Genomic DNA, 71,600 nt, shown 5'->3' with positions numbered 1-71,600 from the left:
TCGGCTTCAGGAACTGCTTCTGCATCTACCTCATAGCCATGAATTTGGGATTGTCAATTTGCTTAAGAGTTTTCTCCTCGTCAACAAACTCACCCTTGCCCTTGTTCTTCTTCACCATCAATCGAAAGCAAGGGCCAGATGCAGTAGCAGCAGCAGCAAGAGATTTGAGGCGGCGGATGCAATGCTAGGGTTTTCTTAGCAACGAGGATTGAGGAATTTTTCACCGCAAAGGCAAGTGGAACAACAGTAACAGGGCAGTCATTTTTATAAAGGAAAAAAATACACGGCCCACGTGACCCAAGTGAAAACGGTCACCAAAAATTACCGTTCCGCAATCAATGACATGCACAACGGAAAAAGAAAGCAACGGTCCGTTCAGATCTCAACGGTTAGATGCCAAAACCGTTCACAAGGAAGCAACGCAGAAAAAGGATGCAACAAGTCGGCAACAATACTACACTACAGCCAAAGCATGAAGATATAGAGAAGAACTCGGATACAGTAATAGACAACTCGGCCTCTAGCATAAACCATCTTATTCATTATTTCTTTCACTAGGAGAACATTGAGATTACAATGGAGTACAAGATTTGATAAATTCAACAAAGAAAGCAAAGGAGATCATTCTAGAGTGGCAGCAAAGAACACAGTGGAATTAGAGGTTGCAACCCTCCGCACCAAGATTCGATATAACTAGCAGAATTAACACAACCTAGATACATCACAACTACAGAGGATGAAGCAAATCCTGGGTTATGAACAGGGAGACAACCACGTTCTGGACGAGCACACTAATATAGTTACCTCCAAACCAAGACCAGCAAATGACAAAGACCAAAGGAGTACAAATCAAGAACCTTCTACCGGCTTCTTCTCAACAGAGAAGAACCCAGAGAAGGCTCGGGGGCTGCAAGTACCCACCACAGAAAGCACATTTTTTATTTTTTTGACCCTTCAGCTTTTTTGTACCAAAAAACAAGAGGCTCGGGGGCTATACTCAATGAGTGCAATTTTTTGCAAAATTACACTCGCTGCACTCAAAGGAAAAGAACTCGGAGGACATCAAGACAGAAAGACCCTCTAGCTTTTTGTGCCAAATAGCCAGAGGCTCGAGGGCTGCACTCACTGAGTGCACTTTTTTCAGTAAAAGTGCACATCAGCTAGAAGAAGAATCAAAGAAGACCATCTCAAGATTTCACTTCAAGAAGAACCCGGATCAAGTCTACAACAACTCAGCCCTTGAAGCTCAATCATAAAATGCTCAGGGGCTTGTCGATGGGGAACCCTACGGGCCCCCCGTAGACCATACTATAGGGAAGTGGGCCTTGGTAACAAGACTCACAGCCCAATCGCCAAGAAGAACACGGAGCAAAGCAATGTGCAAGACCAAAACTCTGATTCGGACTATACAAGGAAAGGCACCCGAAGCATAGCTTAGGACTCTGACCTTGTATCCGAGTAGAACACAAACAACTCCTCTCAGCACCTAGACTATAAAGGGTTGGTGAGGATATCCCTTGTAAACGAGACGAAACACACCCAATACTCAAAGCAATATGACGCAAACAGGCTAACGCCAAACTGGATGTAAGGTTATTACTCGACCAAGTCGAGGGCCCGAACCAGTATAAATCGTGAGTCTCTTTGCGTAACCGTCGAGTTCCACTATTTGCCGAAGCCCGAACAACTGTCCCGGGTACCCCCGTGGCAGGCTATCGGTGGTAAAACATCGACATTCACTGTCCATAATCTCAGTCCATCGTCTTTTCCAGTGACCCCTGTCCTTATCCCTTTGTTCCTCCCATGGCTTCTCTCTATTATTTGCTTGCTGTGTGGTAGCCAGGCCCTGAAGTTCCCAAGTGCTGGCAAGCATCCTCGTTCCTCTTTACTTCTTGACCAAAATCCAAAAACCATGTGAGCCTCTCTCGAATCAGCGGTGGCCCAGTGGTGGCTCACACAGAGCGCCTAGCGGCGGCATGCGCAGGGCGGCCGACAACGGCTCGCACGTGGCGGCCAGACGGTGGCAGGCTTGTAGCTGCTTACACGCGGCATCCCAGCGGTGGCTCGGCAAGGCACCAGGCGTGCTCCAGTCCGACGCGGACAAGGTCCCCATAGCGTCAAGCAGTTGGCCAAGCTCGACGCCTCTGTGTGCTCGTCTATTAGGGAATCTATGGATTTATAATTTGGTCTCCGCTCATATTTGATTTGTGCCCACCTTCATGCTTCCTTGATTTATGACTCAGGATGTTTCTATTCGATTTGGTCAGTTGTTCATGGTGGTTTCGATTTGGTCTCAATCTAGTTGTCTGTGGTGGTTTGGATTTGTTCAGTTTGATTAGATCTGTGCTCTTGTTTTGATCTCGATCTGTTGTAGGGTGTCCTCAATTTGGTTCTCTTGCATCTGGTGGGCGTAGAATGCGTATTCGAAAACCAAAACAAATCATCAATTGAAAATAGAAACAAAAAAAAAGAAAACATTTAGTCCCGGTTGGTACACGTGGCCAGGTTGGGAGGCCTCTTTAGCCCCGGTTGGTATTACCAACCGGGACTAAAGATGGACCTTTAGTCCCAGGTGAGATATCGGGACTAAAGGAGGGGCCCTTTAGTCCTGGATTCGTTCTCCTGGTTGGGAAACCGGGACTGAAGGGGTTTCTCAATCGGGAGTACAGCTTGTTTCTGTACTGGTGCATGTTCGCGAAAAAAAAACAACCTATAAGGACCGAGATTGAATAGTCCAAGAGACACATGAATTGAACTCTAAAAATTAAGCAACAATATAAGACTGCAAACTATAAACCCTTTAATTAGCACCTTGGCTTCTAAGTTCCTCTACAAAAGTAATATAATACGTCCTTAAGGCCAACACACTAATCATTTTCTTAGGAAAGATTCACATGGATGTAGATAATTAAGGGCATAGAATTGAATTGGGTTTGATACCATTATGTTTAGCCCGGATACTTTGGATATAAATAAGAGAGGAGAAGTTATGAATGTCCTCGATATACAGAAAGAAACTATGGCGATGTTCGCTGGTCTGGAGGAAACCAGCCACCCGGCTGGTTCCCCTCACGCGGCACTGTTCATCCATTCAGCCGAACAGTGTTTTTCTCTCACAACAAACCAGCCGAAACAGTGTTTTTCAGCCAAGTTTCAGACCAGCGAACGGGGCCTATGAATGATAGGTACCTGCGACTTCCGATATACGTTGGACAATCGAGAACGAAGGCGTTCACAAACTCGAATATGGCGGAATATGCAAAGGTGGAAGGAGAAGATGCTTTTTAGGGTAGGAAAAGAAGGCCCCGTTCGCGTGTCCTTAAACCCGACTTATCCGCTTCTTTTTTCATCCGGAACAGTGTTTTTCTCTCACAAATTCCTCCAGATTTTTTTCAGAATTCCTCCAAGCAAACGGGGCCGAAATCCTGATTACAGCAGTAGCAGAAACAATCACGACATTTGCATTGGGATGCTTTAATCTGACCAAAGAATTATGCAATCAAATTAGTGCGATGATAGCAAAATACTAGTGGAGTAACTAGTACAGATGCACCGGATCAGCTGGTCAGGGACTCAGGCCGGGGCGGAGACAGGGGAAGCAAGGTTGCTTAGTACTCCCTCCATCCCAAATTGTAAGTCATTCCAAGAATTTTGGAGAGTCAAAGCATCTTAAGTTTGACCAAATTTATATAATAAGATAATAACATTTATGATACCAACTAAGTACCAATAGATTCTTTGTTCATTATATTTTTATAGTATACCTATTTGATGTCATAAATCTTTGTAATTTTTTTTATAATTTTGGTCAAACTTGAGAAGTTTTGACTCTCCAAGATTCTTGGAATGACTTACAATTTGGGATGGAGGGAGTATATACTATAGTATTCCTCATTAGTCAATTCTAGAGATTATAGATAAAAGTCCCATCAACTAAGTTAACAAAAGTCCCACTAAAAATAAAATACATCTCTTATTGTGTTTTTTCAAGTTATATCTCTGTATAATTCTATGTGGCCAGATAAAACAAATATGATGATACCTGTTGGTTTTATAACAACGTCCTTTTTTATCTTCAGTTTAGACAAATACTACTGTATAAGGACGGATGGAGTACCACTTGACCGAAACAAAGAAAAAGAAAGGGATTAAAGCTGATTTTATAGTTTTTTAAGCCAACATCAAGGTCAATAATATTTTAAGTCGATATTAAAGTATTCCTCTATATCTGAATCTTGGCTTTCAGCCCTGCACACCTGGATAGCCTTGACAAAGCCAAAGAGAGAGGGGTTGGGTTTTAGGGACATCCATTATCCATACCTTCAATTTAGCCATGCTGGCTAAGCAAAGGTGGCGTCTCATACAACAGGCTAACTCTTTGTGTGCTCGAATATTGAAGGCCAAAAATTACCCAAACTTAGAGCTAAAGTCTCTGTGGAGTGTCTGCTTGAGTTAAAGTCGTTGACATGATACATGTACTTGCTTTTTCCTGAATTTATTTCAGAAATTAACGACGGTATTCTTTCAGTGGTAGACGTCATACCCGTCGATAGAAAGACATATGTGGCTACTTTATCAATCTCGAGATCTGTTAACCTAGTATTTAGGAGGCGTTTGTAGTTCAAAGAAATGAAGCAATAAATTTTATGATTTTGAAAGCTAGCTCGTTTCTATATAAATCGCGAGTTAAATCTTGTTTGTGAGATCTTGCATTCTTGGCTATATCTAAACCATCAATTATATTATTGGTCTATTTATATTTATTGCTGGCTCATGGAATCAAATTTTGTGGCAAGACATTAATTAGTTCTATCATCCAACAATCTAATCCATCTGTGGCAGGGCAGTAATTACTCCGTCCGTCCTCAAATACAAGGCATGCACGTTTCAAAATTCAACTTTGTTATCTTTGGCTAACAATTAGCCTAATTATATCAAAAGATTGCATTACAAATGTAGTTGCATCATATTTGTATTTAGAAATACTTTCTGATGATCAAACTTCTTCCTATAAATTATATATTATAAGAGAAATTATAGGTCAAAATATATTTTTTTAAGGCTGCACCAAGTCAAATCGCGTCTAATTATTAGCAGTGGCCATTTAGATCCAACTACTAATAATACATTGATAATATGTGGTTGGTACCTATTAGCAATTCCAAACCTGCCCGTGGAACTAATGTTATAATAGCCCTCAAGCTAATAGTCGGCCTATTAGCAGGTCAGTTTGAAATTACTATTACTAATTTAGACCATATTTAGATTCATAGAGCTAATAGTTAGCTACTAATAATTAGTTTATTTGGATCCAAACGGGTTCAGCTAATAATTAGCTAGTAGGTTTGGGATAAAGAAACTAATTAATAGCATCTAACTATTAGCTGAATGGATTCAAATAGGGCATTGATCATCTTTATATAACAATCTACACACGCTGGTTACTTTGACAGAAGCTCAAACACACATGAACTTTTCAAAAGCTTGAGGGAATCGAACCAAGTAGGAAACCATGAAGCTTCTGCAAGCTACTGTCTCCCTGCTGGTCTTCCTCCTTGCCTGTTCCACGTCCAACGCTTCTGTCTTACATGACGCGTGCCAGTCCTTCGCCGCTATCTGCTACAAGGATGCCGACTACGACTACTGCGTCAAGTTCTTCCAGGCCAACAAGGAGAGCGCCATCGCAGAGCACCGTGGCCTCGCCGTCATCGGAACCAAGATCATCGAGGCAACCGCTAAGAGCACCGGCTCTCTCATCGCCACCATGCTGACCTCGGAGAAGAATCAAGAGCAACTCAGGTGCCTCGTCGCGTGTGGCAAGGGTTACTTGGACGCCATGGACGAGATCGGCAAAGCGGCGAAGGGCATCGTCTCGAGAACGGATGGGGGCGTAGAGGACGCGGTGACGGCACTCGGCGGGGCGCTGGACGCGCCCTTGGACTGCGAGGATGGGTTCCAGAAGCTTCACAAGCCGTCGCCACTCGCTGCAGAGGATGGCAGGCTCCGCAAGGAGACGTCCATCACCCTGTTTGTAACGTGGACGTTACTCCCCGGCCCAAACTAAGGCTCTAAGGCTGTCTCCATTCATATAGATATCTAAATCCAAAATGAATAGTAAAAGACCTAAAATTAATCTTCAACAGGGTATTTATACGGGAGACTTATTTTAGGATGCCTGATAGGCATAACCCAAATATGAGTATCCTCACTCCTGGAAATCCATTTGCGGAAAGATTCTCTTTTGGGTTCTGTTGTTGGAGAAGATGTCGAATGGGTATCGAACCTTTTGGCTGTAGCGCTACCCAAATGTTAAATATGTCTTGTATTTTGAATGTTGTTGTTGGAGATAGTCAAAGTTAGGGATCTAGATCTAGAGTCCCTTGAAAGATCAATAAATTAACTACTACATATGGGATTTTGTAAGATTGGAAAATAACTGGTATAAGTAAACTCACAATCTTGGGCGCAGAAATTTCTTCTCGCAACTATTTTTTTTGTGACACATCCCGCAACTATTATGTGATTACATACTAAGTGATTACATAAGAAAATACTACTAACGCGCAATTTTACCATTTGGGTCACAGTGAGATATCACGATTTTAGGGCGTGCTTGGAGGGGCTCCGGCCAGTTCCAAACTTCTAGCACTGTTGTGACACTATAGCGGAGCTCCAAACTCATGGCTCTGGTGGTTTCTCCTCATTTCACGCTGTTTTGTGACGAAGCAAGAGACATTTTTCTTGCTACAGTGTTGCACAGTGTTTCATGGTGCTGTAGGGTACTCACATGCCGAAGCAGGAGCCCCTGGGACCCGAAACAAACGGGGCCTTATTCATTCGCTTGGAGTGCCAGATGACATCAGTATACAATGCATACTATCATATCGATTACCAAAATGATGCATGACATCATGTCAAGCTAAATCTACTTATGAAAATGTTGTCATGACATCATATCAAGCTAAACCTACTTATAAAAATACCATCATGACATCATGTCAAGCTAAACCTACTTATCAGTCACGTTACTCTCTTCTATGTCCATGCTCCTGTCTCCATTCAGCGATGGGGACGAGGGGCTTGCTAGGGAGAAAAGAAGCTCCCGACGCACTCTTAAAAGATAGGACTGAGAAGAAAGATTTGATGGCCTATATAATATAGTCACTTGAGTTAGAACTATGTTGAATGAAGTTTTTTATTGTAGCACCAAAAAGTAGAATAATAAAGCTATTTAGGTCTCGTTGGAGATGCTCTTAGAGAACCAATTGTGGGGGTATAACCCCGGATACCCATAGGGCTTCACATGGGCCGCGCCACCAGGGGAGGCCCAGCCCACTAGATCACGTCACACGGTGCATGATACAGGTCAGCGTGCATTGCAAGACTACGCGAAGGATCCTTGATGACGAAGGAAGATCTGTTCGGATATTGCTAAGATGTCGCAATCCTTGTAATCCTTATCATGTAAACCGATTAGGGTAGATTCAACCGACCTGTAACCCTACCCCCATGCTATATAAGGTGGGTAGGGACCCCCTTGATTTCACTAGATAACAATATACAATTCACCAAAGACACATGACGTATGGTATTACGTCAAGCTGACGGTCTGAACTTGCCTAAACCGTTGTCTCTGCGTCTTGTGTCATCATCTAGTTCATATCTCGCGCACCTCCACCGATTCATCTACTACCGTAGGCACACCCCTCGATAGACTGTCAGTCATATTTCGTCGACAGTGGCGCGTCAGGTAGGGGGTGTGCGTGCTGATTCCATGGCGAGCCAGATGGTCCACTTCCCGAGCTTCATGGTCCTTCCCGAGCCAGGCCAGTCATTCACGATTGGATCTATGTCCTAGGTGATCGGCGCCAACAACGTTGAGGAGATCGTAGAGACGGTGCAGAATCACCCTGCGCCGATCGTGCCAACATCCACAACAACATCTCCGATCCTGGTGCCCCGCCGCTAGGTTAGGAGATCCATCGACCAAGATGATCTGATCGCATCTATTGATCGGGTCACAGATCGCTTAGCCGAATGTCAACTTCTCGTGGACTCGGTCTTAGATCGGTCTACTACGAGCGATGAATTTCCTACACTCCGAGGTCGCCAAGCCGCTGCAACCGAGCGACCTGCTCGTCCGCATCGTTCGGGCGGCAAGATTTAGATCTGGTGATCACAGCTACTATAGAAGGGCGTGCGGTGCGACGTCGACCACTTCCAGCTACCGACCTGCGCCTGGACGACTACGAAGCCCCGATAGAGAGCATGCCAAAGCCCTATCCCTTTGGGCTAGTGGGCGCAGGATCTGCATATCAAGACGCCATCCACCACCTTTTCATTGACCATGCCTAGCGCGACCAGGTCGATGACCTCTACAAGATTAATCTGCCTAAGGCCGATTAGCCCGCTCCCGTGGTGAACATGGTGGCTATCTGCTAGATTTCATACGACTCCCTCCACACCATCTTGGAGGAGAGCCCCGATGGGTACTCCAAGGGGTCAACTAAGACCGCATCCAGTTGCCCCCCTTTCCCCTAGGGTTTGGGGGCAAGCTTTTCCACATCAGCCACGACAGCGTCACCAAGGATGGCGAAATCTCCGACAAGCGCGATGCTCGTCTAGCGAAGAACGTCGACCACCAACATCACCAGGATGAAGAAGCCACTCGCGCGGCCCATGGTGATACGAACGCCCCACACCGCGCCCGTCGCAATCTCGATGAAGAGTTCGACATGGTGGGCAACCAACCGGTGCTGCAGACGCCGAGTGCCAACCTCACTCTTGCTTTCACCGAGCTGGCTAGACTCCCACTGACTCTGAAAGTAGAAAAGATCGTCGTGCATCTTAAAGCGGCCCAAGTCCAAGTCAACGAGATCTGGAACCCTACCCCATCTTTTTTGACTGTGTCAGCATGCAGCCATCACCCCTATGGCTCTCACCGTGACAGGGGAAGTCAACGCCAAGGCTCCGAATGCCCTCACTATCAAGCAGGAGGCCCCTATCTCTATAGGGGTCCAGGGACAACTACGAAGGGCACCCGGATCAAGAAGGACCCCCCTCGCCCACAGGCGGCTGAGGCGACCTGTAACCCTACCCCCCATGCTATATAAGGCGAGTAGGGACCCCCTCGATTTCACCGGATAACAATATACAATCCACCAAAGACACAGGACGTAGGGTATTACATCAAGCTAACGGCCTGAACCTACCTAAATCACTGTCTCTGCGTCTTGTGTCACAATCTAGTTCTTATCTCGCGCACCTCCACCGATTCATCTACTACCGTGGGCATAACCCTCGGTAGACTATCGGTCGTATTTCGTCGACACCAATAGACCCTAAACTAGCGAACTCAGAATGGCCATGTTGGAGCTGTTGAGCAATCGACTTGTCTCGGTATGATCACCTCCCCACCGGAGTAGTTTTGGGAACAATCATGAGACTTCGGGTTCCATGGATTTTATCCCCTAAGGTCTTGATTTTGTTTAGATGCATATATATATCCACATTAATCTATACGTGTTGAAGTGTGTGTTGAGATAAAACATAGTTTAAGTTCTGCTATAATCTACTCCAACACATATAGATTAAGGTGGATAAATGTATAGGAATGTCTTGCACCCAGACGGGGCTAGCTTCCAGACGCACATGCCTACTGCGCTTGCTTCACGTGGGGCCCTGCTCCCTGTCCCGCGCTCGCACCGTGTCCCGAGCCCACACCGTGGCCCGCACCGCTTTGTGTCACACACCCACACCGTGGCACCCCTCCACACACATGCGTATGCAAGCAGGCCCAGCAGCTGCAGCAGGTGGCTGTTGTATATGGGTCCCACTACAACATTTGTAACCCCAAGATCTACTTTTGCAACATTTAAATGAAATACTTGCAACATACGTCTGAAACAATTAAAACAATTAAAACATACGTATGAAACACCAGAAAAACTTAGCCATTGTAAAACTTATGCAACATCCATATAAAACACTTTCAACATATGTATGAAACACCTAGAACACTTAAAACATATGCTTGAAACATGTATATATATATGCAACATACAGATTTACTTTTGTATCATCTAGATGAAACATTTGCAACATACGTCTGAAACAAATGAAACATTTGGGACATACACTTGAAACACCATTTGCAACATGTGCAACATCCCGATCTACTTTTGCAACATCGATATAAAACACTTGCAACATACCTCTGAAACATTTAAAACACTTTGAAATAGATGCTTGCAACATGTAGTTTCAATGCAACATCTCCTTGCTGCTTGGGAGAATAGATCCTCGTCGGCGCGTGGAGTTCTATCCTGGTTGTCGCGGGCTGCACGTAGGCGAGTTCCGCCCCGGCCACGGAAAACTAGGTTGGCGTGCGCAAGATGTGTTTGGCGCGCTCCGCCCGGGCTGCCATAAGCTGCACGTGGGCAAGCTCCACACCCGGCCGTAGCGAGCTGGGCAGGCAGAGGCGGAGGTCTTCCTGGTTGCCGCCCAGGCATCTGGCCCCCGTGGTGGAGGCGGCAACGGTCTCCCTCACCACAGGCGGGCGGCGTAGCACGGCCGGTGGAGCTCGTGCGTACGCGGACGCGGGCGTTAGTAGAGCTCGTGTATACGCAACCGAAGGACGGGCGGTACGGTGGGGCCGATGGAATGGGAAAAATAAGATATCAATTTCTTTTCTTTTTTTATTACTTTTTAGATAAACCATGTATACCGATAAAGCTGGCAGACCTATGGGGCGATCCACAGCCCAGCTTGCCGTGTCTTAACTGACCGATGCGGAACAGGCGCCCGCGGTGGAGCATTAGCATAAATGTATATCTAAACAAGCCGAGTGTTTTTATGTCCTGTCCTTATTTTTTACTTTCATTTCATAGGCCGCTGCCTGTTCTTTTGGGCTGAAAGTTCCAGATCGTGGGCTTCGAAGTATGTAGGTATATTTGGCTACTTGGATTCGAGATCCAGCTGTCCATATCAATATTCACTTTATCCACGCTTTTTTATGTTTGTACTATTGAAATTAGGCAAAAGTACATTTTTGAACCTCTAAGTTGTACGTCAGTTCGATTTGGAACCCTCAACTATGAAATTGGGTAACAAATACCCTCTAACTATCAAAATCGGATAAATTTGGTTCTCTGACTGGTTTCAAATATGGTTCTATATTTTCTAAAAATAATAAAAATCTTGTTTAATCTTTAGAATTTTATAATTATTGTTTTAAAATCAGGAAAAAATAGTTCTAGCTTTCTTCTAAACATATTATCTATCCGGTGTTGTTCTATTATTTGGATCTTATAATGTTTTATATAAATAATGAGCATGACTACAAGCAATAAACCAATAGAAATAGAAATAAGTTAGTTCCAAATAACTATATACATATAGAGATCATAAATAGGTAGATAGAATTTTTAAGAAAAAACTATACTAGTTCCAGTTAATTGTGAATTTTTAGAGATCAAATCGGATTTTTATCATTTTTATAATATAGAAAACCAGCCAAATAACCAAATTGGTCTAGTTTTGATAGTTGGAGGGTGTCTGTTACCCAATTTTGTATTTCAAGGTTAAAAATTAGACAAATGCACAATTTAGAGGTTAAAGAATGTACTTTACCCCTTGAAATTTAAGGATCTCTTAGTATGAGTTGCGACGAAATAGTTGTCGGGATTGCCAAGACTTTCATGGATGTTGAGTTTAGAGGAGCTCACGGGGAGGCAACCTGACCATGTGGTTGATGTAGGCTCAAGGTGGCGTCGAGGTATGTAGTGGTATGGTGGTGGCCATTGGTAGTGGAGGACTAGGGTGGAAAAGGGTAGAGAGAAGGGAAACTCGTCGATAACACCATCAGAGCAGCTTTAGCATCGTGGGGTAGCAGTAATGCACCCACTAATGGCGCCACTGAGATGATTGGAGGAAGGCAAGAGGAGAGGGCAAGGACATTGAGGCTGTTAGTGGCGGCAGATGGAACGAATGACCATCAAGCAAACCATGTGGATCGTATGAAAGATCCTTGACGTTTAGCCCTTAATTTACGAGTTCTGTTTGGATCCACCTTGCTAACTATTAGTTGTGTTAGTTAAGGAAAATCAATTAATGGCTAATTGTTAGCTGACTGATAGATAAGACATTAGTTGGCTTATAGGGCCTCAACTAATTTTTAGCAGCTAACTATTTTTTTTTTGACCGAAATGGTAGGAGAATCCCCTACCTTTTTTTTTGCTTTTTGATTAAATGAAAGAATGATATTTACAAGCACAAAATTACAAGGCAGCTAGGCCCAAAAAGAAAAACAACTTATACAATGTAGTTATCTCTCCAAAGATTGAGGGGGGTTTGTCTGCTCGGCTTGGCTTCAGTGCAAACTAAACCAAGTTCCTCCTTGAACTCTCTTCTCCAGATGTTGATGCTGACTTGGCCCTGATCAAAGATCACCATGTTTCATGTTGTCCAAATGATCCAGAAGGCTGTAATGAAGATTTCTCTGAACATTGAGTTTCCAAAGTTGGTTCTGGCATCTATTACCATATCAAGAGGTGGCAAATTCAGGTTCCAATTAATGGGGATGGAGATCTAGCAGTCCTGACTAAAGGGGCACTCAAAAAAGAGATGAAAGCTTGTTTCTTCACATCCAGTACTACAGAGAACACAGCTGTAATCATCTAGTTCCATATCTTTTTTTCTCAAAAGATTTCTAGTATTAAGTCTGTCCCTTAGGAGTAGCCGAAAGAAGAATTTGTGCTTACCCAGATTACTTGATGTCTAGAGCCAAGAGCAGAGGGGAGATGCTTCTGTGTGTCCAATGAGTAGCTTGCATGCCTTTTTGCTACTGAAACTAGAGGGTCCCCAAGAGTAACTCCAACTATCATTGATATTTCCATCCCACACTCTCTCTTTAGCAGCTAACTATTAGTTATATGAAATCCAAATTAATGTAATAATGCATGTAACTGATAGTTTTTCAGGAATACAATTAATATTTCAACCATCTTGAGAAATGTTTTAATAGTATCATAAATATTCTGAAATACTTGTGTGAGTATTTATGCTCACTCATAAATGAATTTCCTATGCATGGATTACTTTCATAATGTCATAAATTTTACTATTGGAGTAAGATTTTCTCTGAAACCGTCATTTATGGTAGGGGATTAATAGTTTCCATGAACCAGCTATAATCTATTTATTAGTTCAGAAGGACATCTGCCTATATATATGCCAAAGTCCATTCTACATCCACGCTCACACTGGCTACACTACCAAACACTCCAAACACACTTGAACTTCGATTTGCATAGACACTCAGGCCAGCCATGGAGACCATGAAGCTTCTGCAAGCTCTGTGCCCTCTCGTTTTCCTCCTCGCCTGCTCCATGTCCAACGCCTCCGTCTTACAAGACGCGTGCAAGTCCTTCGCCGCTAAAAACCCGGACACCGGCTACGCCTACTGCATCAAGTTCTTCCAGGCCGACAAGGGAAGCGCCAGCGCGGACAAGCGTGGCCTCGCCGCCATCGCCGTGAAGCTCACCGGGGCAGCCGCCAAGAGCACCGCCAAGCACATCGCCGCCCTGCGGGCCTCCGAGAAGGACAAGAAGCGGCTGGCGGGCCTCAAAGATTGCTCCGAGGTGTACACGCAGGCCGTGGACCAGACCGGCATGGCGGCGAAGGGCATCGCGTCGGGCACGCCCCGGGGCCGTGCGGACGCGGTGACAGCGCTCAGCGCGGTGGAGGACGCCCCCGGCACCTGTGAGCAGGGATTCCAAAACCTGGGTGTGCCTTCGCCGCTGGCCTCGGAGGACGCCGGGTTCCGGAAGGATGCGTCCATCGCGCTGTCTGTAACGGCGGCGCTGTAGCTGTAGCCATCGTCATATCTGGACGACGTGATGAATTATCTAAGCTAGGGTGTAGAATCCTTTTGGATATGTTCGTTGTATGAGCTTAGATAATTTGAATTTGAACTAATAAACTTTGCAATGTTCGTTGAACTGTTGTGATCATCTCGGGCTTAAGAAAATTGCTGGTCATGATCAAGCTGGATACGTATCAATCCAGTACGTCATTACCTGGGGATGATGCCAATCCATAGATTTGCAGTAAATCCCAGGGCAAAGGAAGTAAGGAACTGACTCCACTGATCGGTTGCAGATTTGCAGTAAATCCGAAGGGCATCTGCAACGGTTGTCGTTGATGTCGCTGGCTAACTGCATTTTATTTGCTAAGACCAAGTATAATAAAAGGCCGTTAGTAGGCTGTATGCTAAGGTGGAAGAGAACAAGGAGAAGTGAGAGGAGAGGTGACCCGTAAGTTTACAGTCAGTTCAAGCACAGGAACTAAAAAAAAATTGTGAGGGAAAGAGATGTGTTTTAAATGAACCAACCACTATACTAGTTGGCTGATAAGTGAACTACAATATCCATTAAGCCAGACCGTATTATTAGCCTGGCTCTAAATTAATATAATCACTGTTTGTACAGCTCCTTCCTGGATTGGCTGTTAGAGCACAACAGACATTTTCTGACCACTCGTATGCTCACGTTTGAGGCTCGGAGCTAGCGATGATTGAATCGCTAGCCGGTAGTTCTTTAATCATTTTATTCTACATCATTTTGAGCCAATAAGGGGGTGTTTGATCTAGTGACTAAAGTTTAGGAGGTATCATACGTGGATATCGTATAGAGTGTTTGGATACTAATAAAAAAATAAATTACATAATCCGTCAATAATCCACGAGACGAATTTATTAAGCCTAATTAATCCGCCACTGGCATATGTCACTGTAGCAACGCATTATTAAATCATGGACTAATTATGCTTAAAAAATTCGTCTCGCAAAACAATCTCATTCTGTGCATTTAGTTTCATAATTAGTCTATATTTAATACTCCATATATGCGTCTAAGTATCTAATGAGACAACGACTAAAGTTTAAGAGATGAATCTAAACACCCCCTAAGTAGATTGTTGTTGGAGAGGCCCTTACGTCACACTGGTTACTGTGAGCATTCTTGAAAAACACCACGCGGCGTGGGTGGGCAGCCGCTGCCTCTGTGCTCCATCCTCCGTCAAGCGCAGCGACGACTGCTTATTGTCAAACAAGTTTGAAACTAGAAATCAAATAGTATGTATTTATAGTTTCATTTGACTTATTTCTTAATCACAACTTTATTTATACTAAAACCTAAATGTTAGGTTAGATCAGCTTATCCTAACTGTGTTTTTCCCTCAATTTATACAATTTTTTAAAAGCATACTTCAACCATTCTAAATTATAAGTCATTTTATTTTTTTTAGAGTAAAAGCATCTCAAGTTTGACTAAATTCATATAATAAAATAGTAACATTTATGATACCAAATAAATATTATTAAATTTTTTATTAATTATATTTTTATAGTATACCTATTTGATGTCATAAATTTTTATAATTCTCTCTATAATTTTGGGCAAATTTGAAATTTTTGTAAAGAAAGTTAAAATGACTTATAATTTGGAACGGAGGGGATATCAAATAGGACTCAAAGAGGCTCGCTGGCCGCCACACGATGCCCATAGAGACAGGGTTGGTTATAGGTTGTGGTGGATGGTGGCAGCCTCTAGTTGAAGCCTCGAAGATGTGAGATTTGTTGTTGTGAAATTTGATGGGCCCCTGTGGTTTAGCACGGATGGAGATGGACCATCGTTAAGTGTTTAAGGTTTTGATTCAGTTAGCATGTATTTCCTTCGGAGGCGATCCAGGATGGGACGATCCTGTCTCTTTTTTTTTATGGAATCATCTATCTTGTATTTGGTTGATATGGACAAGTTCATTCTAGTTTTTTGTTTGGTACGATGGGATGAACGATGTCCTTCGCATCATTAGCCTCTGTTATCTATGGGACCTGTATCTCATTTGTGGGGACCCATATGTCAACTACCCATACAAAAAAAATCTATGCATAATGTTAAAAAACTAAAATTTCTTGAGTTTGTCACTCTTTGTTTCTTTCCCTCGCCTCCAATTCTCGCTCACTTATTTCCGGTTCCTATGAAATCTGATGGTCCCTTATGGTTTAGTATAGATGGACTATCATTAAGCATTTAAGCTCCCGATTCAGTTAGCATATGTTTGGTTCAGAGACGATGCATGATCATCCCATCTTGTATTTAGTTATCATGGACAATTTCATCCTAGTTTTCTGTTTATTACGAGAGATGGGACTGAATAGGATGAAGGATGTCCTTCACACAACTAATCTCTTTTATCTGTGGGACCTGCAACTCATTTCTCGGACCCATATGTCAACTACCCATGCAATATCTTTTTTCTATACCTAATATTAAAGACCAAAATTTTCTTTAACTCTCCATTTTTACACACTCTCCCCCGTCGATCCGTTCCTCACTCACTCATTTTTTATTCCTCGGTTTGTCATTCTCACTTTCATCCTTCTCGCTTTGAGTTTGTAGCTACAAAAACCTTTGTTGGTGTTGCACCACTCATTTCTTGGCTTGGCCAACTCGAGTCTATTGACATCATGGCGCGCGTGTGTGGGCATGTGGCTGCACATGTGTGGACGTATGCTTTGCCTTCCATCTTTCTTAAACTCATAACAGATACACACAATAGTCATCTATTTAAGTCTATTTCACTAGCATTTATTTGGAGTTAGTCGTCTTGAAATTTATTTAATTTAAGATTAGATCAACAACAATTAAATCCAACAGAGATAGCTAGCTTCATTATCATTGGCATAAGCACCGTGCAACAAACTGTATGTCCTATTACAACACAAGGTGTGTTTGCTAGTACTATATTAAAAAAACTCCTTTCTCAGTAATTGCGTAGTCTATTAAAAATGACGATCTCAGATACAATATGTATAAACCTATCATACTGGTTGAACCAAATAGCAACAGTGCGAACAACAACCATAAGACATGCTGAAGTAATAGTTTAAATCATGGCATATGCGTACCTTTCCACCCTCGCTCCCGTCGTATCACACTACTATACTCGTACCTTTTGCAGCCGCGTCGTAACCCACATCGCAGTCTAATTTTGGCCTCGGCAGTAAGTTGTCGACAGTGATGGTCATAGCATTCATCGTCACCATCTGGGACCAACTGCGGTGTACACTAACACGCCGATTGGTTTATGATCCGTCCGTGATTAGGTTCTTACTTCAGTCGCATTGGAGCACGACCCGATTGTGGATGTACACTAACACCGCCGCATTGGCAAATGTTCCGACTGTGTCGAAGGTATCAAAACCGTCGTGTGGGCACATCAACCGCCTGTGTAGTGGTCACTAGCACCGTTGCCTTGTACGTCGACCCGACTGTCAGTGGTGCGGGTTCACTGTCGGTTCAACGGCCGAGACGCCTGTGTAGAGGTTAACACCACTATCGCTTTAGCGTATGATCCGCCAGTACAAAGACATGGTCACCGTCACCTTGCACCACGATCCGCCTTTGATGATCATTTAGTCAGTGTTGGGTTACTAGAGGATTTGGCGGTGATATACTTTTGATCCCTGCCACATCATACCTATAGTGACGGTGACAGAATTTATCCCGTTTCACAATAGTTACTAATTCAGTTGGGCCCTTAATAGCTTGATGAACATAAATCATACAGATATATACTTATTAGATCCACAAATCATGTTCACAAACAAGAGAACTTTTTACAATAACAATAGACGCTACCATAACATCTTTTCTCAACTGATGTCCTATCACAAGTGGTACATAGAGCATACTAAAGATACTGATCTATACAGACTTACATAACAAAACGACGTAGTTGTGCTCCTTATATGTGGCACTCCTGCTTGCAAGACAAAATGAATATAATTAGTGCATCCTTCGGATTGGTAGCCAATGCACCATGGAACCCCTCTTATTCATCTCTGATCCACAACCTGAACAAAGCAGCAGAATTAATAATATTAAACATACCACTCGTTTAGTTAACAAGCCAAAATTGGTCCTATACATACATAGAATGAAAACAACTTGCCTACCTGAACAAAGGCTGTCGTGACGACGAAATGCAGGAAATGTACCTTTACAGGCTCTGCTAATGACTCCATAAAAAAGAGAACATAAGGAAGATAGTAAGGCCTGTTCATATAGAAATGCCCTCTTGATCTACAAAAGCAGATGATACGGGTATGGATGACATGAACCTTTCTGTGGTTCATGTCATATGCAATCAATGTTCTATCCTTCCCAATAAAGAAAATAAAATTCCATTATGGGTGAACTGTAATCACTCTATACTCCTCATCACAAAGTTTAGAACCAACTTTAATATTCATGTGTCCAAATAGTTCCTCCGTGTCCACAATATGCTTCAAATTCCAGTTATTAGTACCATAATCTTCAAGTATACACACTAAAAGCCAAGACCTATTGCAAAAATCAGCACAACACACACACACAGGTGACCCTAAGCTTGATGGATGGACTATTTCAGCACCACTTGGTTTACAAATTGTCCTGCATGTCTTTCCCTCCATATCCACAGTAACTATCCCAGAGTACTCAACCATGTGCATAAAACCATTAAGAAAAACACTTCTCAATTTTAAACGTATAACAATACTACCCTCGCCCCATTTAAATTTCTTAAAGATCCATGCTGTAGTTTTAGATGAGTAGATCTCCACACCTACACACGCACCATCCACCTCAACAAATTCAATCACATAGAAGTGCGAGGACGTTGGTTCAAAACCTAAGCTGAGCATGACCAACAGAACGGATGCTACGTGGCAGTACATGCCATTTGTCGGTCGTCGGATTGCAGACAACATAGCGATGTAATCCATCAGGCCCAGCACACCATCAAAGAACGAGGCCATTGCAACAATCTAAGACTAGGACTTTTTTAAGGGGGAAGGGCAAGAAGGACAAGGAGGGTTGTTCACCGATGATGCTGGTGAAGTGGCTATTGCCCTTCCACTAGCTGCCATAGAAGAAGTCGACTGATAGTTTAGTGAAAGCTTCTTATGTTGATAGTAGTCAGAGATGACGCGTCTCCTAGGAGCGACAGACACACTTGCAGCAGCACAAGGACCGGGCGGGGAGGTAGTTGAAGATGTCGACAAGCACATCATTTGAGAGGCTTGTCCACTGCGTTCCTCAAGTTGTAGGCCTCCTTCATCTAGGAAGGACACCACCAGCCGAAGAGATGAGGCCGCCCTACCAGTGGAATTACATCAATAAACATTAGTAAGGAGATGAGTTTCGAGGAGAAGGGGTGGCGATGCAAGTAAGGCCTTATTACACTTGCCTTTGGATCTCACGGTGCTGAGCATGAGTGGCAATGCCGATGACAGTAGTAGTTCGTGTGCCGATGGATCTGTGCGGGCAAGCTGGCGATGTGCACCGGCACAGAGCAAGAGCTTGTAACACCCTCGGTGTTACATTGTACTGTTCTTGCTAAAACACTGCATGAGCATCTTACTTATGTGCAAATGTGTATAACAGGAAGTATAAATCAATGTACGACACTTGAAACATTTATATGAAACAAGAAACAAATGTTACGTTTCATATCACATAATATTGTTTAGTATTTTAACCGAATTTTTATCGAACAAAAAAGCTATAGAATGATTATGCGAACTTTGATAGAGTTGGTAGTACGTACTTCGTAGGCAATGATGAAATATGTGTGGTCAAGGACGAGGTTCGCTAGCTAGCATATCAGGAGGCTCGGAAATTTAATTCGACGCGAAACCATCGCGGTTTGTTCGTTTCACGTTAAATCCGTAATTGGGTCGACGAAGCCACCTTTGGCAATTTTTGTAGAGCGATCAGCTTAGGAAATGGCACGATGTCCTGGCTTCAGTCGATAGCCCTACTGCACCCTCTTGCGTATAGATGATTTGGTTTGGCGTTTGGACCATCGGGTAGGAATTGGCAACAGCTTTAAAAAGCATGCCTGTCACATGGTTCAGCCAAGCCGGCGTCAGCCGCAGTCACCGCCTCTGCCTGGCGTTGCTGCTGCCGCTGCTGGCTACCAACTAGACCTACCGAGTCGGCCACGTCGCCACTGATGTGCTCGTGCGAGCACGCCGCGCGAGCCGCTGCACTGGCTGTCCCGGCCGCTGCCTTGCCTTGGCTGCACTGCGCTCTGCACTGGCGCACCGTGAGCATCTTCGAGCCGGCCGCCATCGTGTCTGCGCGCGTGCACCCGTGTTTGGCCTGGCACTGTCGGTTTAGGTCCCTACTATCTGTGTTGGCACAGCGCGCTTGGCCCGGCCATGACTGGTGGCTCTGCTTCCCCTTCTGCGTCCGCTATGGCTGCTGCCCACGTCGCGTCGCTCGCATCGCGCGCTGTCTGGCGCTGTCATCCAGGTACTGCTCCCGTTGACGACGGCAGTGCGCGCGCGTGGGCGTGTCTAGCTTGTCGCGTTCTCACGTCTACGCTCAAGGCCACGCTAGGGGCGCCGGTCATTTCACCTACAAGGTCATCGGCCGGCCAAGCCACGCCAAGCAATCAAATCGAGGCACTGCCCCTTGTCTATGTTTTGTGTACGTGTGGTGGTCGTGGAAGGACAACGTCGCACCAAATCGGTCTCTGTGGCAGAGGTACAAAGGAAGGACGCCATTTTTGGAATTCTGTCACCGCCGGTCGCCATAAGTCTTTAGAGCACGCCACTGAAATTGGCCTCAACCACTCCACCATTTTCTAATTAACCGTGCCCTCTACTAGCCCAAATAGTTGTCATGTGAGTGAAGTTGCCCTGGCTTTCGTTCAGCCTTCAGCAAGGTGAGACGGGGCTTTTCCCTCACGGCGGTCCGCCATGGCTGCCAGAGCGGGCGCATGACCAGGGCATCATGGGGTGCTTCATTGTTTCATTTAGGCCGTGTCATGAGTAATTGTTGACTGGGTATCGCGATCATGCAGTGGTTTCGTCGACGAAGCAGCGGGTCACCGAAGACGCCATCACTGTGCTCGCCGGGAATCAGCGTGATCCTCTATTCATGGCCAACCGTCTTGCTGAGTCTCGTGCCTTTGCCTAGTCCGCCCGTCACACCACTGGTGAGGTTCTTTCACTCCTAGAGTAGCTGGTCAACTCGATTAAGGCAGAAGTTCGCCGACGCACGTGGCCGTTCCCGGCGGACGTCAGTAGATGCCATTTTCATGGCCAACACGATTGAAGGTAGTAGCAAACCAATTAGGACTGCTACTTTGTTTAACACAGCCTACTGGTGGTCCTCGAGTAGCAATTGAGGCATTTGAGGAGGTGGTTTCGCTGGCGTCGGGCTACCGCGGCCAGTCATCGCCGCGTCATGTGGCCACGCCTGCGTGGCACGCCATTTTGGGCGTATGTTACCTCAATCCACTTCGCGTAGCACGAGGAAGCTTGTGGGGTTGCTGGGCTATGCCGGCGGGGTTAGTGCTCGCCGGTGTCTGGCTGGGAGGTCGTGGCTCTGTTTAGTTTGGCCAGGGGCGTCGCTATGTGAATTTGAAGTAAGCGAAGGGGTTAAGTGCGAGAGTCGGTGAGAGGAGGGAATAGTGGAATGGACCGTGTTGTCATTTGATGAGAACCCAAGGACTCTTTGCATATTATGGCGCGCGCACGGGTCTGCTTTCCCGTGGGCCGCTGGCGCGCGTGGGCCGCGCCTAGCTGGGCCGCGCCGGTGTCTTCGCGCGCGCGCAGGCGGGAATTTGGTTTGGGCTGAGCCAACGCTAGGTGGGCCACCAGCTCGAAAGTTGTTTTCATTTTTCCTAGCGAATTTGTTAACGTTTATTCAATTAAGTTTTCAAGCTGAACTTTGATAATTTATAGTAAATTGTGTAGTGGTCCTAAAAATAGTAAAACTAATTTTGTTAGGTTTGCAAAATTATCATCTACTTGTTATTACAATTTGGTTACAGTTAGCCATGACGATGGTAGTTTCATAAATGCAAACTAAAGGGCTTAGTATTATATAGATTAATAATTGTAGGAATTCTTGTGGTAAATTGGTAATAGTTTTAGCTATAAAAATTTATGGTAGACTCACTAGGTTGGTATATACTTGCTAGTAAATTTCATAGTCCTAGAGTAGGATGCTAGATGGAGTAGCTATTACCCTTGTTTTATCGTATATAGCGTAAATCGGTATTAGGAGTAAGAATACCTGTAGTTGCTATAATATTAATGAATGTCATATTTCAAACTTGTTATCGGTAACAATAGGTAGCTTAGCACCGTGGTCGGTATCACTAGCTTAGTAGTTAAATCGATGTATTTTATTTTAAGAGTTGCGGTTGTTATATTCCTAAGCATTGCATCATCATTTATGCATGTAGATCACGAGCTAGGTAGACTTTGTGCCCATCGGCGAACCTGGAGTACGATGAGGTGATCGAGGAGTACTGAAGAGGAGATCCTCATGTAGGAGGGAGCCCTAGGAGCCTATTGGTGCTGACCCTGCTGACCCATCGCCTGCCCAAGGCAAGGCCCCGGTGCATAACCCCTATTTTAAATGATCACTGAATATATATTTATAATGTGCATTTAAGTTACAGGCATTTTATGGAAACTACATGCATAAATATATCTACCCATGAGTCCTACTAGCACATGTCGAGTAGCTGCTATGCTCAGGATATCGGTAGCGTGAGTAACCTGCCGTTATTCGCAAATAGGTAATAAAATATGATCACTCATGATAAAATGGTAAAGGTAACATGGTGACCAAGCAGGGATATGGTTTGAGTATTGGTGGGTGTAAGGGGTTGTGTCCTGCGTCCAACAGGGCATAGCTCGGTTACACTTTTTCTCTGTCTATGTCGATTAAGGACCGGTCGTTGCATATGACTCTAGGCAAGTCACAGATTTATTGTTCTGAGCGCATACTTGGGTATGGGACGTAGGGAAGACTTGTTGCTCTCTTATCATGGATCTGGCTCTTTCCGGACCGACTGATTGGAGGCAGAGATGGTGGAGGTCCTTGCACCACACTGAGTTCGGGACTCAGGAGTGGGGGCTTGGAGTCCAAGTTTGGACGGGGACCTAGGACACCCGGGACAGGAGAGTGATGGGTTAGTCCTGCTTGTGACTAGGGGTACAAGCAGGGGTGTGTGTTTTCGGGGCACCCAGCTAGGCACATTGATTCGCGAATCGTCGGGAAATCCTGGTACGGCTTGTCTATGGTTTAGCACTGTAGTAAGAACTAAAAGTTGTAAGGAGAAGAAAATGGAACTGATCGCTCAACTCTTGCTTGAAAGTAGAACAAATGCTTATATAGACTGGCTAGATGATAACTTAATATGGCTCATAATGATACATAAATAAGGACTCACTATTAGTATTGCTTTCTGCCAAAAGAAACCAGCAAACCATACAGCTTATCATATTCCTTGAAGTCAGGGAAATTATTCCCACTAGTCGGATAAATCTTGCGAGTACATTGTGTACTCAGGGTTTATTTACCCCTGTTGCAGGTGATGCATGAGAAGTACCTTGTATGGAGGATTCTTCTGGTGGGCTCAGATGGATCCTCGTCCCTATCGTTAGATGTATATTTTTAAATTCCACTGTTTATCATTCCGCACTCTGATATTTGGTATTGTAATAATATACTTTTTAAGAAACTCTGATGTATGAAATGGATAAGTATTGTAACTCATTCTCATTATTGGATCCTTGGGAAAAATGTGAATCTTTTAGGTTCTCCCTTGGGGCGTGCCCAACAGATACCGCCCGCTGTAGCTTGCTTTCGAGATGCTTAGTGTCTAGTGGAAGACGAGTGCCTCCGTAAGTGTGCTATTTTGGGTGGTTCTACCACAGAGCTGAGCAGTGGTAATGAGCAGGAGCGGTTATGACAAACAGTAGCAATGAGGACAAGAAAAGCTATGTGTGTGTGTGAGGGAGGGGTGGCAGTGGGGGAGGGGAAGGGTTAGGGGGTGTTGGGGCAGGGGTTGCTTGCTCTCTATATAACTTTTGTGCCACACGGGAATCAAACTTTCATCAGTTCCGCGTGGGAGGGTTCAAACGCGGGATTGGAAATTTTGCAACTAAGCGACGGTGAATGCACAGTACCATCACCGGCGGCTGGGTCCTTTTACCTACCGGAGACCACCGTATGATACGATGATGAACACTAAGGCACACAATTTTAACGTTTGGCATTAAAACAAAGCGAAATTGCGCACTTAGAAAACTAAGAAAAACACAATTCCAGTACTTAGATTGAAAAGAAGTCAACTTGAGTTCGATGGTGAATAATAAGGCACACAGATTTACATTGAAAGAAAACCAAACTACGCACTTAGAAAACATATGGAAAGCACAATGCTAGTACTCTCATATTGAAAGGAATCCAACTTGAGTTCCATAAAGTCATACCGAATAAGTAGGTGGACACTACCAAGCTAACAAGCATGTCGAAAGCTAAAATGCAAATACTAATTAGGCCAACACTATGCCAAAGTTAAAAGGCCTTCATATGTACATCATTGGTTGCATAATTAATCGTTCTCCATGTACATCCTAGTCGACCTCTATGGGATCGTTGTGAATCTACATAATATCCTGCAGATCGTTATCGACCTCCATAGAATCGTTGTCAATCTCCATGTCATCCCGAGCCTTGACCACTACAACCCTATCCACATCCATTGGTACACTTTCATTTAGCTCATCGACTTTGTTCACAAAGCACTGATTCGGTGAACCAATACTAAGGACAATTAGGCTCAGAAGCTGCACTCTACGGATATACAAGGCCACAAACTCCAAAACGAAAAGATGCATTTTTATCTGTAGATCTAACAAAATTATTGTAGCTAGGTTGAAGGTAAAGGAGCAGAGAGCACGAGAGAGCAATACAAAGGAATATAGAATCCGATGAAGGAGCAGATCCAGTGCAGTTACCTTCGATCCGAATGGAGCAAACAAGCAGGGATGACGCACTGAAGATTTGTGTGCTGGCGAGGTTGGAGGTGAAGGAGCAGTGAGCACGCGAGAGGCTGCCTTTCATCCAACGCTAGCAGGGTGAAGCAGAGCAAGGGAGCAGAGTGGGAAATGGATGGGAGGGTGTGGTAGGACCGTAGGAGTGTATATACACAGTTCAATAAATTGGTTGCCCCTGTACCAGGGCCCAATATCTAGGGAAGTAGGATGCCTCCAACACATCAATTTATACTTAGATCTACTATCATTTATAGCTCAATAAATTGAACACCTGGTTAATCACCTTGCATTTAGTTCAACAATAGTTGTACAATAGTGAAAGATTTCAGTCCAAGACATCAATTGATACTTGGATGTACTAGCATTTACATTTCAATAAATTGAACACCTGGATAATCACCTTACATTTAGTTTAACAATAGTTGTACAAAAGTGATAGATTTCAGTCCGATACATCATAAATTGATACTTGAATCTATTACGGTGAACTAAGCAACTTGTCAATGAACGTGCCAACAACTAAGGTAAGTACAAAATAGGTGAAAGAAGAATAGGAAGCACATTTCTTTCTCAAAGGAACAAAATCTTCTATCATCTTCGTTGGAACCCTGGCCATTTCTTCAATCTATGGCATAATCTCTTCCTCCTCTTACAGATGTTCTTCATTTGTTGTAACATTGGCCTCCGCCTTCAGCTCCAAAATCTTGTTACGTAAATCCAAAATCAAAGTCCTCAGAAATTTTCCATATTGGGGATTGTGCCACTTAAAGAACCCGCAATCTAAGTCAGGCTAGAAAAAACCAAATTACAATAAGTACAACGTGATTTTAGCATTTGCATTGTGAAAATAGAATGAACAAGAAAGAAATCGAGTTACATTATTTGCCCTACAACATCTGTGGTACCGACGTCATGGGTTTCCATCACTCCATGAAATCCACCAAGGCGTCTTCAAGCCGCAGCAACACAAAAGTGGTGGCTGGTATGCGTAGGGGTGGTTCTCGACACGATACGGGATGGGCGGCCCCCTCCCGTTGTAGCCTCCTCTGCTAGAAGCCAGTGTTCTTCTCGCGGCGGCGCCCTAGGATGGTGCTGGACACTGGGAGGAGTTAGAGCTTGATGCAGCCATGGAGCAGTCTGGGTTCAAAGTGTAGCACGCTCTGAGTGAAGAGGTCGGCCTAGGTCTTTTATCTACGCTTTTGCCTCCCGCCAAGGCGCCAAAACATCCATCAAAACCATCGCACTCTCACCAAGATGAAATGTTGTGTCATCGCTGATTCAGGATACTATCCGCCTATAGAAGAAGGCATGTTTTGGATCCTCTGTGCTTACATAGAGGTGTACACGTGAACCATAATCAAGATCAACTGATTCAATTAACAGTTCAACCGAAGTAATAGTTCAACGATTATGCAGTACTCATACATACTAATCCAGAGGTTTCATCAGTACATATATAACTTCATTAACATAAAAGTTTCACAAATTGTAAGACTTAATGTCAGATGGGTAGGCAGTTGCTAAGGTACTCAATTTTTCGATGCGGCCCCGAAAGCCAGAGGTAGTGAACCGTAGCGAAGATGACAACATCTCCATCCACGGACACATTGTATATATAAAGTATGTGTACTTCCTATCCAGTCCTGCAAAGCACAAAAATCTCTCCACAAATAGGGTCTTGAACGATTCTTGTCAAATTTTGTGGTCCGAGAAGGTGACGAACAGCTGCTTCAACAATCAATAGTCGGTCTGGGTGAATGCTCCATCCCCAAGTAGCAAACAACATCATTTGGGGTCCTGGTGCCACCCCTAGCCACCAAAACGCAAGGTTGCTCGCATTGAAATGGCTTCTTCCAAAGTAAGACATCTGTTGCAATGAACAAATTCCTAATATGAACAAAACTGATACCGAACCCAAAACCAATTGGAACCAAATGCAAACAGGGGGTGACCGAATCTATCTAACCTTCACGAGGCGTTGTCCACGACGACAATGCAAGGTGCTCGAGGCAGGGCAAGTACAGGCGATAGGTCAAAATGAAGATGAAGCAACGGGTGGGGAGAATTAAGATAAAGCAGCAACAGGTGGGGAGAACTAATGGTTTCATGTTGGGGTTTTTTAGTTGGTCGAACCACCGCCAAAGCGCCGATAGGACCCGAGGAGAGTTGGGAACGGGCCAGGCGCTTCTAGATTTCTTGCCAAACGAACGGTCCAGATTGATCGGTAGCGAGATTGGACGGCACAGGATAAGTTAAATAGTGTTTGTATTAAGTCGACCATTGCCACGCTAGTCCAACGCTATAATACGGCGATTGTCAGCGGTTAAACTGCTTTTAGTTTCTCCTGGAAACAAATGCTTGTACATGACAATTTTTTCCCTTTTCATTCACAAAAAATATACAGAAAACATTCGTCAAGAGATCAAATCCACGCATTGCCATTTTGGAAGTAGTATTGGAAAGAACTTGCTTTGCATTTCATATAAAAAGGTGGCATTGAAGAGATCAAATCTACGCGAATAGAATTTTTTTCATTGATTCATTATGTATATGTAACATATAGATACAATTTGGATGAGTACATGATTGTACTCGTCCGGAAGCATAATAACTAACATAAACTATTAAAACTACTTATACTAACTATAAACTACTTAATCTAAACATATGATATGCTCGCCTCGCTCGCTTGAGAGGAGGCGAGGCGAAGTTGGAATCGGAGTCGGAGTCGTCGGAGTCGGACTCGTCGTCTTCAGCGTCGGCATTGTCCTCGCCCTCCTCCTCCAGGTCCTCCTTCTTGGAGCTCCACGGAGGACTATAGTCAGAAGGCCTCCAGTCGTCGGAGGAGACGTCCTCCTCGGAAGACTGGTGGGCTGGCAAGTCGTCCTCGTTGGGCGATGGGCTACTTGGAAAGTTGATGGGGTTGTCCGACATTTTCTTTGTAGATTGGAAGAGAAAGGGATGATGGATGAAGAAGAGAGGTTCATAGGGCACCGGGCTTGAAGTATATGTAGCGCAGTGAGTATGGCTCTTAGGCTCCACGCGGAGGAAGAAAAGGTGATTTGACGGCTTTGGAAGTTGAGGCAATTCAACACTCACGCTGAATTTGCTGCTGCTTGACCAAACGCTAGTTTAGTGCTGGCAGACAAAATGTGTATCTCAGTCGGCCCGATTTTTCATGCGACGGAGCAAATGCAACCCCAATACCACTGCCGCATCTAACGTTAACCCGTCGGTGGTAGAAGTCTGAACTGCCGGTTTCATTCCCAGGAGGCATCGCCATCGTTCCAATCGACGGTGGAAGTATCACACGGTCGCTTCTATCACTACGGCAGTGAAAATGGCGACAGTGATAAATCAATCTGTAGTAGTGTCAGCCACCACAGCGGAGCACAAGTCGTGCTCATCCCTACACTGGAGTATGTAGCAAGCCGACCTCACCCCAGGTCGGATCTATGCCAGGTACAACAGAGGATGCCAAGCCCGATCTGCGGTAGAGGATGATGAGCTTGATTTATAGTCGTGTGGATAGAGGTTGATGACAGGGGGCAGTGGACACAAAAGGGTACGTCGTGGAAAGGGGATGAATCGGTTCATTTATTTTAGGGCTTCACCATCGCAGGCAACAAACTTGTTGGCTTCAACCAAAAGCGGCGGTCCACATGAGCAGAAATAGCCAAAGCTATCAAAACTGCCAACACAAGTTGTTAACCTAAGTCTGACCATACATATGTGCTTTATTCCACATGCTAGAAAAGGCATGGTTTCCAAACATGCAGTGGCTCCCTCGCTGCAACACAATCTTTGATGGATGCTTGCGTCTTTGTCAGACGAAGGAGTGACCTTTGTAGGAGCCTCTGATAATCTGTAAGGCTACTACTCCCTATGACATGGATATTCGCTGCAGACATGGACGACCATGCTGGTGCGTTGGAGAAGCCCTTAGGAGACGAGTTGAACCAGCATCTAAGAATATATCTTGGACAAACCTATCAATCGTGTCACAGAAATAAACACATGAAACTAGGTTCATCCCTTTTCATCTCCTACAGAAACAAACACCTCTAAAAACAAGGACAAGGGCAGATTTGGCCCGTGACCTATGGAAAGTGGGATTCGACCCATGCCAAGTAAACTCTTCATTCGGCACAAAGGTCAGCAGTTGGCACCTCCCTGTCGTCCCTGTACGTACCTCTGCACTAGCAGCTTACAGCCTATTTGCTTGGTCGTATTTGGTTTATAAGCCATGGCTTATCAGCCAACGAACAGTATTTTTCTCTCACACCAAACCAGCTAACAGTACTTTCAGTCATGGCTTATAAGTCAAACAAGTCCAAACGAACAGAGCGTTAAGCAACCACGGCAATACTCGTCCTGTTCCATAAGAAGGTGTCTGCAGACCAATCCTAGTCGTAAAAGTGCGTGAGTCCTGGATACGACAATACACACAACACACCGTCAGGTTGCGCCCAGCTGCCCGCTCCAATGTGCACTGACCGTGCGTCCCTTCCCTGGCTTAACTACCTACGAGAGGCCACGCGACACAGAAAGGGCATAAAAAAATTCGGTACTGATGGTCCTCACCAACATGTGCAGCTGACGCGTGGATTATGGGGGGCATCTGATTTACCATGCGTGTGGTTAAACGATAGAGGTGGCCTACCTATCAAATGAAAAATCCGCACCACCACGTCCTAGTAGGTCCTCGCCTAATTTTTTTCCCCGAAAATGAGTGGACATGGAGGAAAAATCAGCATGCAAAACCGTGCATGCCGACTGCCGTGGGCGCGACCCCGCGCGAACCGAAATAGGACCGGACACCGTGCGCGCCCCGCACTCCGCAATGAGGAGACCGGAGACGAGAGGAAAGCGGCGAGAGAAGCAACAGACGGCAGGGAGCCGAGCGAACTCGTCTCTCCTACTGTCAAACGCAGCCATCCGCGCGGCCGCCGCCGAGGAAGTAACGGTCGGGCGCTGGTTCTACATCCCTTGCACTCGCCAGTGACCACTGACCACCAGACTGGTTTCTCTTGGAACAGGCCGGCCGGGGTCGTCGTCGTCCCGGAAGGTTGTTTCTATTATTAGATTACGAGACTTCACTCGGATCCCTCTACGACGATCGATCGATCGACGCATGCCACCCTATTCTATCTCTTCTCCCAACACCGCGAAGCGCGTGGTGGCGTCGCGATTTTTCTGCCCCCCACAGCACTCAGCACTGCTCTCGTCTCCTCCTCATCTCCTTCTCCTCCTCCTGTCTTGGACGATCTCACTGGGACTGGAGGGTTATTAGAGTTCCTCGGAGAAGATGGCCGACGACAACAACGGTGGCAACAGCAACAGCGGAGGCGCCAATGCGAACACCACCGCCGAGGTTCAGATACAAATCCCGGGTCAGTTAAATATGTTGCTAGCTGCTCCATGTTTGATTTGATCTCACGTTTAATTTGTTATTATTATGTTCTTTGTCGGCCACTTGATCTATACCATTTCTCTTGCACGTTGTTTCTCTTGTATATCGCATTTTTATTTCCTTGGATTGGAGAAGTTGGGCGAGTTCTTTGCAGGATTTGAATTTCAGCATTTAGTATCTTTTCAATGCGTGGGATGGTTGTTCTTATTCTACAGTTATTTTCTTTTTAGAATTTTCTAAGGCTTTTTTTTTTGCAAAAGATTGTGATTCAGTGCTCTATCGTCAATCACACATAATGTAGATATGGAACTATATATAAAACCAGCACAACGTTCTCGCTTTTCCCATGTAAAGGTAGTTTTATCATAATATATTTTCACAGAAGAATGAAAATGCTACTACTCCAGATATTTTCTATTAACAGCCATGTTACCCAACAGGGGGTAATCTTTTCTCCTCCAAAACTATACAAAGGGTGTGCGCTAGTAGCATGACCTCATGACATTTCATACCATAGGACCCTAGCATGTTAGTTGTATGAGAGCTAGTGAGGGACTTTGGAAACTTGAGGACACATGTGAGCCACTTTATATTTATTTTTGGGGCCTATATTAGCCTAATGTGTACAATGTTCACCTATTTGTACTTTGCTAAAATAAAAAGGGAGGTTGTTACTCGTGTTAAATGCAAAACCCTGAAAGAGAATTTTTTTGTCTGTCCACTTCGTCTCTTAATCATTAGTAACTTCCATTGTATCCATTATGAACCGCGCAGGACCATCGAAAACCGAAGCTCCTGCAACTCAAGAAGGACCATCGGGAAGCTCAAAAGCTAAGAATTGGAAAAGGTGGTTTGTGGTGGCAGCGGATGCAATCTTCCTCATTGTTGGTCAGACATCAGCAACACTGTTAGGGAGATACTACTACAGCCAAGGTGGCAACAGCAAGTGGCTGTCAACATTTGTGCAGACTGCTGGCTTCCCTATATTGTTCTTCGTCTTGTTCTTTTTCCCTTCAAAGTCGTCTTCCAGCGAAACTCCGATCGGAAAAACTACCATGATATATATTGTCTTGGGGCTTATCATAACCGCGGACAACATGATGTATTCCCATGGGCTGTGGTTTCTTCCAGTCTCAACCTTTTCACTCATCTGTGCTAGTCAGTTGGCCTTCAACGTCTTTTTCTCATACGTCTTAACCTCTCAGAAACTCACCGGTTTAATCATGAACTCCGTGGTACTGCTTACCTTGGCTGCTTTACTCCTTGGAGCCAATCATGAATCTCATGGACCTACTGGTGGTGTCATAGGAGGAAAGTATCTTGTGGGTTTCCTGTTGACACTAGGAGCATCAGGCACCTACGCACTTATCCTTTCCCTTATGCAACTTACATTCGAGAATGTGATCAAGAAACAAACCTTCTCAGCAGTTTTAAACATGCAGATATATACTGCACTTGTGGCAACTTTTGCTTCTCTTGTTGGACTCTTTGCAAGTGGAGAATGGATGGATTTAAAAGAGGAGATGGATAGGTTCCAATCAGGAGAGTTCTCCTACCTGATGACACTGGTGTGGACATCCGTGTCTTGGCAGGTTGCTTCTATTGGAGTGGTGGGCTTGGTTTTTGAGGTATCGTCCTTGTTCTCGAATGTGATCAGCACATTTGCTCTACCTATTGTCCCTCTTTTTGGTGTGATGGCGTTTCATGACAAGATGAATGGAGTCAAGATCATAGCCATGCTAATTTCGATTTGGGGTTTTCTTTCATATCTCTATCAAAACTATCTCGATGATAAGAAAGCTAGAAGTGCATAGGGGGAGATTCCTAGGGTCTACAATTTTCTTGTGATAGATAGCTCTTTACCGGTTGTCTCGTTTAGTTTGTTTCCTGCGAGATGATAGATGTTCATTACTTATGTTAATTTAAGTACATTTCAGCAGGAGGAAACTATAGCTTTTTAGCATAGCTATATAAATTTTCTTTTAGTTACTATTGGTCTTATTTTTGTTTTGCATATGCGGCATATGTGTAAGGGTGTGGGACATGGATCGGAATAAACATCATATATAGATTTATAGGTGAAATTTTGTATAGCTCTTTTGTTGACGTTGTAATTCTTTATTGGAACTCTGTTATCTGTTGTCCTTCTAAATTTTGTTCTTGAGTGTGTTATTAGAGTTTATCATATGTAAACCTAGCTCCTAAACAAAACTATCAAAAGTTTTAGATTTTCTACTAGATATTTGTCAGCCACCAAGTATTTTTTATGAGTTATGACCAGAAGCAGACCCGAGCAAATTGAGTCCAACTTGGCCTGGCACGCCCACGAGTCTTAGGTGCCGTTTGGCACGGCTCCAGGCAGCTCCGGCTCCTGCCTGCCATTTCACTGTCATTCACTGTAGCAAGAGCCGTTTTCTCTCTCCTTCCCTCTCCCTCTCACAGACAGTCACAGCCAGCGGCTTCACCGGCGAAGCTCGAAATTTTGGCTCCGCTGGCTCCGTGAACAGTACCCCGGCTACAGTGAGAGAAGGCAGTAGGAGAGAGAAAACCGGCTCTTGCTACAGTGAATGAACAGTGAAATGGCAGGCGGGAGCCGGAGCTGGCTGGAGCCGTGCCAAACGGCACCTTAGTGGACAAGCCTTGAACATAGATCCTGCTATCTAAAAAAGATTTTCCTCAGCCCGAGCCCGACCAAAAATATTTATTTTAGCTATTTTACACATTAAACTTCGCTGGCGGTCTGCCTAGGCCTAAACCTGGCCCAAAAAATCAGGCCCGACTCGCCCAATAGGACGGTATAGCCGGGGTATTTTTGGCCCAAAACAACCAGGCTTTTTTTTGCCCCAGCCCGAAGTAAGCCCGTCCCGCTAAATGCTCAAGTCTAACGGGAAGTAGGCGCAAAAAAAAAGTCTAACGGGAAGTAGTACTTATTTTATTATATTAGATTTAGGTCCTTAAAAAACATAGGTGTATGAAGCATGAACCACATAAATGCCTACGGGAACAGCTCGCATGTGTTTGAAGCTGTGCACTGTTGATATAACGTGCATACAAAACCGTAAAGTGCATTAGTGCATAAAAACACCATAAATTGCAAACGTGCAACTATATTAATGAAATTGCTACATAATTTCCAAAATTTTCACTATAGCTCCCCCTTTTCTTGTCTCCAAATTAGGGTACAAATGGTATGAATATTTTCCGACCATATTAGAGTCCTAATCAATTTAGAGAAGTTCAAATCTGTCCATATCCAAGTTTATATATTCAGCATCCAATACTGTATTTGTATCTAAATACTTAAATAATAACATATTTATGATGTCGATATTCATTCGTATCATATCCGATATAGTTAAAACTATCCGTATCCGAATCTAAATCCGAAAAGAAATATAGGATCAGCGATATCACTCCATATTGGATCCGTTCGCACCCCTACTCCCTATAGAACAAAGCCTTGAAATGAAACGAACTTTCAGTCCTCATTTCTGCCACTTCACATACTCTGTGGTCCAGTGTGGAGCTTCACTTCACATGAATCTTTTGGGGACAACATTGGTAAAATAGATAAGTTAGCCATGTTTAAGCTAGATATTTTTGGGTGAAGGGGGCGACATTATCGACAAAAATATTATCCCAGCGTTGTTTAGCCATATTTAAACCTGAGTTTATAGTATGTTCTTTTCTCCCCTCCAAACCACCCACCATACCACACCCAAAAAAATGTCAACCACGTATGTCAGCATAAGCTAGTGTCTGGACGTCCGGACGGGGCTAGCGTATAGACATCCACGCCTAATGCGCCCACGCCCCTGTGTACACATGCTGCTGCGCCCGCCCACATGTCTGCGTCTGCATCACGTGGGGGCCCATGCCACTTCGTTTCTCGTGCTTGTGCGGGCCCACGTGGGGCCGCATCTCGATCTGCGCCTACTCCGTTGCTCGCGCCTGCCGCTCGCACCCCCTTTGCTCCCACGCGCAACTCGGCAGCTAGGTCTCACTGCAACATGTGCAACACTAGATTTACTTTTGCAACATGCAGATGAAACACTCTGCAACATATGTTCGAAACAGTTGAAACACTTGCAACATACGTCCGAAACACCAAGAAAACATGTGTGTAGCCATTGCAAAACATATGCAACATCCAGATGAAACAGTTGCAACTTACGTATGAAACACCAGAAACACTTGAAACGTACGCTTGCAATATGTATGTATATGCAACATCTAGATCTACTTTGTAACATCCATTTGAACCACTTGTAACATACGTCTGAAGCAGATGAAACATTTAGGACATACACTTGAAAACATCATTGCAACATGTGCAACATTCCGATCTACTTTTGCAACATCGATATAAAATACTTACAACGTATCTCTGAAATAATTGAAACACTTGAAACAGACGCTTGTAATATGCAGTTTCAGCGCAACATCTCCTTGTTGGTTGGGAGAAAGGAGCCTCGTCAGCATGTGCAGTTTCATCCCGGCCGTCGCGAGCTACGCACGGGCGACCTCCACCCCGGCCACAACGAACTGGGTAGGCGGGCACGAGATGTGTGCAGCTCCGCCCGAGCTGCCGTTGGCTGTCGTGAGCTGCACGCAGGCGAGCTCCACACCCAGCCACGGTGAGCTGGGCAGCGCGGAGGCAAAGGTCTTCCTGGCCGCCGACCAGGCATCCGTCCCTCGTGGTGGAGGCGGTAGTGGCGGTCGGACGGCTATGGTCTCCCTCTCCATGGGTGAGCGGCGGTCGGGAAGCAACGACAGTCGGTCGACGGGCTTGCTGCCCACGGCAAGCAGCCTCGCAGAGATGACGAGCGAAGGGCGGACGGTGCGTAGGAGCCGATGTGTGATGGGGAAAATATCGCTCTCTCTCTCTCTCTCTCTCTTGGAGAAAACCGTGTATGCCATAGTGAGGGGAGCAAGCCTGTGGGCTGGTCAGCAGGACCAGCAGTAGTGTCCGAATGAGATAGACGTGGGACGGACGTCCTTAGTGGAGCTTTAGCATTTAGATTTTGGCTACAAAAGGGTAAGTTGAGATTTCGAGATATGTCCGGAACAAGTTTGTGGGCAATAATTTGTTTCAAGCCAGTTATTGTAGGAAATCTCATGCACTACCAATCACACATGAGTGTTTTTTTAATGAAAAGACGAGAACTCTGCCGCTCAGTTGTGAACAAAAGAAGTTCGGTACAAAGACATGACCCACGTTCATACCCACACAATAGCCAGCTGCTAGCATATAAAGACAAACACACAGACGGGACGCACCATGTGTCATTGTTGTCAAGCTTTGACGCAAAAGCAACGAAGCAACTTTGACTTCACACGTGCAAGGTACATGATTCCAAGATGGTAAAAGATAGGAAGTGAAAGTGCTATGGAACACATGTCGAACAACCTGCAGAGCACGGTAATCCTGACGAGTAGGATCTAGAGGAACTCAAGTATAGGCAAACTGGAGTTTAGAGCCACCTCGATTTGGGATGTTGGAACACCAACCAGATTGGGAGCCTCATCCTGAACTTAATTAGGAATAGGTTTAAGAGATTCTATTTAAATGTGTCTTTTCAAAAAAAAATGGTACACCTTTTCTAGAAAAGATATTTCTTTTTAGGCAAATATCTAACGACAGAAATAGGACTTGATGCCCTTGCAGACAAACTTTAGCTAAAGCCACCAAGACATCACCACCTACACATACAACACTTCTAGAAAGAGACCACCACATAGTAAGGACCGAATGGCGTGGTGTTGGACAGGTGTTGAATTGGGCTCTAAAAATTTAAAGCAACGACTTTAACCTATGCAAAACTAAAACCCCTTAGAACTTTGACCGTTATGTTCTTCTACAAAGGCACAAGCCAATGAGCCCTTAGGACCATCACACTAATCATGCCCTTAGCAAGAGATCACACTAATCATGTCGGAGGGGGTGAATTAGGTCATCTAAAAATTTTCTACTCCTGAGGCTCAATCCAAACTAAACAAGACGAACTAAACAAGCTAATAAACAAGATGTGCATCTAGTGTTATTTGGTTATCTAACCCAAAGAGTTTAGCGACATAAAGCAATCCTAAGACTAGCCTGGAACTACTATCTGAAGTAAAGAAATCAAGACATAGCAAAATCTGTTAATAATAACCACTTCAAAATACCAATCGCTTTCGTCAAAAAACTTTTCGTGCGCGCGCCCCAAATCCTCCTATGCCGATTCGGAAAACCAGAAGTCGCGCATCCCTTTGTTGTTGAGCGCCAGGAACGTGAGAGCCAGCTGCCGTTGTTGCTGAGAGCCCTGACGCGGGTGAGGGCGGACGGGACGCCGCCGGTGAGGTTGTTGGAGCTGAGGTCAGAGAAGGAGTTGTAGCTAAGGTCGAGGCCGCGCAGGTCGCCGAGCGCGCTCGGGATCGGGCCCGTGAGGGAGTTGTAGGCTTGTAGCTGAGGTCGAGGTGCACGAGGTCCGCGAGCTCGCCGATGCCCCGCGGAACGACGCCCCGGACCAGCGCGTTCTACGACACGGTGAGCAGTGGGCACCTGCAGCGACCGGAGGCTGGACAGCTGCGGCGGCAGCGTGCCGGACAGCGACGGGTTCGCGCGGACGCTGAGCTGCTGCAGGCGCGACGACGACAGGTTGGACGCCGGCGGCAGCGCGAAGGCGGCCACGGCGTCGGGGTTCTTGAAGGACCCGACGAGGAACAGCGCACGGAGCTCCGGCAGCGCGAACACGGCCACCGGGAACGTCGCCGTGTCCTTGCACGTCGGGTTGGGCGGCACCTTGAAGTCGAGGCGCGCGACGTGCATCCGCGCCGCGCCGCCGTTATTGGCGCCGGGAGTAGTCTCGGGCCTGCACTCGAGCCCCGGCCACGGCGAGCTGCAGGGGTCGTCGCCGGCGGCCTCGCGCCAGTCGCGGTCGGCGGAGACGGACTCCATGACGCGGAGCAGCGTCTCCCGCTCGGCGGGGTCCATGGCCGCGGCGGCCGTGGCGACCTGCAGGAACAAGGCGAGGAGGGAGCGGAGATACAGGACGGCGGGCGGGAGGGTGAGGGTCCTAGAGGAGGAGGAGCGACGCGGATGGGCGGGCGGGCGCAGATGCCCGTGACGCGGCGACGGAGGCGAGGCTGCGAGCCCGAAGGAACGGAGCCCGCGTGCTAGCCGTTTGGATGTGCTATACGTAGATGCAGAAGCATACGTAGATGGAGAAGATAGATAAGGATAGGGAAAAAGAGAAAAAAGTAAAATAAGTGACAGAAAAAAAAATGAATGAAGAAAAAAATAAAATAAAAGGATACTACCGACAATCCACTGTTTTCAACAGCCAGGTAAAGCTGTTTTACTAAACGTTAAGCCAAGTACGTCGCTTTAGGTGAGAAATGACCCGTGGCACGGGCATATATCTAATGTGAAAAGTAAATTAGTAAATAAGAGATCAAGTACTACCAGAGGCAAACACCCAAAGAGATATGCGCGATGTATCCCGTAGTATGTGGGACAACCGCCACCCATAGTTCAAGTTGGAGCTTAAAGATAATCGGCCAGTTCGCTTGTTGGTTTCAGTCAGTCCAAATCAACCAGCCAATAATGTTTTTCTCTCACAATAAACCAGCACCAGCCAGCTCAGAAACTAACCAGCGGGGATCATCATAAAAGCTCACACCAAGTGAAAGCAACGCTACGGCAAGCCTCTTAGGTTCACCCTCAACTCGCCCTGGTGGCGTTCATTGTGGAGCTCCCATACACACGCACGTGCATGCACGTGCGCGCACACACACAAATAGCCTAGTCTTGCCTAATCACTAGCCTAACCACTCTCATAAAGTGCTATTTTGGATGATGCTTCCTCTAGTCTTCAACGACGACCCCAAACACCGAGTGGATGTGGTCTAAATACACCGAGCCAACAAACTAGCTGATGCACAACAGTCACACCAAATTTGCACTCACCGGATACAATTTTCAAGTCTGGGCACCAACAAATCATCCAATGCGTACTAATCCAATGTCATGTGTTACATTGCCATTGCAAGTAGTCATTGGAATCACTACGCGATACTCGAATGGTTGCTCTGGTTATAATGGCCGGATCATCTAATGCGTGTTCCCAAACTCCAACATGAACACCTTGCCCGCCCAATCCTCCGATCAATATTGTCGTCAGGCCATCTTTTCAACCACAAGATCATCCGGTGTGTTGATTTTGTTGGTGCCAGCTCAGGTTATAGCTCCATACCCAGTGCAATGATTTTCTTCACCACCTCCATTCCACTGCAACATCTTCTTGTATTGCTCTGTGGCAATCTTGAGTTTTTCGGTGCTCATTCTTTACACCATAGAGGATCATCCAGTCAGGCAGTCAGCACAAAATGCACTGGATCTTCACTTTGTTGGGGGTTGGTCATGTTGCATTGGCCCCCTTTTGGCCACAACTAAGCTCACTAACCACTACTGTGGTAATTTTAGACTTTACCATCCTCCTATACACAATCAACCATTCCAAAAGCCCAAAAAAAAACAGAACTTTCAGTCCACGTTATCGCCTCTTCATTGGCATGGTTTAGTGAATTAGTGTACGTCATAGGAGCAATCGCTTGTGATAAAAGTAGTTTTTGGACATTCTAGAGTATGGAATATATTTCTCTGCGAGGGAAACACACACTCTCTCTCTTCTGAAAGAACAAGGACATTGTCGATCTGTGTGTTAGGCTTTATTTATTTCCCTCCGCTAAACTTTAGCCCCTATCACATTGGATATTTGACACATGCATGGAGTATTAAATATAGACTAATTACGAAACTAAATGCACAGATTAAGACTAATTTACGAGACGAAATTCTTAAGCCTAATTAGTTCATAATTTGACAATGTTGTGTTACAGTAAACATGTGCTAATGATGAATTAATTAGGCTTAATAAATTCGTTTCGTAGATTACCAAGGACTTGTGTAATTTATTTTATTGTTACTATTCAAATACTCAATATGACATCCTAAACTTTAGCGTCTGAATTTAAACACCCCTTAATAAGACAGCAGGAAGCAGCTCACAGGCGTTAGTGGCGCCAAGAATAAGCCTGCTCAGCATAACAGAAAACAGTTGAGCATCACAACACGCGAGAAACCAACAGACAAATATCTTTGCGCCAGCTTCGCTCCATGAATTCCTGTTCCTGGAACAATCTTTGCAGGGTTTTCGTCTGTTGCAATTGCAACTGCAGATGAGACGGACATGGGACACGTATTCCCATCTTATCCTAGGTGCAGCTCATCAATAATCGGATGGCTCCAGGAGATCTATCAGAAGACCAAAACTTAAATAGGTCTTCCATATAATATTTATAGTTTTCAATAGAGTACCTATATGTAAGACCTATTTTAGATGTCAGGAGAGATATAATCTAAATCTAAGTATTGTTTAAAAACCTATTTATAAAAATAATTCTTTTTTAAGTCTTGTTATTAGAGAAAACTAAAAATAAGTATTGAATCTTTTATCTGCAGTGCTACTGAAATAAATTTTATCTTTTGAGTAGCGGGGGTTGGAGACTGTCTTAGCCACACAGTCGAGAGTCGACAGGCCGCACTGATGAGTTTGTGCGTGTTTACTTAGTAAATTTAGGAATTTGGTACTATAGTATTTTCGTTTTTATTTAGCAATTAGTGTTTAATCATGAATTAATTAGACTCAAAATGTTCGTCTCGTGATTTCCAACCAAACTGTGCAATTAGTTTTTTTTATCTATATTTAATGCTCCATGCATGTATCGCAAGACTCGATGTGATGACTACTGTAGCACTTTTTGGAAAAAAAAAATTGGAAACTAAACACAGCCGCTTCCGTCTGGATATTCCCATGCGATCGACGTCATTCTCCTTTGTTCTTTGGAATCTTTTGCAGACATCGTTGAATTTTTTCTGTGAGCCAGGGAACACTGAACCGTAGCTCATGAGTGATGCAAATGTTGACAGCAAATTTTGACTCTTGTGCCACGTGCTGTCTATTCATATCTTGAGTTCTTGCCGATCCATTCATCGAGGAATTCACACGGGAGAAGAACCAGTAGGGCACGTCGAGAGTCGACAGGCCGCACTGATAAGATCAACTCGTTTATAGACAGGACGGCCACGGTTGCGTATATGTATGCAGTTGCCTGTCCTTTTACTTCAAGAAATTTCATATCTGCAGCGCATACAGATCTTGGTTGCAATCCAAGATGGGTGACGCTGGTGAAATTCAGCTGCAAATCGCAGGTCCCTTTCTCTCTGTTTTATTACGAGGTACTGCAATTAATTAAGCGAGACAGCAATATCGAACAGCTGAAATGATGAGGCGGACATGCAGGTATCCGAGGCCAAGAAGCTGGTGGAGACGATCATGGACACAGAGCAGAGAACGGTGGTGCATGTCGTGCAACTGAGGCGTCGCGGCCACCACTATCGAAACGGCTGGCGTGGTGGGCGGTGGTCCTTATCAACATCGTGTTCATTCTCGGCGGGCAGGGCGTGGCCACGCTCCTTGGCAGGATTTACTACGACCAGGGTGGCAACAGCCTGTGGATGCAGACGGTGGTGCAGTCCTGCGGCACGCCGCTCGCCATCCCGCTGCTCCTCTACTTCCGGTTCCGGACCAGGCCGTCCTCCTCCGTGGCGGCCGCGGCTAATCGGCCACCGCTCGTCAAGACATATGTTGCAATGAACAAATTCCTAATATGAGAAAAACTGATACCGAACCCAAAACCAATTAGAACCAAATGCAAACAGAGGGTGACCGAATCTATCTAACCTTCACGGGGCGTTGTCCACAACGACAATGCAAGGTGCTCGAGGCAGGGCAAGTACATGCGATAGGTCAAAATGAAGATGAAGCAACGGGTGGGGAGAATTAAGATGAAGCAATAGGCGGAGAGAATGAAGACGAAGCAACAACGGGTGGGGAGAACTAATGGTTTCGTATTGGGGTTTTTTAGTTGGTCGAACCGCAGCCAAAGCGCCGATAGGACCTGAGGGGAGTTGGAAACGGGCCAGGCGCTTCTAGGTTTCTTGCCAAATGGACGGTCCAGATTGATCAATAGCGAGAATGGATGACACAGGATAAGTTAAACAGTGTCCGTATTAAGTCGACCATTGCCATGCTAATCCAACGCTATAATACGGCGATTGTCAGCTGTTAAACTGCTTTTAGATTCTCCTAGAAACAATCGCAACCGGATATGACAGTTTTTTCCCTTTTCATTCACAAAAAAATATACAGAAAAACAAAAAAAACATTCGTCGAGAGATCAAATCTGTGCATTGCCATTTTGGAAGTAGTATTGGAAAGAACTTGCTTTGCATTTCATATAAAAAGGGTGGCATTGAAGAGATCAAATCTACGCGAATAGAATTTTTTTCATTGATTCATTATGTATATGTAACATATAGATACAATTTGAATGAGAACATGATTGTACTTGTCTGGAAGCATAATAACTAACCTAAACTATTAAAACTACTTATACTAACTATAAACTACTTAATCTAAACATATGATATGCTCGCCACGCTCGCTTGGGAGGAGGCGAGGCGAAGTTGGAATCGGAGTCAGAGTCATCAGAGTCGGACTCGTCGTCTTCGGCGTCGGCGTCATCCTCGTCCTCTTCCTCCGGGTCCTCCTTCTTAGAGCTCCACGGAGGACTATAGTCAGAAGGCCTCCAGTCGTCGGAGGAGACGTCCTCCTCGGAGGACTGGTGGGCTAGCAAGTCGTCCTCGCTGGACGACAGGCTGCTTGGAAAGTTGATGGGGTTGTCCGACATTTTCTTTGTAGATTGGAAGAGAAGGGGATGATGGATGAAGAAGAGGGGTTCAGAGGGCATCGGGCTTAAAGTATATGTAGCGCAGTGGGTACGACTCTTAGGCTTCAGGCGGAGGAAGTAAAGGTGATTTGACAGCCTTGGAAGTTGAGGCAATTCAACACTCACGCTGAATTTACTGCCGCTTAACCAAACACTAGTTTAGTGCTGGTAGACAAAATGTGTATCCCAGTTGATCCGGCTTTTCATGCGACAGAGCAAATGCAACCCTAATACCACTGCCGCATCTAACATTAACCCGTCGGTGGTAGAAGTCTGAACTGTCGGTTTCATTCCCAGGAGGCTGCGCCATCGTTCCAACCGATGGTGGAAGTATCACATGGTCGCTTCTATCGCTACGGCAGTGAAAGTGACGACAGTTATAAATCAATCTGTAGTAGTGTCAGCCACCACAGCGGAGCACAAGCCGTGCTCATCCCCACACTGGAGTATGTAGCAAGCCGACCTCACCCCAGGTCGGATCTATGCCAGGTACAACGGAGGATGCCAAGCCCGACCTGCGGTAGAGGATGATGAGCTTCATTTATAGTCATGTGGACAGAGGTTGATGACAGGGGCAGTGGACACAAAAGGGTACGCCGTGGAAAGGGGATGAATCAGTTCATTTATTTTAGGGCTTCACCATCGCAGGCGAACAAACTTGTTGGCTTCAACCAAAAGCGGCGGTCCACATGAGCAGAAACAGCCAGAGCTATCAAAACTGCCAACACAAGTTGTTAACCTAAGTCTGACCATACATATGTGCTTTAGGGGGTGTTTGGTTCTTTAGTCGTTCCTAAAATTCATGTCACATCGAATGTTTAGATACTTAATAAGGAGCATTAAATATAGATTAATTATAAAACTAATTACATAAATGGAGACTAATTTGTGAGATGATTTTTAAGCTTAATTAATCTGTCATTAGCACATGTTTACTGTAGCACCACGTTGTTAAATCATGGACTAATTAGGCTTAAAACATTCGTCTCGCAAATTAGTCGTAAGTTGTGCAATTAGTTTCGTAATTAATCTATATTTAATACTCCATGCATATGTCCAAACATTCGATGTGACAGGAATTTTAAAAGCACCTACAGAACCAAACAGGGCCTTATTCCACATGCTAGAAAAGGCATGGTTTCCAAACATGCAGTGGCTCCCTCGCTGCAACACAATATTTGATGGATGCTTGCGTCTTTGTCAGACGAAGGAGTGACCTTTGTAGGAGCCTCTGACAATCTATAAGGCTACTACTCCCTATGACATGGATGTTCGCTGCAGACGTGGACGACCATGCTGGTGCGTTGGAGAAGGCCTTAGGAGTTGAACCTGCATCTAAGAATATATCTTGGACAAACCTATCAATCGTGCCACAGAAATAAACACATGAACTAGGTTCATCCCTTTTCATCTCCTGCAGAAACAAACACCTCTAAAAACAAGGACAAGGGCAGATTTGGCCCGTGACCTATGGAAAGTGGGATTCGACCCATGCCAAGTAAACTCTTCATTCGGCACAAAGGTCAGCACTCAGCCGTCAGCACCTCCCCGTCGTCCCTGTACGTACCTCTGCACTAGTAGCTTTAAGCAACCACGGCAATACTCGTCCTCTTCCGCCCTTCTTGTTTAGTTCCTCCAAACTCCTGAAAAGTGCACTATACAAAAAGAAGATTCATCGTCACATCAAACTTACGGTACATGCATGGAGTACTAAATGTAGACGAAATCAAAAACTAATTGCACAATTTGTTTTAACTTTGCGAGACGAATCTTTTGAGCCTAATTAGTCAATATTTGGATAATAATTCACAAATACAAACAAAACGCTACAGTAAAAAATCTTCACTATGCAAAGTTCATCTGCGCAAACTTTGCCCAACTAAACACCGCCTCCATGAGAAAAGGTAAAAGTGCGTGTGAGCCCTGGATACGACAATACACACAACACACCGTCAGGTTGCGCCCAGCTGCCCACTCCAATGTGCACTGACCGTGCGTCCTTTCCCTGGCTTAACTACCTACGAGAGGCCACGCGACACAGAAAGGGCATAAAAAATTTCGGTACTGATGGTCCTCACCAAGATGTGCAGCTGACGCGTGGATTATGGGGCATCTGATTTACCTTGCGTGTGGTTAAACGATAGATGTGGCCTACCTATCAAATGAAAACTCCGCACCACCACGTCCTAGACTCCTAGTAGGTCCTCGCCTAATTTTTTTCCCCGAAAATGCGTGGACATGGAGGGAAAATCCGCATGCAAAACCCTGCATGCCGACTGCCGTGGGCGCGACCCCGCGCGAACCGAAATAGGACCATACACCGTGCGCGCCCCGCACTCCGCAATGAGGAGACTGGAGACGAGAGGAAAGCGGCGAGAGAAGCAACAGACGGCAGGGAGCCGAGCCAACTCGTCTCTCCTACTGTCAAACGCAGCCATCCGCGCGGCCGCCGCCGAGGAAGTAACGGGCGGGCGCTGGTTCTACATCCCTTGCACTCGCCAGTGACCACTGACCACCAGACTGGTTTCTCTTGGAACAGGCCGGCCGGGGTCGTCGTCGTCCCGGAAGGTTGATTCTATTATTAGATTACGAGACTTCACTCGGATCCCTCTACGACGATCGATCGATCGACACATGCCACCCTATTCTATCTCTTCTCCCAACACCGCGAAGCGCGTGGTGGCGTCGCGATTTTTCTGCCCCCCACAGCACTCAGCACTGCTCTCGTCTCCTCCTCATCTCCTTCTCCTCCTCCTGTCTTGGACGATCTCACTGGGACTGGAGGGTTATTAGAGTTCCTCGGAGAAGATGGCCGACGACAACAACGGTGGCAACAGCAACAGCGGAGGCGCCAATGCGAACACCACCGCCGAGGTTCAGATACAAATCCCGGGTCAGTTAAATATGTTGCTAGCTGCTCCATGTTTGATTTGATCTCACGTTTAATTTGTTATTATTATGTTCTTTGTCGGCCACTTGATCTATACCATTTCTCTTGCACGTTGTTTCTCTTGTATATCGCATTTTTATTTCCTTGGATTGGAGAAGTTGGGCGAGTTCTTTGCAGGATTTGAATTTCAGCATTTAGTATCTTTTCAATGCGTGGGATGGTTGTTCTTATTCTACAGTTATTTTCTTTTTAGAATTTTCTAAGGCTTTTTTTTTTGCAAAAGATTGTGATTCAGTGCTCTATCGTCAATCACACATAATGTAGATATGGAACTATATATAAAACCAGCACAACGTTCTCGCTTTTCCCATGTAAAGGTAGTTTTATCATAATATATTTTCACAGAAGAATGAAAATGCTACTACTCCAGATATTTTCTATTAACAGCCATGTTACCCAACAGGGGGTAATCTTTTCTCCTCCAAAACTATACAAAGGGTGTGCGCTAGTAGCATGACCTCATGACATTTCATACCATAGGACCCTAGCATGTTAGTTGTATGAGAGCTAGTGAGGGACTTTGGAAACTTGAGGACACATGTGAGCCACTTTATATTTATTTTTGGGGCCTATATTAGCCTAATGTGTACAATGTTCACCTATTTGTACTTTGCTAAAATAAAAAGGGAGGTTGTTACTCGTGTTAAATGCAAAACCCTGAAAGAGAATTTTTTTGTCTGTCCACTTCGTCTCTTAATCATTAGTAACTTCCATTGTATCCATTATGAACCGCGCAGGACCATCGAAAACCGAAGCTCCTGCAACTCAAGAAGGACCATCGGGAAGCTCAAAAGCTAAGAATTGGAAAAGGTGGTTTGTGGTGGCAGCGGATGCAATCTTCCTCATTGTTGGTCAGACATCAGCAACACTGTTAGGGAGATACTACTACAGCCAAGGTGGCAACAGCAAGTGGCTGTCAACATTTGTGCAGACTGCTGGCTTCCCTATATTGTTCTTCGTCTTGTTCTTTTTCCCTTCAAAGTCGTCTTCCAGCGAAACTCCGATCGGAAAAACTACCATGATATATATTGTCTTGGGGCTTATCATAACCGCGGACAACATGATGTATTCCCATGGGCTGTGGTTTCTTCCAGTCTCAACCTTTTCACTCATCTGTGCTAGTCAGTTGGCCTTCAACGTCTTTTTCTCATACGTCTTAACCTCTCAGAAACTCACCGGTTTAATCATGAACTCCGTGGTACTGCTTACCTTGGCTGCTTTACTCCTTGGAGCCAATCATGAATCTCATGGACCTACTGGTGGTGTCATAGGAGGAAAGTATCTTGTGGGTTTCCTGTTGACACTAGGAGCATCAGGCACCTACGCACTTATCCTTTCCCTTATGCAACTTACATTCGAGAATGTGATCAAGAAACAAACCTTCTCAGCAGTTTTAAACATGCAGATATATACTGCACTTGTGGCAACTTTTGCTTCTCTTGTTGGACTCTTTGCAAGTGGAGAATGGATGGATTTAAAAGAGGAGATGGATAGGTTCCAATTAATCAGGAGAGTTCTCCTACCTGATGACACTGGTGTGGACATCCGTGTCTTGGCAGGTTGCTTCTATTGGGGTGGTGGGCTTGGTTTTTGAGGTATCGTCCTTGTTCTCGAATGTGATCAGCACATTTGCTCTACCTATTGTCCCTCTTTTTGGTGTGATGGCGTTTCATGACAAGATGAATGGAGTCAAGATCATAGCCATGCTAATTTCGATATGGGGTTTTCTTTCATATCTCTATCAAAACTATCTCGATGGTAAGAAAGCTAGAAGTGCATAGGGGGAGATTCCTAGGGTCTACAATTTTCTTGTGATAGATAGCTCTTTACCGTTTGTCTCGTTTAGTTTGTTTCCTGCGAGATGATAGATGTTCATTACTTATGTTAATTTAAGTACATTTCAGCAGGAGGAAAGTATAGCTTTTTAGCATAGCTATATAAATTTTCTTTTAGTTACTATTGGTCTTATTTTTGTTTTGCATATGCGGCATATGTGTAAGGGTGTGGGACATGGATCGGAATAAACATCATATATAGATTTATAGGTGAAATTATGTATAGCTCTTTTGTTGACGTTGTAATTCTTTATTGGAACTCTGTTATCTGTTGTCCCTTCTAAATTTTGTTCTTGAGTGTGTTATTAGAGTTTATCATATGTAAACTTAGCTCCTAAACAAAACTATCAAAAGTTTTAGATTTTATACTAGATATTTGTCAGCCACCAAGTAATTTTTATGAGTTATGACCAGAAGCAGACCCGAGCAAATTGAGTCCAACTTGGCCCGGCACGTCCACGAGTCTTAGTGGACAAGGCTTGAACATAGATCCTGCTATCTAAAAAAGATTTTTCTCAGTCCGAGCCCGACCAAAAATATTTATTTTAGCTATTTTACACATTAAACTACGCTGGTGGACTGCCTAGGCCTAAACCTGACCCGAAAAATCAGGCCCGACTCGCCCAATGGGACGGTATAGGCAGGGTATTTTTGGCCCAAAACAACCAGGCTTTTTTTTTTTTTGCACCAGGCCGAAGTAAGCCCGTCCCGCTAAATGCTCAAGTCTAACGGGAAGTAGTACTTATTTTATTATATTAGATTTAGGGCCTTAAAAAACATAGGTGTATGAAGCATGAACCACATAAATGCCTACGGGAACAGCTCGCATGTGTTTGAAGCTGTGCACTGTTGATATAACGTGCATACAAAACCGTAAAGTGCAATAGTGCATAAAAACACCATAAATTGCAAACGTGCAACTATATTAATGAAATTGCTACATAATTTCCAAAATTTTCACTATAGCTCCCCCTTTTCTTGTCTCCAAATTAGGGTACAAATGGTATGAATATTTTCCGACCATATTAGAGTCCTAATCAATTTAGAGAAGTTCAAATCCGTCCATATCCAAGTTTAGATATTCAGCATCCAATACTGTATCTAAATAATTAAATAATAACATATTTATGATGTCGATATTCATTCGTATCCTATTCGACATAGTTGAAACTATCCGTATCCGAATCTAAATCAAAAAAGAAATATAGGATCAGCGATATCACTTCATATTGGATCCGTTTGCACCCCTACTCCCTATAGAACAAAGCCTTGAAATGAAACGAACTTTCAGTCCTCATTTCTGCCACTTCACATACTCTGTGGTCCAGTGTGGAGCTTCACTTCACATGAATCTTTTGGGGACAGCATTGGTAAAATAGATAAGTTAGCCATGTTTAAGCTAGATATTTTTGGGTGAAGGGGGCGACATTATCGACAAAAAATATTATCCAAGCGTTGTTTAGCCATATTTAAACCTGAGTTTATAGTATGTTCTTTTCTCCCCTCCAAACCACCCACCATACCACACCCAAAAAAATGTCAACCACGTATGTCAGCATAAGCTAGCGCCCAGACGTCCGGATGGGGCTAGCGTCTAGACATCCACGCCTAATGTGCCCACGCCCCTGTGTACGCATGATGCTGCGCCCGCCCACATGTCCGTGTCTGCATCACGTGGGGGCCCATGCCGCTTCGTTTCTCATGCTTGCGCGGCCCCACGTGGGGCCGCATCTCGATCTGCGCCTACTCCGTTGCTCGCGCCTACCGCTCGCGCCCCCTCTGCTCCCACACGCAACTCGGCAGCTAGGTCCCACTGCAACATGCAGATGAAACATTCTGCAACATACGTTCGAAACAGTTGAAACACTTGCAACATACGTCCGAAACACCAAGAAAACATGTGTGTAGCCATTGCAAAACATATGCAACATTCAGATGAAACAGTTGCAACTTACGTATGAAACACCAGAAACACTTGAAACGTACGCTTGCAATATGTATGTATATGCAACATCTAGATCTACTTTGCAACATCCATTTGAACCACTTGTAACATACGTCTGAAGCAGATGAAACATTTAGGACATACACTTGAAAATATCATTGCAACATGTGCAACATCACGATCTACTTTTGCAACAACGATATAAAATACTTGCAACGTACCTCTGAAATAATTGAAACACTTGAAACAGGCGCTTGTAATATGCAGTTTCAGCGCAACATCTCCTTGCCGGTTGGGAGAAAGGAGCCTCGTCAGCGTGTGCAGTTTCATCCCGGCCATCGCGAGCTACGCTCCGCCCCGACCACAACGAACTGGGTAGGCGGGCACGAGATGTGTGCAGCTCCGCCCGGGCTGCCGTTGGCTACCGTGAGCTGCACGCAGGCGAGCTCCACACCCAGCCGCGGTGAGCTGGGCAGCGCGGAGGCAGAGGTCTTCCTGGCCGCCGACCAGGCATCCGGCCCTCATGGTGGAGGTGGTAGTGGCGGTCGGGCGGCGTCTCCCTCTCCATGGGTGAGCGGCGGTCGGGGAGCAACGACAGTCGGTCGACAGGCTTGCTGCCCGCGACAAGCAGCCTCGCGGAGATGACGAGCGAAGGGCGGACGGTGCGTAGGAGCCGATGTGTGATGGGGAAAATATCGCTCTCTCTTTTTTTTTTGGAGAAAACCGTGTATGCCATAGTGAGGGGAGCAGGCCTGTGGGCTGGTCTGCAGGACCAACAGTAGTGTCCGAACGAGATAGACGTGGGACGGACGTCCTTAGTGGAGCTTTAGCATTTAGATTTTGGCTACAAAAGGGTAAGTTGAGATTTCGAGATATGTCCCGAACAAGTTTGTGGGCAATAATTTGTTTCGAGTGAGTTATTGTAGGAAATCTCATGCACTACCAATCACACATGAGTGTTTTTTAATGAAAAGACGAGAACTCTGCCACTCAGTTGTGAACAAAAGAAGTTCGGTACAAAGACATGACCCACGTTCATACCCACACAATAGCCAGCTGCTAGCATATAAAGACAAACACACAGACGGGACACGTCATGTGTCATTGTTTGTCAGGGACGCTACCATGTGGGCCTACACGCAGGTTGTCCGGAGCATTAGCTACAAAAGGAACCAAGAGTACCTTCCGCAGGGCATCGAATATTCAGAATACAACTCATCCTCTCTTGTCCTAGCTACTATTCCTCTTCCCCAACCTCCTCTTCCTCTGTATCGCCCCCCCTGCTCCTCTTCCTCTCCGATTTCCCCTGCTTGCTACTTCCCCTAAACTCCATTCCTTATTGTATCAGTTACCTGAGATCGTGTTAGTCCACCCTATGATTGTGTTCTACCAGTGGGTTGCTAACAAATTGGTACTCGGAGCCTAATCCTGTAGCACCATGAAATCCACCACCACTACTCCATGGGTCCTCTCGACTACCAGTTGCTCCTGGGAGAGATTCGCGCGATGCGCAAGGAGTTGGAGTCTCAGTTGGACGGGCTCCGACAGTCCTTCAACGGGCCAGCCTCCACCGCCATCGCTACCACGCCGTCGCTGCCGACGGTTCAGCTGTCCACCCTGTACCACGGCGACTCCATCGCCTCCGACCAGATCCGCATTGAGAGCGGCCTCACCTCCAACGACCCCACGCGCCGCTCGACGCCATCCAGAAGTTCGTCGAGTGCAGCCCCGTGGTCATCGAGGGCATCCCCGGCTCTGCGGTCTTCTCCACCTGCTCCTCTGCTCGGGACATGCCCATGCCCGTGCCTCCCTCTGCATCCGCGATGGCCATGAAGAGCGTGCACGTCTCGATCTCGTGGGTTTCCGTGGGCACCAGCGGCCGCGTCCACTACCGCGAGGTGCGCCGCCGCTGTATCCTCTGCGCACCACCCACCGCCTGGCGTCATGACGATGGATACCGACTGCGACGTCGCGTTGTGGCGCCTCAACCTCGACATCCGCCTGCTCTCCATCGCCTACTCTGGTGTCCTTGCCTCGGGCATCATGCTCGTGGTGTTTTCCTGGTGCGCCAGGAAGCGGAGCCTGCTGTTCATGTCCATACTGGTTCTTCGCTACTCCAACTACGGCGTGCCCCTCCGTGCCCGCCTCGGGTTCGCCGACCATGGCGTGCCCCACCGCGTCCGCCTCGGCTGCGCCAACCACGGCGCACTCCTCCGTGCCCGCCTCAGCTTCGCCGACCATGGCGCGCCCCACCGCGTCCGCCTCGGCTGCGCCAACCACGGCGTGCTCCTCTACACCTACCTCGGCCTCGTCCACCTCGGCTTCACCAACCAAGGCGTGCTCACCCGCGCCTGCCTCGGCTTCGCGAACCACGGCGTGCTCCTCCGTGCCCGCCTCAACTTCACCGACCGCAGCGTGTGTCTCCTCGTCCACCTCGGCTTCGCTTGAGGCCGCCTGCGCCGTCTTGTTCGACTGCTACCCCAACGACCCTCGCCTTCACCGTGCCCTATGCGCCAGCCGTGGCCATCGGCGCCACCGACACCATCGGTTGCAACTCCATGACCAACTCGCCTCTATCGCTGCCCCAAGCCCCTTCGACAAGCACCGACAACATGGAGCCCACCCTCGGCGCCATCGGTAGAGCTGTGACTCCGTCGGACTTCTCAATCGTGGCCAGGTCCCTCAACTGTGACGCGTCCACCAACTGCTCGACAAAATGTCTGGGAGCACTGCGGTCGCTGGGTGCGCGCCTCAATGGCCTCCGCGCGCTGATCGACGGGCTGGAGAACCTCGACGACATGGAGACACTCAACGTGCGCCAGAACTTCTAGTACCTGCGGAAGCTGCCCTACTGCATCAGCCTCCTTGTCTCGATCCAGAAGCTGGGCGTCAGCTGCAACTCCATCGTCGCGCTCCCAGACTCTGTGGACTGCCTCATCAAGCTGCAGCAGCTCATCCTCGCGGGCAACAGGCTCAACGACACCAGTCCCGCGTAGCTCGCCGCGCTCAGCGACATCAAGGCCCTCATCCTCTCCGGCGAGCTGCCTCCAACCTGGCCCTCAAGGTGTTCAACACTTGGTGGCAACCATTTTGAGTGCGCCCCTGAGCAAGTGCAGTTCACGCACGAGTGCGCCGCCGACACCGGATGTGCACGAGCTCGACCCAGACGTGCTCGTCTCCATCGACACTGCCGCACATATGGAGCACTACGCCCTCAAGCTCCATGGTTACACTGTGCCCGCACGGTCGTTTCCATGTTCACGCACCCCAACCTACCGACCAGCACATCCGCGGCACTCATCGCCTGCAACGTCACCGAGGCGTCTACCACAGCAGCTTCGACGATAGCAAAGGTTGCAGTCACCACCAGCGCCCAATCCATCTCCATCATCAACACCAGCTACGTCAACCATGCCATGGCCGCGTTCCAGCCTTCTGTGGTGGTGCTCCATGCTCGTGCTGCCGGCTGAAGCGCTGCGCTGTCCGCGTGGGTTGCGAGAATAGCTCTTGCAAGCATGTCTTCGTCTGTTCCAACAAGTGCTCACAAGTTGTTCAGCGGACCGCTCAACAGTGAGTCGAGCCGGCGGTCAGACAGTTGTGTGGCCCTGTTCAGCATGGGAGAGGAGTTGATCAGCCTCACCGAACACTGCAGGCTGCTCCACCTCCGGCAAGAGAATCCTCATCTACTGCTACATGCCCAGCGGCAGCATGGTGGCAGCGTTGTCTTTCCGGCCGATCCAAGCTCGTCGACGAACAGTGCTGCGACTTGAGGGCAAGTCGCAATTCAAGGAGGGGGGAATGTCAGGGACGTTGCCATGTGGGCCTACACGCAGGCTGTCCGGAGCATCAGCTACAAAAGGAATCAGGAGTACCTTTCGCAGGGCATCGAATATTCAGAATACAACTCATCCTCTCTTCTCCTAGCTACTGTTCCTCTTCCCCAACCTCCTCTTCCTCTGTACCACCCCCCTGCTCCTCTTCCTCTCTGATTTCCCCTGCTTGCTACTTCCCCCTGAACTCCATTCCTTACTGTATCGGTTACCTGAGATCATGTTAGTCCACCCTGTGTCTACCGGTGGGTTGCTAACATTGTTGTCAAGCTTTGACGCAAAAGCAACGAAGCAACTTTGACTTCACACGTGCAAGGTACATGATTCCAAGATGGTAAAAGATAGGAAGTGAAAGTGCTATGGAACACATGTCGAACAACCTGCAGAGCACGGTAATCCTGACGAGTAGGATCTAGAGGAACTCAAGTATAGGCAAACTGGAGTTTAGAGCCACCTCGATTTGGGATGTTGGAACACCAACCAGATTGGGAACCTCATCCTGAACTTAATTAGGAATAGGTTTAAGAGATTCTATTTAAATGTGTCTTTTCAAAAGTTAAATGGTACACCTTTTCTAGAAAAGATATTTCTTTTTAGGCAAATATCTAACGACAGAAATAGGACTTGATGCCCTTGCAGACAAACTTTAGCTAAAGCCATCAAGACATCACCACCTACACAACCAACACTTCTAGAAAGAGACCACCACATCGTAAGGACCGAATGGCCTGAGGGGGGTGTTGGGCAGATGTTGAATTGGGCTCTAAAAATTTAAAGCAACGACTTTAACCTATGCAAAACTAAAACCCCTTAGAACTTCGACCGTGATGTTCTTCTACAAAGGCACAAGCCAATGAGCCCTTAGGACCATCGCACTAATCATGTCCTTAGCAAGAGATCACACTAATCATGTCGGAGGGGGTGAATTAGGTCATCTAAAAATTTTGAGAGAATTCCTTATTTGACACCAGACAAATGACCTGTTCCTTTCTTGGCCCTCAAAAAATTTCCGTTCCCTATTTGACACCGTGTTCAACTTTCGTTCCTTATACGACACTCCGTCGGGTTTGCCATCCGTGAACTGTTAACTGACACGCCACGGGGACGGGACGCGCCCCTGGCCGCGCGAGCGCGCCTGCGCCGCCACCTCCACGAGCGGATGCGCCCCGTCCAAGCGCCGCCGTCGCGGGGCCACTCCCCTGCCGAGAAGGGGAGGAGAAGGGGAGAATGGTGGTGGGGCCCACATGTCAGTTAACGGTTCACGAATGGCAAACCCGACGGAGTGTCGTATAAGGAACGAAAGTTGAACTCGATGTCAAATAGGGAACGGAAATTTTTTGAGGGCCAAGAAAGGAACAGGTCATTTGTCTGGTGTCAAATAAGGAATTCTCTCAAAAATTTTCTACTCCTGAGGCTCAATCCAAACTAAACAAGACGAACTAAACAAGCTAATATACAAGATGTGCATCTAGTGTTATTTGGTTATCTAACCCAAAGAGTTTAGCAACATAAAGCAATCCTAAGACTGCCTAGAACTACTATCTGAAGTAAAGAAATCAAGACATAGCAAAATCTGTTAATAATAACCACTTAAAAATACCAATCGCTTTCGTCAAAAAACTTTTCGTGCGCGCGCCCCAAATCCTCCTATGCCGATTCGGAAAACCAGAAGTCGCGCATCCCTTTGTTGCTGAGCGCCAGGAACGTGAGAGCCAGCTGCCGTTGTTGCTGAGAGCCCTGACGCGGGTGAGGGCGGACGGGACGCCGCCGGTGAGGTTGTTGGAGCTGAGGTCAGAGAAGGAGTTGTAGCTAAGGTCGAGGCCGCGCAGGTCGCCGAGCGCGCTCGGGATCGGGCCCGTGAGGGAGTTGTAGGCTTGTAGCTGAGGTCGAGGTGCACGAGGCCCGCGAGCTCGTCGATGCCCCGCGGAACGACGCCCCGGACTAGCGCGTTCTGCGACACGGTGAGCAGTGAGCACCTGCAGCGACCGGAGGCTGGACAGCTGCAGCAGCAGCGTGCCGGACAGCGACGGGTTCGCGCGGACGCTGAGCTGCTGCAGACGCGACGACGACAGGTTGGACGCCGGCGGCAGCGCGAAGGCGGCCACGGCGTCGGGGTTCTTGAAGGACCCGACGAGGAACAGCGCACGGAGCTCCGGCAGCGCGAACACGGCCACCGGGAACGTCGCCGTGTCCTTGCACGTTGGGTTGGGCGGCACCTTGAAGTCGAGGCGCGCGACGTGCATCCGCGCCGCGCCGCCGTTATTGGCGCCGAGAGTAGTCTCGGGCCTGCACTCGAGCCCCGGCCACGGCGAGCTGCAGGGGTCGTCGCCGGCGGCCTCGCGCCAGTCGCGGTCGGCCGAGACGGACTCCATGACGCGGAGCAGCGTCTCCCGCTCGGCGGGGTCCATGGCCGCGGCGGCCGTGGCCACCTGCAGGAACAAGGCGAGGAGGGAGAGGAGATACAGGACGGCGGGGGGGAGGGTGAGGGTCCTAGAGGAGGAGGAGCGACGCGGATGGGCGGGCGCAGATGCCCGTGACGCGGCGACGGAGGCGAGGCTGCGAGCCCGAAGGAAAGGAGCCCGCGTGCTAGCTGTTTGGATGTGCGTATACGTAGATGCAGAAGCATACGTAGATGGAGAAGATAGATAAGGATAGGGAAAAAGAGAAAAAAAAAGTAAAATAAGTGACAGAAAAAAATGAATGAAGAAAAAATAAAATAAAAGGATACTACCGACAATCCACTGTTTTCAACCGCCAGGTAAAGCTGTTTTACTAAACGTTAAGCCAAGCATGTCGCTTTAGGTGAGAAATGACCCGTGGCACGGACATATATCTAGTGTGAAAAGTAAATTAGTAAATAAGAGATGAAGTACCACTAGAGGCAAACACCCAAGGAGATATGCGCGATGTATCCCGTGGTATATGTGGGACAACCGCCACCCATAGTCCAAGTTGGAGCTTAAAGATTATGTGTTTGGTCACCAAACCTTCCTCCACGTCAAGGTTTGGGATAATCATAAAAGCTCACACCAAGTGAAAGCAACGCTACGGCAAGCCTCTTAGGTTCACCCTCGTATCCGAGGCCAAGAAGCTGGTGGAGACGATCATGGACACAGAGCAGAGAACGGTGGTGCATGTCGTGCAACTGAGGCGCCGCGGCCACCACTATCGAAACGGCTGGCGTGGTGGGCGGTGGTCCTTATCAACATCGTGTTCATTCTCGGCGGGCAGGGCGTGGCCACGCTCCTTGGCAGGATTTACTACGACCAGGGTGGCAACAGCCTGTGGATGCAGACGGTGGTGCAGTCCTGCGGCACGCCGCTCGCCATCCCGCTGCTCCTCTACTTCCGGTTCCGGACCAGGCCGTCCTCCTCCGTGGCGGCCGCGGCTAATCGGCCACCGCTCGTCAAGATCGCCGCCATCTACGCCGGCCTGGGCGTCCTCCTCGCCGGCGACAACCTGATGTACTCGTACGGCCTCCTGTACCTGCCGATGTCAACCTATTCGATCATCTGCGCGAGCCAGGTCTCGTTCAACGCCGTCTTCGCCTACTTCCTGAACAAGGAGAAGTTCCGGGCGCTCGTCCTCAACTCCGTCGTGCTGCTCACCTTCTCGGCCGCGCTCGTCGCCATGAACCACGGCTCGGACGAGACCGGCAGCAGCATCCCGAAGGGGAAGTTCCCGGCGGGGTTCGCGCTGACGCTGTCGGCGTCGGCGCTGTTCTCCCTGATCCTGTCCCTGACGCAGCTCACCTTCGATGAGGTGCTCAAGAGCGACACGCTCCGCACCGTGCTGGAGATGCAGTTCTGGAGCAACACCGCGGCGGCATGCGTGTCCGTGGCCGGGCTGTTCGCCTCCGGGGAGTGGCGCACCATCGCCGGGGAGATGGAGGCGTACAAGAAGGGGGAGGTGGCGTACGCGATGACGCTGGCGTGGACGGCCGTCTCGTGGCAGCTGTGCACGATGGGCCTCATGGGGCTGGTCGCGGCGGTGTCATCGCTGTTCACCAACGTCATCAGCACGGTGGGCACGCCGCTGTCTCCGGTCATCGCCGTGATCTTCCTCGGCGACCGGATGGACGGGGTGAAGCTGATGGCCATGCTCATAGGAGTGTGGGGGCTCCTGTCCTACGTGTATCAGCACTACCTCGATGACCGTGCCAAGGCTAAGAAGATAGCCGAGAAGTCTGACGAACAACACCAGGCTGCAAAAATCTCCGCAGAATAGTGCTTGTTTTTTTTTTATGCCACTACCACTATCACATTACTTAAGGCCCTGTTTAGATCTCACCCAAAATCCAAAATTTTTCAAGATTCCTCGTCACATCAAATCTTCCGGCACATGCATAGAGTATTAAATGTAGGTAAAAAGAATAAATAATTGCACAGTTTGTCCGTAATTGGCGAGACAAATCTTTTAAGCCTAAATAGTCCATAATTGGATAATTTTTTGCCAAATACAAACGAAAGTGCTACAGTAGCCAAAAACCCAAAAAAATCGCATCTAAACGGGGCTTAAGTCTGTATGGAAGTTCCTGTCGATGCCACTGGAAAATGCCGAAAGTTTAGTTCGGTTCTTTGTCGACAGATGTACAGTAGTAGTAGTTCACTGCGCTGTCAAACTATTTCAATTTTAACTAAATTTAATAAAAACATTAATATTTATGATACTATAATATATGTCTATTTTATGTCATAAATATTTATACTCTTTTACATAAATTTATTAATCAATAGTTTCACTAAGAATAGAAGTAGAATTACATTCTTTTTATAGGATGGAGGTAGTAGTAGTTCAAACCTGGATAAGTTGATTAGATCCTCCGATTGTGAGATGACGAAGTACTTTTCAAATCAAAAGGCAACCACATATTTATCCCTTTGTTGTATTTTGGGTACATGCATCGTGATGCAATCACAGCCATAGAGAAAATGGCTTACGAAACCTTTGTGTCCAAACAAACCACCCTATCAACAAAGACCTGAAGTTCTGAACCCACTCCTCTCCGGGTCGTCACGATTAATCCCTCGAGCAAGTCAGGTCTGTATGGGGAATAGGCGTCGCAATGCGATGTACAACGGAGCTAGTCAGCTGCTCTGTATGGGGAAGAAGACATTGACATGCAAGGACGCAGCTTGCTTTTGGATCTTGCCTGGATTCTACAAAGCGGCGACGTGCCTGTCAGAGGATGCAAAATTTTAGAGGATTTATACTTGTCAAGCTTGCTCCTTTCATATTTGACTGCTACTTCCTCGGGCTGAAACAGTGAAACTGATATCAGGAGAATCTCTCATTCTCTGTGTAGTGTAAGTATGTGGGGCTAAGTGCTTTTTTTTTAAGTAAAGGCAGGAATTCTGCTGTTCAATTAAAAATAACAAATGGTTTAGGTACACGAGCACTCATAGTGCCAAACACACCAGTCATAGGACAAACACAAATAGCCACCACTCACACACCTGTTGTTTTACCCTACAATACACATGTCCATGTGCCTTTAAACAATATATTCCTTGGTCAATGAGACGGCTTATGCCTATTTCTTTTCTTCCACAGGTTCCACACAATGTAAATAAATACTCCATTAAATGTTCTGCATTCTTGCGTTGGATTCTAAGACGTATTGGAACATATGACATGATCGTTGACGAAATCTCTGAGACAAAGATCTCTTCCAAGTGATCGTGCAACATGCAGTACATCCCGTTGCAACGGACGGGTATATTTGCTAGTAAATTATAGAAAGAAATAGCATTCATCATTCAATAAATAAAAACAATAACAGTTCAAAAAATGTATATATACAATATCTAGAATGAGAACTCTCACCAGATCGCATATCTTGTTTTTTGTCTTTGATGAGAGGTGCTTAGAGGTGGCGAAGGTGCCAAAACTAAGAAGAGTAACCGAGAAATCTGACGAACAAAACCAAGCCGCAAAAATCTCCGCGGAATAATCATTGGGTTTTTTTTCTGCTGCGATCACATCACAGCACTTTTTTTTATAAGTCATCACATCACGATGTATGGAAGTTCCTGTCTGACTGCGCCAAATAAAAATGCTGAAAGTTCGGTTCTTTGTTGACGGAAGTACAGTTCACTGATTATCTTGGACTAGTTATTAGCCTGCGTGTTTATATGGACTAACTATTTTTAACCACTACTACTTATCAGTTCAAGTGAACCAAACACAGCTCTAGTTCAAAGCTGGATCAAGTAGTAGTTTGGAACTTTGGATTCTCCAATCGTGGGACGCATCCTGGATACTTTTCAAAGCAATCATGGGAAGAGAAGAAAAAGATCGTCCTCTGCTTAAGAGTCAAGAGATATTCGTATAGAAAAATGTCTAATCAACCAACTAGTAGTATATCAAACAAGGCCCTTGTTTAGTTCCTCTAAACTCCTGAAAAGTGTACTATATAAAAAGAAGATTTCCCGTCACATCAAACTTGTGGTACATGCATGGAGTACTAAATGTAGACGAAATTAAAAACTAATTGCACAGTTTGCTTTAACTTTGCGAGACGGATCTTTTGAGCCTAATTAGTCAATGTTTGGACAATAATTCACAAATACAAACGAAATGCTACAGTAAGGAATCTTCACTATGCAAAATTTGCCTGCGCAAACTTTGCCCAACTAAACTTGGCCCGATAGATTCCGCTCTGCCGCCGTCGTTGCTCAGAGTAGGAGGAACAGTATAAGATAGCCGGCGAAATGCGATCGACAAGGGAGCGAAATAGTAATCACCGCTATTCATGGGAAGACATCATGGTGTTCGGCTGGTCATGTTATGGCTTGTTTCAGTTTGTTTCAGCTTATTCTCTCTCACAGAATACTATTGAATTATCCAAAATCATCCGAAATCTACTATGCAGTCTACCAGCCAAACATGCAAGAACGACAGCTTCCTCTTGGATCCTCCCTGGATTTTACAGTCAGGAGGTGGCACGTGCCTTTCAGCAGCTGCAAAACTGAAGGAGATTTATACGTGTCTAAGCTTCCTCCTTTCATATGCGACTGCTACTTAAGACTGAAACTGATATACAAGTGTCAGGTAACTCCGAGGAATCTACCCGTAGTGCAGAACCACTTGACGAAACGCAGGGGTTAGAGCTAGCTCCAATAAGAAACGGTAGCTTGTCAGACCTCCTTTCACACACCTGGTTGGCTTGATGAATCGGCTTGCGAAACTAGTCTTTTGCCCTAATCATCGACATGGTAACAAGTGGAACATGTCGATTTCAGTGGGACTCTACTAAATGATTGAGCTGCATATCTATCTCCATATATATATAGCTGAAAAAAGAATCGCGCGCTCTGTTATTATCTAGTTAATTGAGTCCGTGAATTAGCGCTTTATTTTTCTTCAGAAATGTATTCCTTTGCCATGGGCAAAAACGTTCCAACCACCAGTGTGCGCCCATGTGTCATGTGTGCATATGCATCGACTGATTGAAGCATTTCCTTGTTTAAACCTTCGTCTTATCAAATTGTTTTTGTCTTTCTGTAATAGGCTCAGTCTGTTAGAGTTTGGTGGTGGAGGCTACCCTCCACGCCCATACTGTTTTGTTGTATCATTTGTGCTTGTGGGATTGCGCTGGTAATTTTAGGAGTACCGGCCAGTCCTTTGTAACAAAAAAAAAACTCTGCTTCTGCTTAATGAAATCCGTACCTGAGGTACGTTCGGAAAAAAAAACAATGTTCTTGGCTTATGGTTTGTCACCACTATGGGCGTGTTTGTTTCCCTGGATCTGCCTAACCTGGATGGCCCAGGAGGGCCAGGGCACTAGAGGCATGCCCATGGGGTGCAACATCCCCTTTGGGTGCATTTCCCACTAGAGCCTGGATGTGCCAAGTTTTTGTTTGTTTTCCTGGACAGCTGAGTTGGCAACCCAACTAACTCCCAACTACCAGTTGAGGATAGTGTTTGTTTGCCTAGACAACATTTCATGCAGTATTGCCGGCTGTGAAGCATTCCAAGTAAGAAATGAACAAAACAGAGAACTGCTACCACAGTTTTAGCATTAAGTAACACATTACATTGTCACAGATGACACACAGGCTTACTAAACATGTCCAGTCACCCCATAAGTACAAATCTAACATGAATTACAAGAGGTCAATTTGAACCACAATACACAAACCATCAGGTCACATTTTTTTAAAGGAAAACCTGACACAATGCGGTCCATTTGCTTTTGCAGCAAAGGTTGCACAAGTGTTTGAAACAGGCTTTGAGTTGGTAGCTAAGTTGAAATCATGAAGAGCACGTTCATAGGAGCTGTACTTGCGATGCACAGCTCCTTTGTAAGAATCTGTTCACTGCAATCATGCCAAGTGTTGTAAATACCAGGCACCTTTCCCTTGAAAACAACATACCAAGCCATAACTCTGCAGTGAAGATAGAAAGGAAGCCTTAGGTACAAGTTGCATCATAGGCTACTAAAATTCAGGTGAAAAAGGAAACAGAAATGCCTCAGTAGATATGTAAACAAGCTGCACTACATGAGGTTGCCTCTTAGGTCATCTATTTGATTAGCATGAGATTGAAGACCTGAAAAAGCAAACTGATACATTGCAACTAGATTATGCCTCAGGTCTTAACAGGCTACAAGTTACATCACAGGCTAAAGAGTGTAAGTGGATGAACATTGCCTCAGTCATTAGTAAAATGTGTAGTCCATGAGTTTGCTGATTAGGCCATCCATTAAAGATACTGCCAAATTGATGACCTCAAAAAGCAAGCCGATGAAGAGCACAACAAATCAGTCACTATTTGCGTATCATAGGCAAAGAAGAAGTGTGGCCTCAGAATTTATCAATTTTCATCATGTATCACTTTTCCATAGCATAGTATAAGATGGCACTAGAGTTGGAAGAACCAAACAGCAAAGGAAGAACAAATGAAACAGCAAGGAAAACAGCAAATTAGATGAACTGTAGGGCTTGTTTGTTTCCCTAGACCTTTCCCACATATGAGCCAGAAGATAGAAGAACAAATCAAGGGGAAAAAGTGGATTCTCTAGTGCCATCTTATATAATGTAATTGTATATTCACCATAGGCCCAAATCAGTAAATGGCAAAAGAATGACATGATAGGCAGATACAATGTTGTGGCCTCAGATGTTAAATTGAAAAGAATTTGAGTATACAATCATAGGTGGCATGAATGGCAAAAGCTAGAAGGAAGTAACAACAACAATGGTAAAACCAAAATGTCAGTAGAAATTCAAGTACCAAAGTAACAGCAAGAGGCAAACAAAGATACAAACCAACTGCAACCAAGAGAGAAGAGTGCCACCTCATGTACATTGGTACTTGATCCTCACTGGCCAAAAACAACCAACAAAAAGTCAGGCAAATGAATCAGCGGATCTAGTGAAAAAAACAAGAAGGAACCAACATTACAAGTTACCAATAATGAGAATAGATCGTCACAGAGCATATGAAAGAAAATAATACCATGCATCATAGTTACTAGCACATGTCTAGAATTAGACATGCCCCTACGCCATCAAATGGTTCACAAGTTCAGAAGCCCATAGGATGCACCACAACATCAGTGCATCGTCATGTACAACCCATCATATATAGTTAGCCATCTCCTCAAGCGCATAACCAGCAGAAAGCAAAAGGTTAGGTGTTAGCCCGTCAGTGTTGCACAGGTTGACACCAGATCCAAAAGAAAGCAAAAGTCAATCAAGGAGAGTGGTGGAGGGTGGAGGAAGTTGTAGGGTCGAGATGGCAGACTATATGGGGGATGAATAGTCCTTTTTAAAATTAATCACGTCGGCTAACCGAAACTAATGCGGAATTAAAACTATCGGTCTAGCCAAGACTACACCCCTCTATCTAAGTTCTAAAGCACCTTATAAAGATCCTAATTAGGCAACAAAGGTGTTGGGCTAGCTAGAGCTCACCTAACTAATTCTAGGAGCAAGGTCACACAAATCTATGCCACTAGTACTTCAAGCACCGGGGAGCTCCTACACATGCTAGTAGCAAAAGCACAAAGCTCCTAAGCTCACTGGAAATGCTCAACAACAAGACAACTAATGCCAAATTAGAAAGCGTAAATTACTTAGCTACACAAACTAAGCAATTTGACTAACAAGGTTACTTAAACCGAATTAGTCACGCAAGGGAGCTACTTCTATGCTACACAAGCAAGAAGGTAACTAACAAGCTATACAAGTCAACTAATTACAAGAGCAACTACACAAGCACAATGTATGTAAAAGTAAATACAAGCTTATGTAATGGGATGCAAACCAATAGGAAGACAAGGTTGACACGATGATTTTTTTTAGGTTCACTTGGTTGCCACCAAGCTACGCTCCCGTTGTGTGGATCGCTCACTTAGTGGTTCGGCAGCTAAGAGATGTTGCACGAACCTCGTCCACACATTGGACACCGCAAGAACCTCACAAGCCAAGTGAGGGTAGCTCAATGACACGCTCGACTAAAGTTGCTCTTTGCGATCCCCACAGGGTGAGCACAATCCCCTCACAAATCCTCCTTCGAAGCACCGCACAATCTTCTTGTGTGCTTCAATAGGGTCACAAGCCACCAAGCCATCTAGGAGGTGGCAACCTCCAAGAGTAACAAGCACCACCGACTTGCAACTCGATCACCTAGTGCCACTCGATGCAACCTCATGATGTAACACACTAGAATCACACTCACTCGCAATCGGATCACACTCTTGCAAGCACAAGTGAGTTAGAGGGCTCCCAAGCACACCTACAAGCCACCAAGGCTTAAGGGTGCTCAACAACTAGCTCAAGCCCGAGCTCCACCTCTATTTATAGCCCCAAGCCAAATAGAGCCGTTGGAGCAAAGCTGCTGGTTTCTGCGAGGGCATCGGACCCCAACGTTCAAATTCCAAGTCACCGGACGGCTAGGGGCGGTGCACTGCCATAGGGTGGTGGTGACCCCCCTAGCCAACTGCTCGAAATCCTTGCCCTCAAAAAAATAGGGCGGTGCACCGCCCTAGGCACGGCGGTGCCCAGGCGGTGACCAAGCCCTGCTCCCTCGCTCTCGGCCAAAAAGGGGCAATGCACCGCACCGTCGTCCACATTGCGGTACACGCCAGACATGGCGGTGACCAAGTGTAACACCCTCGGTGTTACACCGTAAATTATCTACTAAAACATGTCATGAGCATCATGTTTATGTGTTATTGCATGTGATAAAGTGTGTAGATCAATTTCTGTAACTCAAAACGATCAACAAAAACGCTAAACAAAATTTGCTCCATGATTTGTACAGTCATCAAGTAGGGTTTAAAACTAATTTTTATTAAGCAAAAATGCTATAGAACATGTATGTGATACTTAAATAAAGTTTGAAGTGCAAACTTTGTAGATGACGGTGAAACACTTGCGGTCAAAAAATCATATTACTTGCTAATATTTCCACTAGCTTAGAAATCGCAAATTGAAAACAAATCCAACTCAAAAAACTTAGAAATTTTCAAGTCTACCAACAGCTAGACATTGCTATGTTTAAAAATATATTGTGAGAGATTGGGTTAAAGAGTGGTGTAGTGTTATAGCTCAATTTGGTAGTCTCATATGCCATCTTGAGCATGGTGAAGCTGGGTTTGGCTCCTGGAGCAACCGTTTGGTCGTGTTGAGCGTTTTAAAATTCGTGCGCGTCACATGTCACGGGTTGGTTCGCACCGGGTGCGCGGTCACCGTGTGGCCTCCCGACACCGATCACATGGTTGTGCATGCGCACGTTGCCGAGCGTGGCTGGCCGTGGCCACCTCTAGCCTGGCCATGGCTCGGCTGCCGCTGGCTCGCCACGCGGAGCCGCTGCTGCTGCCGCCTGCCCTGTCCCGCGCTGCGCTGCCATCGCGTCCGCCACTGCTACCTTGCATCATGACGCTGCCACTACTGTCACATCATCATCGCGTCCGCGTCTATACGCTGTAACCGTTGCACCACGCTGCATTGTTGGCCCACTTTGATGCCACTGCTACCTCACGTCATGACGCTGCCACTGCCGTCGCCATGTCATTTATGACACTGCGGCTGCGCGAGCCACGCTAGTCGGGCACGTGCGTGCCTGTCTGCTAGCGTCTACGTGTGGGTCTCCATGAACTCACCGACCATGTCTCGCCAAGGCGAGGATGAGCCGAGCCCACCGCCGTACCCGTTTCTCTCTTTCTCCCCCTGTTTTTTCGCCGCCGCCGTGTCACGGTCATAGTGAGTCAGAGAGCGAGCACCTCTCATCAATTCCTCATGCCCGTGTCTCTGCCCTCATGTCCCCTCTCTAGTCGTCCCTACCCCGCTTTGATTGTAGCTCAGCCGAGCTCCAATTTTGGAGCTTTGCCCACCACCATGCTATTATGAACAGTCACCGCTCACGTCGTGGCCAGCCTTCACCACTTCACCCCATGCAAATTCCTCTACACCACTAGCCCACCTTGGCTCCCTCTCCACCATGCGCACGCCAGTGGGAGCGCTACCGCCTCCCCGCTGTCACTGACGCTACCGTGTTTGCGGCGGTTTGTCACCGTGCTCGTCGTGCGCACATGGCCAGCACTGCTCAGGTAGTCACCGGCCGAACCACCACTTCGGTCAGGTTTGGGGTGTGCCCCTAGTGCTTATCCCCATCTCTACCATTCTATTAGCGTTGTGGCTCACCAGAATGCGGATGCCACCGTTGCAGGTCGCCCGCCGTCGGGGAGAGCCCGCTCTGCTTCACCCCTGCTCATGCAACCACCACACATCATCGTGCGTCGACCCATAGGTAAGCATCGGCCCCCTAGCTAGGTCTGCAAGGGTCCAGGGTGGCCGATAATGTCGCCAGTGCCACCGCTCACCACGCCGGAGCGCACGGGGGAGGCCAGGGACCATGCCGTTGTAAAGAGGAGAGAGTACAAGGGTCTTGTTGCATAAGTGATGTTTTGTTGATAATATAGGGGTGTTTTTGTTAATGTGTCAGCATGAACGGGGGATTTCCCCGTCGCGGGCCGTCTCCGTGCGGGCCAACGTCGCGTGGGCCGCACGGGAGAATACATTTTTCTTTTTCATGAGGAATTAGAAATAGTTTTCTAATAGAATTTTTTGAGCTGATCTTTGGTAAATCATATAAAATCATGTAGGTATCCAAAAAGTATGAAACAAATTTTGTTAAGTTCCTAAAATTGTGCTCTATCTATTAGTGTATTTAGTTCATATATATACATGATACCAAGAGCTATTAAATCATTTGAGAGTGCTTAATATTATTAGGTTAAATGTTGTAGGAATTTTTGTGGTAGATTGGTGATAGCTTTAGCCCTAAAAATTTTATAACAACATCGTGGTATTATTATGTGCTCACTGTAATTTTTGTAGCTTTAGAATAGACTAGACATAAGGGTAGTTAAATTCTCTTTGTTTCAAATATACATTAAATCATTAGTAGAAATGAAGATATATCCTTCAATTGTAAAGCTAGGTGTGTGTTAGTTGAACCCAACACTTTGCTTGGTAAATATGATAGTTAGCTTAGTGCCTTAGTCATTAGAGCTAGCTTAGTAGCTTAGCATGTGTATTTTTATTTTAGGAATTGTTGTTGCATAAATACTAAGTGTTGCATCATCATTGCATGCATGTAGAGAATGAGTTGGTGAAGATCGTGACCACCGGCGATCATGAGTACGAGGAGGTGATCAAGGAGTATGAGGAGGAGATCCTCATGTAGGAGGAGATCCTAGAGCTATCACTGACTGACTTAGCTAACAATCCGTCTGCCCAAGGCAAGCCCCGGTGCATAACCCTTATTTTTAATGATTAATGGATATATATATGTGATGTGCATTTACATTACAAGATTTATATTGAAACTACATGCATAGATAACCTACCTATGAGTCCTACTAGCATACGTCAAGTAGCTGCTATGCTTGGGCTATCGGTAGCGTGACTAACCTGCCGTTACTCATAATAGGTGATTATTATTATTACTCTCATGATAAAATGGTAAAAGAAAAAGGAGACTAGGCAGGGATATGGTATGGGTATTGGTGGGTGTAATAGGTTGTGTTCCACGGCCAACGGAGCATAGCTTGATTACACTGTTTCCCTGTCCATGTCGGTTGAGGACCGTCCGTTGCAATAGATTCTAGTCAGGTCATAGACTTATTATCCTGAGCACATACTTGCTTATGGGAGCGGGAAGGCTCGTTGCTCTCTTGTCATGGGTTCTGGCTCTTTCCGGACCGACTGATTGGAGGCAGGGATGGTGGAGGTCTAAGCACCACACTAAGTCCAAGACTTAGGAGTGGGGGCTTAGAGTCCAAGTTTGGACGGGGACCTGGACCCCCTTGACAGGAGAATGGTGGGTTGGTCTTGCTTATGCCTGGGGTACAAGCAGGGCATGTGTTTCGAAGTACCCAGCTAGGATACATTGGTTCATGAATCGCCGTGTGATATGGTATGGCTTGGCTACGATCTAGCACCGTAGTAAGAACTGAAAGATGAAAGGGAATGAACAGATCTGATTGCTCAACTCTTACTTGAAAGTAGAACATGTGCTTACATAGAATGGTTAGCTAATGAACTAATCATGACTGCTAATAAAACACATACATAAGGATTCACTACTAGTATTGCTTTTTGAAAATAAAGAAACCCAACAAACCATAAAGCTTATCATATCCTTTGGAGTCAGAAAATTATTCCCACTAGTCGGGTAAGTCTTGCGAGTACATTATATACTTAGGGTTTATTTATCCCTGTTGCAGGTGTAGCTTGAGGAGTGGCTGTTGTATGGAGGATTCTTCTGGTGGGCATAGATGGATCCTTGTATCTTAACGTTAGATGTTTATTTCAATTCCGCTGTTTAAATTTCGTACTCTAAATTTGGTATTGTAATAATGTATTTTTGAGAACTATTGTTGTATGGAATAGACTAAGTGATGAAAACTCGTTCTCATTATTGGATCCTGGGTGAAAAATGTGGATTGTTCGAGTTCTCTCTTGGGGTGTGCTCGATGGAACCATCTAATGTAGCTTACTTTTGGGGTGCTTAGCGTCTGGTGGAAGACGAGTGCCTCCGGAAGCGTGCTATTTCGGGTGGTTCTACCACACCAAGTCACCCACTGCTGCTCTTGGCCTTGGTCTTGTGGACACTGCCCTAGGGGTGGCGGTGCCACCGAATAGGCAGTGGCGGTGCCCCCCAGGGCACCAGCCAACTCCTCCCTCTCGGCCTCCAGGTGGGCACCGCCCTAGGGGTAGCGGTGCCACCGGACCGCCAAGGCAGCACTTTGAGCCCAGTTTTGCCTCCTCTTCTTTGCCTTTTCTAACACCTTTGAAAATGTGCTAACACCACCAAGTGAACACCACTCTGTGCACGTGTGTTAGCTTTTCACAAACATTTCCTAAAGGATTAGCACTCTTTTCACAATGCCACTCGATCCTAACACGTAAAGTGTATTTTATTGGTTTTGGAGTGTGTGGGCGGCCTGCTTAAAGTATGCACACCGTGCATTAGCTGTCTTTAATAAAAAAGCAAAGTAGGTAGCATTTTATTAAGAAGAAAATTGACACCTAGCTTAAAGCATGCACGACCGTGCATTTGCCGTCTCCAATAAAAAAAGCAAACTAGGTAGCATTTTATTAAGAAGAAAATTGACACCCAAATTTGTCTCAATGAGGACTTGCACTTGGATGATCTGAGTTTCCTAAGAAGTCTACTAAATACCCACCCATGTTTTCTGAAATATTCCTGTGTCCATAATCATTGTCTTCCAAGGAATGGCATGCCAAATTTAACTTTTCTTGTGCTTCCTTTTACAGCAAGTACTAGGATCTGATCGAACGTGTGAAAGGTCCTTGTGTGGTTTTGGTAATTGAGTGACAACCCTAGGTGGACTAATTGTGTTTATGTGAGATACACAGGTGATTAGTCCACAAGTATATGTGTGTGAGCAACATATGTCATGAAGGTGAAAATGGTTTGGAGATGTTGCAAAGCTCACACATGTGATGATAAAGGAGCTTATTGCACATGAGACATGACATTGAGTCATGTGATCAAGGTGGAGAAGATCAAGACAAGACTTGGCTTGATGGACCGGTTGCAAGCGTGAAGGGCAAGTCGGAGGCTTTGGAGCGATGGACCACATGGCGGTGAAGCTTGAGCAAGACTTGGCGCCGATGGACGAAGACAACGGTGAAAAGCAAGTAAAGTCAAGATCGATGAACCAATATGATCATGTGATGATATGAAGTGGATCATATCATTGTTGATCATGTTGGTGCATGTATTGCATCGACATTGGAGGAGATGGAATAAAATGTGCAAGGCAAAGGTATAACCTAGGGCATTTCATTTCACCAGTCATAGGTGTGTAGATAAGTTGATGACTAGGTTTAGGATAGATAGCCATACAATCAAGAGGGGCAAACTTGTTTGCATATCGGTCATCTAGTGCCACTCGAGTGATCCAACTTTGCATCATCGCTAGGATCGAGTGGCGTGGCAAGTTGAGTGGCTAATCCTTTGGAAAATGTTTGTGAAAAGCTAACACACATACACATGGTGGTGCACACTTGGTGGTGTTGGCACATTTGCAAAGGAGAAGAAGTTAGAGTTGTCATGAATCAACTTAGAGAAGAGAAAAAGGTTTTTTCGGTGTACTCCGAACTATAGGATGGTCCTTGGATTGGAATACTATTTTGATCCATTGTGATTTGGATCAAGTATGCATGTGGGATATGTAGCCCTCTGAGTAAGCTTTCCTAAATGTCCAAGATCATCGAAATCAGAGTTCGGAGCTAAGAGTTATAGTTGTTTTAGCGCTGAAAGGTCTGTGACCGGACGCTGGCGCGAAAAATGATCGGACGCTTAGGGTCTACGTCCAGTCAGCACCTGCGAGTCCGGTCAGTGTTTTTAGCATGTCTAGAAGCGATCGGACGCTGGGAGAGTCCGATCAGTGATGACCGGATGCGTTCGGTCACTGAAAAACGTCGCTGGAACCTCTCTATAAGTGACCGGACACTGGGTTCCAGTGTCCGGTCGTTATGACCTGCGCGTCCGGTCAGTACGCGCTTTGCCCAGTAAAGGGGTAACGTCTATTTTAGCCCTTGGGGCTATAAAAGGAGTGTGTGGCTAGCCTTAGGCTGGTTGCTTAGCACCCTCACGCCTATGTGGCTTGTGTAGGAGTGCTTGGATGCCCTCTAACTCACTTGTGCTTGCAAGAGTGCGAATCGATTGCGAGTGAGTGTGATTCTAGTGCGTTGCATTGTGAGATTGCATCGAGTGGCACTAGGTGATCGAGTTGCAAGCTGGTGGTGCTTGTTACTCTTGGAGGTTGCCACCTCCTAGATGGCTTGCTGGTGGTCTCCGTCGAAGCCCGTAAGAAGCTTGTGTGGTGCTCTGGAGAAGAGCTTTGTGAGGGGCATTGTGCTCGCCCCGTGGGAACCGTAAGAGCAACTCTAGTTGAGTGTGTCATTGAGCTACCCTCACTTTTGGGGTAGGTTCTTGCGGTGCCCGACGTGCGGGCTTGGCGAGTGATGCCAATTAGTCGCCGAACCACCAAGTGAGCGGTCGACACAACGGGGACGTAGCGTGTTGGCAAGCACGTGAACATCGGGAGAAAATCACCGTGTCAACCTTGTTCTTCCTGTTGGTTTGCAATTCCCTTACACAAGCTTGTGATTACTTTTATATACATTGTGCTTGTGTAGTTGCTCTTGTAATTAGTTAGCTGGTGTAGCTCACTAGTTACCTTCTTGCTTGTGTAGCATAGAAGTAGCTCCCTTACGTGGCTAATTTGGTTTGTGTAACCTTGTTAGTCACTTTGCCTAGTTTGTGTAGCTAAGTATTTGCGCTCTCTAATTTGGCATTGGTTGCCTTGTTATTGAGCATTGCTAGTGAGCTTAGTTGGATTTGTGCTTTTGCTTACTAGCATGTGTAGGAGCTCCCCTCATTGCTTGAAATACTAGTGTCATAGGTTTGTGTGACCTAGCTCCTAGAATTGGTTAGGTGAGCTCTAGTTAGCCCATCACCTTTGTTGCTTAATTAGGATCTTTGCAAGGTGCTAGAGAACATAGATAGAGGGGTGTAGTCTTGGCTAGATCGATAGTTTTAATTTCGTACTTGTTTTGGTTAGCTGACACGATTAAGTTTTAGAAATGACTATTCACCCCCCCTCTAGTCAGCCATCTCGACCCTTCAACGTGTTGCTCTAAATGTTACTTGTAAATTAGATTTGTATTAGTGCTTGAGGTACTGAAAACAATGGAGGTTATAGAGCCATATAGTCTGTAGGTGAGTAGACTAGTTTAATGGTAATAGTTGGTAGATAGCGTCAACAGCACGTAGGATTGATGCTAAGAGAGACTAGGATCTTGGAAGAGAGAATTCCTTATTTGACACTAGGAAAATGAGTCATTCCTTTCTTGGCCCTGAAATTTTCTTTGTTACTTATTTGACACTCACTTGAACTTTCATCCCTAATATGACACTGTAGTCAAATCCATTAGCTAACGGTGTTAAGTGGCTGTTAAAAAAGACCTTTTTGTCCCTGGGCGTTGGCGCATGCATGCAGCGGGTGCTGGGCGCATGTAGAGGCACGGACGCATGCATGCAGCATATCTGGCCACTGGCTTGCTCTCTTTTTTTTGTCAACATGATACAGTAGTGTCATAGATATGATACAACATGATTTCTAACACATTTATACAATATATTTTCAACATTTACACAACATGATGATTACACATGATATAGCAAGTTCACAGACCAGCACCACATTAACTTCAAACACAAAATGGTTCACATATACATGCAAGTTCACAGGAGTCCAAACTCACATGCAAGTTCACACACAAAGGTTCACAGATACATGCAAGTTCACACACAAAGCGAAGTCCA

General features: G+C 46.0%; 6 protein-coding genes and 1 pseudogene across 6 annotated transcripts; 5 read left to right on the top strand and 2 right to left on the bottom strand.

Moving 5' to 3' along the window:
* Nucleotides 1–5,512: 5,512 nt before the first annotated feature.
* LOC136492146 (pectinesterase inhibitor 12-like) lies at nt 5,513–6,064 on the top strand. The gene has a single exon (XM_066488264.1). The coding sequence runs from the start codon at nt 5,513–5,515 to the stop codon at nt 6,062–6,064; it is 552 nt and encodes a 183-aa protein (XP_066344361.1).
* A 7,273-nt stretch (nt 6,065–13,337) lies between these two features.
* LOC136491229 (putative invertase inhibitor) lies at nt 13,338–13,868 on the top strand. The gene has a single exon (XM_066487472.1). The coding sequence runs from the start codon at nt 13,338–13,340 to the stop codon at nt 13,866–13,868; it is 531 nt and encodes a 176-aa protein (XP_066343569.1).
* Nucleotides 13,869–30,074: 16,206 nt separating this feature from the next.
* On the top strand, nt 30,075–32,424 carry LOC136494292 (probable purine permease 11). Its single transcript, XM_066490463.1, has 2 exons — nt 30,075–30,309; nt 31,104–32,424. Exons 1-2 carry the CDS (start codon nt 30,225–30,227, stop codon nt 32,141–32,143), a joined length of 1,125 nt encoding a protein of 374 aa, XP_066346560.1. The 5' UTR covers nt 30,075–30,224; the 3' UTR covers nt 32,144–32,424.
* A 2,911-nt stretch (nt 32,425–35,335) lies between these two features.
* Nucleotides 35,336–39,564, bottom strand: LOC136492145 (receptor like protein 29-like). The gene is made up of 3 exons (XM_066488263.1): nt 39,422–39,564; nt 36,019–37,504; nt 35,336–35,813 (listed from the first exon to the last, which is right to left on the bottom strand). The coding sequence occupies exons 1-2, from the start codon at nt 39,562–39,564 to the stop codon at nt 36,454–36,456; spliced, it is 1,194 nt and encodes a 397-aa protein (XP_066344360.1). The 3' UTR covers nt 35,336–35,813; nt 36,019–36,453.
* Nucleotides 39,565–44,827: 5,263 nt separating this feature from the next.
* On the top strand, nt 44,828–47,141 carry LOC136494294 (probable purine permease 11; annotated as a pseudogene).
* A 7,139-nt stretch (nt 47,142–54,280) lies between these two features.
* On the bottom strand, nt 54,281–55,132 carry LOC136492144 (receptor like protein 29-like). The gene has a single exon (XM_066488262.1). It carries the CDS (start codon nt 55,130–55,132, stop codon nt 54,281–54,283), a length of 852 nt encoding a protein of 283 aa, XP_066344359.1.
* On the top strand, nt 55,131–56,987 carry LOC136492143 (probable purine permease 11). The gene is made up of 2 exons (XM_066488261.1): nt 55,131–55,328; nt 55,788–56,987. The coding sequence occupies exons 1-2, from the start codon at nt 55,131–55,133 to the stop codon at nt 56,949–56,951; spliced, it is 1,362 nt and encodes a 453-aa protein (XP_066344358.1). The 3' UTR covers nt 56,952–56,987.
* The last annotated feature ends 14,613 nt before the right edge of the window (nt 56,988–71,600 follow it).

The sequence above is a fragment of the Miscanthus floridulus genome, chromosome 11, assembly GCF_019320115.1.
Source record: "Miscanthus floridulus cultivar M001 chromosome 11, ASM1932011v1, whole genome shotgun sequence".
In the NCBI taxonomy this organism is placed as follows: Eukaryota; Viridiplantae; Streptophyta; class Magnoliopsida; order Poales; family Poaceae; genus Miscanthus; species Miscanthus floridulus.
The sequence above is the reverse complement of the archived record's forward strand: the minus strand, read 5'-3'. Positions and strand labels throughout refer to the sequence as shown.

Coding starts and splice junctions, on each gene's coding strand:
- LOC136492146 (XM_066488264.1), top strand. CDS start 5,513: ATGAAGCTTCTGCAAGCTACTGTCTCCCTGCTGGTCTTCCTCCTTGCC.
- LOC136491229 (XM_066487472.1), top strand. CDS start 13,338: ATGAAGCTTCTGCAAGCTCTGTGCCCTCTCGTTTTCCTCCTCGCCTGC.
- LOC136494292 (XM_066490463.1), top strand. CDS start 30,225: ATGGCCGACGACAACAACGGTGGCAACAGCAACAGCGGAGGCGCCAAT. Junction 30,310..31,103: donor GGTTCAGATACAAATCCCGG/GTCAGTTAAATA, acceptor TGAACCGCGCAG/GACCATCGAAAACCGAAGCT.
- LOC136492145 (XM_066488263.1), bottom strand. CDS start 39,564: ATGTCCGTCTCATCTGCAGTTGCAATTGCAACAGACGAAAACCCTGCA. Junction 37,505..39,421: donor GTGATGCTCAACTGTTTTCT/GTTATGCTGAGC, acceptor ATCTACGTATAG/CACATCCAAACGGCTAGCAC.
- LOC136492143 (XM_066488261.1), top strand. CDS start 55,131: ATGGCCGCGGCGGCCGTGGCCACCTGCAGGAACAAGGCGAGGAGGGAG. Junction 55,329..55,787: donor TGCTAGCTGTTTGGATGTGC/GTATACGTAGAT, acceptor CAAGCCTCTTAG/GTTCACCCTCGTATCCGAGG.
- LOC136492144 (XM_066488262.1), bottom strand. CDS start 55,132: ATGGACCCCGCCGAGCGGGAGACGCTGCTCCGCGTCATGGAGTCCGTC.